Source organism: Mercenaria mercenaria, chromosome 2 (assembly GCF_021730395.1).
Source record: "Mercenaria mercenaria strain notata chromosome 2, MADL_Memer_1, whole genome shotgun sequence".
Classification (NCBI taxonomy): Eukaryota; Metazoa; Mollusca; class Bivalvia; order Venerida; family Veneridae; genus Mercenaria; species Mercenaria mercenaria.
The window spans coordinates 16,216,747-16,288,835 of record NC_069362.1 but is presented as its reverse complement, the minus strand read 5'-3'; the positions used below and the strand labels follow the sequence as shown (position 1 = coordinate 16,288,835).

General features: G+C 33.9%; 1 protein-coding gene and 1 pseudogene across 3 annotated transcripts; both read left to right on the top strand.

The window, feature by feature from the left end:
• Window positions 1-31,452: 31,452 nt before the first annotated feature.
• On the top strand, window positions 31,453-33,235 carry LOC128548391 (uncharacterized; annotated as a pseudogene).
• A 2,061-nt stretch (window positions 33,236-35,296) lies between these two features.
• Window positions 35,297-65,917, top strand: LOC128550893 (calcyphosin-like protein). 3 transcript variants are annotated; one of them, XM_053530900.1, is made up of 2 exons: window positions 35,297-35,910; window positions 61,424-65,917. In XM_053530900.1, exons 1-2 carry the CDS (start codon window positions 35,550-35,552, stop codon window positions 61,657-61,659), a joined length of 597 nt encoding a protein of 198 aa, XP_053386875.1. In that variant the 5' UTR covers window positions 35,297-35,549; the 3' UTR covers window positions 61,660-65,917. The 3 variants fall into 3 exon arrangements, with proteins under 3 accessions (XP_053386875.1, XP_053386873.1, XP_053386870.1); XM_053530898.1 differs by lacking the exon at window positions 35,297-35,910 and adding an exon at window positions 50,136-50,837; XM_053530895.1 differs by lacking the exon at window positions 35,297-35,910 and adding an exon at window positions 57,091-57,900.
• The last annotated feature ends 6,172 nt before the right edge of the window (window positions 65,918-72,089 follow it).

Below are 72,089 nucleotides of genomic sequence, written 5' to 3'. Positions count from 1 at the left end.
TATATAGATTACACATCTTGCATTAAAATGTATTAACAAATACAGTTTTCCGCAATGGCAATTATCCTAATGATCTGTTTAATAGACTGCATGAGGGGACTTTATCGAATATGAACAAGACGTCTTACTCAAATACTGTCTTTTAGAAAAAAAGGATCACCCCTACGGAACCTCTGACAGTTAGGAATATTTACTTAGACAGCATTGCCTGATGCATCACATCATATATATACACATATTTGCGCAAATCGCCAGCCAGCAGACAATATGATATTCCTTCTAAATTCAACAGATCTTCATATAAGACTTTTCAGTAATACTCTAACACGAAGCTCTCCTGACTTTTTATGCACATACCTAGTGTTTTCATTTTTCAATATACTAACATGTCTTTAGTTGCATTTTGAATAAAACGTTGTTCCTGCGTGATATAAGTTATCTTCGTCGCATTATCCAAAACATAGGTAACTAGTGATGGCATGTAATTAACAGGCTTATAATATATGTGTACTGGAATATCATTTTATATTTTGCACTTCTGCAGAAGAAAAAATAATTAGAGTTATTGTGCATTTTTGACTGGATTTTAATTCACCCTCATGAAAATCTAATGTTCGATTGTCATGTTATTAGTGACGTTTAATGGGAAGGGATGGAGAGAGGTGCTGTGACAGTAATTCATATAATTATATACTAGCTGTAGTAAAATCGACAATATAACATCTTAATTAAAACATCTACCTTAATTCTTGAATATAGAATAATATATATCACATAACTGAAGTAGATTTTTTACACTTTATGTTTAGAGTTGTTGTTGGGGGTGGGGGGGTTGTTGCCATTAATGTCAAACCGTGTACCTGGTTAAAAACACGTACCATCTGTAAGCCGGATAGATGAATATCTAAATGAAATAATTCTACACCTCGAGCGAGGTTTCAAACCCATATCGGGAAGGATCAAGTGATCCGAAGTCGGCGACCTATGTCACTCGGCCATGGAGGTCACGTAGCGCGCTGCAATCCATGTAACTATAAAATATTTACGCATTGTCAGTTATGGTGCTAAGTTCAATTAAAATAAAATGTTATCGAATGTTTTGTTTAGTAGATATAATGTAATAAAGTACAATTCATAGAAGAAATGCGATTGAAAGCAAACATAAAAATACTTCGTGAGAATGAAACTACTTTTCATTTCTTTGAGAGACCAGTTGATTATAATATTGTTGGTTGTAATAAGGCTTCAACTCATTTAGATTTGAAGATTGAATACTGCTTAAGCCGGTGCTAGGGGGCGTGGGCAGTGTTGCATTTTCCATTACTGCTCATGAACAGACTCAATCAAACCGAGTCTGCAATTTTCACTGTTTGCATTGTTATCGGTGCTTCAGAGGGATCTACTTTTCAGATTATATTCAAGTTAATTAATGCTCATGTAAGAAATATATTTATTACTCATGCTATATTTCATGTCTTATATGTACAGTTAAGCAAGCCTCTATTGATTTTGTATTGTTTATCTGAATCATCTGGCTATCTTCTTTCAAGCAACAGATGCAATATTCTTTCAGACACGTATTGTAAAAATGTCAGCAATGTGCAATATACACATGCAAAGGTTTGGCCATGTGGTTAGTAAGGCGTTTTATTAGCTTTTTCTTCTAAATAGACGGCAAAATTCGAAACAGTCGTAGCAGCGCCAATTCAGCAAGACTGTAAGAATGTTACATGACCGCTTGTGTAAGACAGGGTTTTCTGAAACCCGAGGGACAGTGTTAAATGTGAAACAAAATGACTAGCGAGTGTTTTTTATACACGCTGTCGTGAGTTTTGGGAAAACATCTGCCATACTAGACAGGTTTTTTTGCCTACCAGTAACATTATTTCCATATTTTCAAAGACATTGCAAATTAAAAATCGCTCATACACTGTGATGCCATAATATCGCGTCAGATTATTATGTCAATATGCACACCTGTAGCTGATCTTTTTCCTAGGGAAAATATAAGATAATCTTTTACGCGGATAATCTAGTTTTTCCCTGCTAGATAAGCTTCTCTTTATTGGCCTAAAACGTCATAGACAGCGAGCCAGATAACAAGCATTGCACATTTGAAGAATACAGATTCATTAAAGGACAGATGTTGAAATAAACTGGAAATACAAACAGATGTGAAAAAGCTGCAATTTAAATCGACTTATTGATTTTCACGTGTCAGACATACATATTGATGTAACGTAAATCATTTTATATTACCAGTTTCCTTCAAGTTCATATTGCATAAAAACTTTATTTTCTTTACAAAGTAACGCAGAGATATAACTTCTGTTTAAAATCATGTTATAGCCTTCCATCCATTGAAGTTTTCTTCTATAAAAATAACTCACAAATTGCTTCCAACACTATTATTATTTTGTTTCAATCGATAAGCTACTGCTGCGGAAGCATATAATTACCGAGAGGAAAGTCCCATAAATCACTTCTTACAAAGAGATTTGTAGGTCTTGCAGCGTACAGCACAAGCAGATAGCATTTATTAAGAACTTTCTGGGCTGGTTTTCACATGAAAATCTTCTCTTGAAACAGTACTTCTAATAAAAAAAAGTTTCAGGAATAGTGCATAAAAAATAAATAAAGAGAAAGTCACTTTCTTCAGGCATATTCTGTCTGATGTCATGGCGTATTGATTTTGACGTTTTGTGAATTAAATAACTAAACCATGAAAAGGACATGCAAAATAAAGGTATTCTGTTTGTTTTACATGAAAATTCCATAACTCGTTTGCTCGTGAACACTTTAGATTTTATATGACATGCCTGTCTCCAGCTGAAACAACAAATATTTAATTGAAATTGTCCAAGATGAGATATGCTTTCATCAGTAGAACTTGCAGTGATATAATTCAATTACTATTGGAAGATCGCGGTATTATAATTAAAGCCTAGAGCGCATGACTTGACCTGCCAAAGATTTAAGAGAATGAAACGTGACAAGGTCTTGATACAGTGTTAAAATATTTCAACTCGTGGCGTAACAATCGATTTCATTCAATTTCTATTTGATATCACGTTAAATAATATGATGTCCATGTAAACAGGATGAATCGTGACCGTTACTGTTGTAAGGACCAGCATACAATATCACTTGAAAGATGAAACTGTATTTTCTTTTAGAAGATAGAAATTATTAAACTTCTGTACAACATAAAACAGTAAGAGTTCATGCATGTTCACATGGCAAATACAAAGTAAACGTATCTAACATTATTCCGTACATTCGTCCATGAAAAGGTTCACAGAATCTACCGAAGTCGAAGCTTTCCGAAAAAGCATCAATCGATCATTTCATTGTCTTACAAGAAACCGAAATCGTCACAATATATTATAAAGGCTAATTTGCAAATACTGGCATACATATTATAAACACCGACCAATAGTACATGTTACTTGGGGTATTCATACGGCAATAAGACAATATTCATGTAAATGAACATTTATACACATAAAAAATATGTTTCCCGACATATTTCTATTTTCGCATGAAATTATCATAATTTTTAAAAACGTATCAGAATTGTGGTACTAAACATTGATTACGGTCTATTTATGAATCGATGATTTTTTTACCTATTTTCTGTTCTTGATTGTCCGAACATTTTGATCTAGGAGACCTCACTGCAAATATCTGATTGAATATCTGAATAAACGCCCATGTATGTGTTGGCCGTGTGCCTTAGTTCAGTTAAATATCCGAAGCTGTAGTTTGAAGGCTGAAGTGAACTGACTATAATTGAATCTGAAATCCTGGTCCGAAATGCGTTGACTTAAGTTGAGATGAAATATTTCTGGTATGTGGAATTTTCAGGTTTTATGATTATACAACTATATTTCAAACTTATTGCATCATATGTGTTGAGCTTGAAACATTGTTTTAAGCAATAAACAGAGTCTAAAATCATATTAACAGAACGATGACAAATGTGTAGCTGATTAACTAACAAAATACATGTAGTTTACGGTAATGTCACTAACAGATTAGATTTTTACGGAAAAATGTAAACCTAGTATAAATGCTCATGCAACTATCTCTCATTGATCTGTCCTCACGTAAAATAGTGTACAATTACACACACGAGAGTCGGGAAAAAAACAGTAAACACTAATGAGTCAGAAACTGACTCAAAACTGATGATAGAATAGAAGAACAATTCATGATTAATTGAATGTATTTATTACCATTACTCGTATTACAAAATATTCCTTTAGATATACTGCAGTATAGATTAGTATTGTGCGGTATTTAGACCGTTTCCGAAAGAGTGAAATATTTCTTGTTGACACTAAAGAGCACTGTTTATCTGCATTTTAAACGAACTTACTCCGAATTAAGTTCAGAAAATGGTCTTGAAAATGTAAGAATTCGTTAAAAGTTTTGTTATACGAATGTGTTTAAATGATATGGATATATGGATTGGCTAAGAACGTTAAATGTACATCAGCATTCTACTGAACAGACATTCAGAATATTGTATAACTTATACATGTTTTTTGCAAATTAGAATTATATCCATGTAAAGGTTGTCTTTGGATCACATAAATTTTCTTTTATCAGCAACGTCAGTTTTTGCAGTTGTTTCTATGAAAATAAAAAGAGTCATTTTAGATAGTATTGTTTTTATCATTCATAATGTGCACTTAGTCGTACGTCAGTGCTCAACTACTAGACATGGAACAATCTGTATGTACCTAAACTAACTATTCATTTGATCATATGGGATCTAAAATCAAATCAATCAAAAGATTCAGTTTAAAGTGTCCATTTTGTAGAGTTTGGGAAAAAAGTGTTCTTACCTCCTTTGCTGAAATTGTGTACATGTTGTTAGTTTCATAACTAATTTCATAACAATATAACACGTATGACTGTGTCTGAATCCACGTGGCTTCTTATTGCAAACCAAGGATGAATCTGTGTATCATGTAATATTATAACTCTTTAAGGGTTATATATATTAAGTGGATATGTAGTTAGACATATAACGTTATGTTGTTTATATCATTTCGGTTTTGTTTTTTATTTATGCCGGTTAATAAAAAGATGTCCAATAGTTAAAAAGACAATATATATTGTTTCAATGGCTTTGGATCACAATGTACAGCCTTAACCTTTGATTGAAATAAAGAATAGTTTCGTTCCATTCTGTTCATTGTATTACTATTACCAAAATCATTTCTATCAAAGTATTTGAAAAACATTCAGTAATGGAGAAGCAAAGAAAAAGAGCGGGTTAAGGGACAAACGAATAGATTTCTATTGAATTAAACTGTAAGTTTACAATTAAAAGCATCGACAGAAATCTGCGAATTAGTAACGAAAAACAGAAAAACGAGTATTAATTATCTTACAATCACCTCTACGGATTTTGCGTAATTACGTATACACACGGGAGACGGGTAAAAACAGTCAAGACTAATTAAACTGAAATCTGATCCGATAAACTTTTTCAAATTCCTCTGAGGATTTAAAGAAAGAACTATATAACATTTGTAATCAAATTATATCTATTATTTTCCACTTTATAACACGTGTACCCTTACTAGGCAATAAACGATATAGATACTTTGAAGCAGCTAGATTATGTTGGTACAGTCGCCGAGAATGTAATAAAATGTCTACCATGATCTATTTATTATGAAAATAATAACATCGTTAACCAGTTATAAAATACAAAAAAAAATGAAATATTGTATATTGGAACATCAGAGCACTTTAGATTAATATACGTAATGTGCAATTAGCAAAGTCCTTGGGGTCTAACATCGTTTTCTTCAGTTCAGGAAGAACACTTAAGAACACTTAAAATTCAGTTATATTAGAACATCTGTGGCTTTATTATAATGATTTTTTGTCATTACAACTATTCTTTTTCAATTCAGTTAGACAATTCAAGAAGTTTCTATAAGAAAGTATCGAACAAAGGCAGGGACCATTTTTGTTTTGCAGAATGTGTATTATGCATGGGATTTTACAGTATGAAAATGCCAAACTTGATATTTCCCTATTTGGAAATGCTAATCAACTGAAGAAAAGCATGTGATAAAACTCATTTACACAGCATTTACGTAAAGCCCCTGGTTGACTTATGTAAAGCCCCTGGTTGACAAAAGTTGGTAACAAATATTTCATCTGGTGTGAATGATTCGCTCACTGACATCTACAAACTGTAGGAAGTCATCAACATTTACCAATCCAATCAAAGATACTGTGAAAATTCTAAAATAAGTTCAACTTTGCTCTTTACAGGTCTTGTGGTTTCAGACAAGAAGATTTTTAAAGTTTTTTCCTATATAAGTCTATGTAAAATTTGGGACCCCCGGGGCAGGGCCTCTTTTCACCCCAGGCGCATAATTTGAACAATCTTCATAGAGGATTACTTCATGTCGATTACAGTTCATGAATATTTATAAAAAGGGTTACTCTCAGATTGATTCTATTCAATATCAGGTTAAATACTATAGATTAAAAGCTTCTTCCCTTATTTATCTCTCTATATTAGTTTGAAACTATGCTTTTATATTTATTTGCCGTAGAACTATTTTGTTTTGTTATCGTTTTTGGAACAATTTAACCCCCCCCCCCCCCACCACCACACACACACACACACCTTTAAGGTAGAAAAAATTAATATGGCCCAGGTAGTTGTAACCAGTCAACACTACCTAGTTCCTAGGAAGGGCCTCCGTGGCCGAGTGGTTACGGTCGCTGACTTGAAATCACTTCCCCCTCACCGATGTGGGTTCGAGCCTCACTCGGGGCGTTGAATTCTTCATGTGAGGAAGTCATCCAGCTGACTTACGGAAGGTCGGTGCCCGCTCATGATGAAATAACGCACGGAGGGGTACCTTGGATCTTCCTCCACCATAAAAGCTGGAAAGTCGCCATATGACCTATAAATGTGTCGGTTCGAAGTGAAACCAAACAAATACAAAAGCAAAAACAAACATGCCAAATAGGTCACGAAAGCAGTCACTTTAATTTTACAATGAATGACCACCAGAAGACGTGAATGTGAGGAAGCCATCTCGCTGACTTACGGAAGGTCGGTGGTTCTACCCAGGTGCCCGCTCGTGATGAAATAATACACGAAGGGGCACCTGGGGGTCTTCCTCCACCATCAAAGCTGGAAAGTCGCCATATGATCTATAATCGTGTCGGTGCAACGTTAAAGCCAAAAAAAATAAAAGCAGACATGAAGTTCTAATGACGTCCTCAGTATCGTTTTGTCGAAATTAAGTTCCCTTGATTAAATCATGTTTGATACCTTCCTTGTATCTGTGCTGTTTCGAAGGAAGGAAACTGATCTCGAAAAGCGTTTATTTTATCATGAACTTACAGAAGTGTTGTTTGACTCATTTGGCAAAGATAAAGACAAATAATTGAATTAATGGAGTTTTATAGATCTATCATCTATCACAACAGCAATGTGGCGGCCGTAAAAAGTATCATCGTACTTCGATTCAGTGTTGTTATATTTTCTGGTTCTGAGGAATCATGGAGTCCATTCAATATCTATGTAATAGAATCACGCTTAATCCGGTGTTATTGGGCATGGGATGTTTTGTATACCATTATTTCTTATGACTTATGAACAAACTGAATCAAACTAAGTCTGCTATTGTTTTGATTGGTTGCATTATGTGCTTCCAAAGAATTTTCTTATAGATTTTATTTACTATCAAAACAAAAGTCTTTAAGTGCCTTTTTGCGGCCGTTAAAAGTCTCCCCGTACTCGGAAAATCTGCTATCATTTTGCTTGTTTGCAATGATCATTTTATTGATTTTATTTCCAATGATAATACGAAGATAAAGTTTTCAACTCCCATGATGCATACAAAAATCAATATTAAAAATAGATAATTTGAAAAGTAAATAAGCAAGAATTTTGTTGTTCTAAATTATTTATTATGGTGGCTTACAGTAAAAATGCTTATAAATATAAAACGTTACATTCGGTGCAAGATAAAATACCCACTGCATATTTACGCGCTAATCTTAAGATATACAAAGGTCAACAGAGTACCTTATTATGTATTGGTTTCTTCTACCTTTATATTAAATAGATAACCTCTAAAGTATGCAATGTGTGTGGGTTTGAAAATTGTACATTTATGGTTTAGTCGATACCAGCTGTTCTTCAATGTAACCTTTTAGATTTGAAGATTAAAACACACCTTCTATAACGAAAAGCACTAAAGCTAAATTGTTGTTATTTTCTGGTCTTTTGCGATCATGGAGTTCGTTCAATGTCTCTGTCATAGAAATCCAGTTTAGTCGGTGCTAGAGGCCGTAAAGTGACTTTGGACGTGCAGCCTCACGAGAAATGCCTAAGGTGTTGAACAGCATTTCAATAAAAGCGGTTTCATTAAATTGCAGGACCATCCATGTCGGTTTTATTTTCAAGAAATTTCTTATCTTCTTTTTTTTGCAAAGAAGATCGTTTGGATGCACAGAATGCAATGCAACCAAGCCTCTATTTATTTTCTTCTCACAGGCAACAAATGTAATAATCTTTCGGACACGTGTGAATGTAAGTAAAACAAATTTATACAATGTAAAAAAAAATAAATAAAAATGCAAAGGATGGGCCATTCGGTTTGTTAAACGTTTTATTAGCTTTTTTTCTAAAAACCGGCGGTAAAATGTGAAACATTCGTAACAGCACAAGTCATTAGCAGGACTATAATAATAATTTTATATGACTGTCTGTGTAAGAGAGGTGTTTCCGAAACCTGAGGGATAGTGTGGAATGGGAAACAAAATTGCTTGGAAAGTCTTTTTATACACGCTGTCAACAGTTTTTGGAAGTACAAACCTTACTCAGGCAGATAATGTTTCTACATTATTTTAAAGACATTGCAAATTAAAAATCGCTCATACACTTTTATGCCATAATATCATGTCAAATTATGACGTCCTGTGACGTTATGCGCCCTGTAGCTTATTTTTCACTAGGGAAAAGATAATGTGATCTCCTACTCGGGTAATCTTGTCTTTCCCCGTTAGGTAGACAAGACAGATGCTTTTCTACGTTTTAAAATTGCTTATTTGCAGAATATAGATTCACCAAAGGACATAGTTGAAATAAACTGGAAATAAAAACAAATCTGAAAAAGCTGCACTTTAAATCGACTTATTGAAGTAAAGGGTCATATAAATATTCTTTTATTGATGATCTATGATCGTTCCCAGATCCCAACAAAAGGAAGTTCACAGATACCAAATAGAATTAGGTTCCTAAATACAAGGTATAGTAATACTATATTATATTAATGTTACGTGAATCACATTTCATTATCAGCCCGCCCGCTTAGCTCAGTAGGTAAGAGCGTTGGTCTACGGATCTCGGGGTCGCGAGTTCGATCCTCGGGCGGGGCGTATGTTCTCCGTGACTATTTGATAAACGACATTGTGTCTGAAATCATTAGTCCTCCACCTCTGATTAATCATGTGTGGAAGTTGGCAGTTACTTGCGGAGAACAGGTTTGTACTGGTTCAGAATCCAGGAATACTGGTTAGGTTAACTGCCCGCCGTTACATGACTGAAATACTGTTGAAAAACGGCGTTAAACCCAAAACAAACAAACAACAAACATTTCATTATCGGTTTTTGGCCGAGATCATATCACATTCGTTTGACCAGTTTCACAATAAATTATAAAATAATGCAAAGATACAGAATTATTCCAATTCCAACATCAAACTTTACTTCTATTTCAAAACTTGTTACATCCTTCCAGCCATGGAAAGTTTCTTCCGTAAAGATAACCCCATGACATTTACTCACAGACTGCTTCCAACGCTATTATTATTTAGTTTCAGTCCATAAGCTACTGGAGCAGAAGCATATAATTACTGAGAAGAAAGTACCAAAATCATTTATAACAAAGCGATTTACAGGACTTGCACGAAGAAACTATTTATTAAGAGTTTTTGGGCTGATTTCAGAATAAAGTCTTCTCTAGAAACAGAACTTCCAATAAAGAAGTTTCAGGTATTGTGCGTACTATTTATTGATCTTCTTTCATGCATAATCATTATGAAGTCATGACGTATTGATTTTGACGTTTTATGAAGGAAGCAGTTTTGTTAAAACCATGTAAAGGTTCAAGAAGAAAATTCTTTTACTCGTGAACACTTTAAATTTTATATTTATAAATTTTGCTCTGATGTTCACGTGATGAACATGCCAGTCTAAAACTGAAACATACATTTATTATTAATATCCATTTGAATTTGTCAAGGATGAGCACCTTGACGTGCATATGTCTGATACAATTCAATTGACTATTGTTAGAGTTGCATCAAAGCTGTGTTAAAATATCTCAGTTTGTTATTATCCTGCAAATATTTCATCAAACAAGAGGCTCTTGGGCTAGGTTTAGATCACTTTAATATAATTAAAGCCTACCTACATTGACAGAATTGAACTAGAAACGATTTAAGAGAATAATGCGTGACTAGGCTTGTTACACAGTTTTAAAATATTCCAGTTCTTGGTTCTAATAGTTAGTTAAATTATATGATGTCCATGTGCGTAAAAATTTTAAATATTTTTTTTTCAGACATAACCATTTTTTAAATCATATCACTTGCAAGAAGAATATGTATTTTCTTTTAGATCTGTTAATTAGTTTAACACGTGTGTAACAGAAAAAGAATAAGAGTTAATACATGCGCATACTGTAAATACAAAGTAAATGTTTTCTGATGTGTATGACTAATATAAGCATGACTCGACCGATGTCGGTGCACTCCAAAACAAATATTACTTGATCAATTTATTATTTTACATGAAACCAAAATCGTTAACAATGTATTATTCAGGCTAAGATGTCAATATTGGCATCATAATTGTATATCACTTGGAGTATTCATACGACGATACGACAATATTTATGTAAATAAAAACTAATACACGGGAAAATTATGTTACTCCTCATATTTCTATCTAATCTATCTATTGCATGAAATAATTGTATTCTTTTAGAAACGTATCAGAGTTACGGAAGTAAACATCGATTACTGCCTATTTACAACTCCGAGAAATGTTCGTATCTCTTTTCTTTTCTTGAATGCCTCAGTACAAATACCAAGTTGAATATCTGAATAAACTTCCACGTATGCGATGGCTGTTTGACTTAGAAAACTGGCTATTGTTCAGTAAAATAGCTATAGTTTGTAGGCAAAAGTAGTTTATGTTGAATCTGAAATCCTGGCCCTAAATGCGTTGACTAATGTGAAGATAACGACTAAAATTTAGATGAAATATTTTCCTAATGTGGAATTTTCAGGGTTTATAATTATTCAATTAAATTTCAAACTTTTTGCATCATATCTGATGTGCTGATTATACAGCCGGAAATGTTGCTTTTAAGCAATTAACAGAATCTAAAATTATATTAACAGAGCGATTAGAAATTTGTATTATTGATGAAATGCACAACCAACGTTCTAATTAACCAACAAAATAGTTTCCAGCATTTTCACTAACAGATGAGAGCTTTGTGAAAAACGATAAACTTAGTATTAATGCTAAATGCAACCATTTCACATTGATCTGTCTTCACGTAATAGTGTACTATTACACACACCGTAGTCGGTAAAACAGTAAACACTAATGAGTCAGAAAACTGACTCAAAGACAGTAGATTCCACTAAAAATAGAACAATTCATGATTAATTGAATGCATTAACTACGATTTCAGGTATTACATAATATTCTTCGAAATCTATATGCAGATTAGTATACTGAAAGTGTGTGGTATTTAATCTGTTTCCGAAAGAGAGAAATGTTCTTGTCGAGACGTGTACTGTTTAATCACCTGCATTTTAAACGAATTAAGCTAGAAAATGGCCACATAAGTTTTAGAATTCGTAATGTAGTTGTGCTTAAATAACGCGGACATATAAATTACTAAGTAAGTTAAATGCACATCAGCACTCGACTATGGAAGCCCTGGAGGGACAACTGATTTCCGTACTTCCCACTCCTGACTTCTACCTTTTGCCTTCTCACTTCCAACTTCTTGACTTCCTACTTCTTACTTCTAACTTCCGCACTTCTGACTTCTAACTTCCACACTTCTGACTTCCAACTTACTGACTTTCGACTTTTGATTTCCAACTTCCACACTACACTTCTTACGTCCGACTTCTTGACTTCTTATTTCCTTCTTCTAACTTCCGCACTTCTGACCTCTAACTTCCGCACTTCTAACTTCCAACTTCTTGACTTTCGACTTCTGATTTCCAACTTCCAAACTTCCTACTTCCGACTTTTTGACTTCTTACTTCCCTCTTCTAACTTCCGGATTTCTGACTTCTAACTTCCGCACTTCTGATTTCTAACTTCCTTACTTTCGACTTCTGATTTCCAACTTCTACACTTCTTACTTCCCTCTTCTAACTTCCGCACTTCTGACTTCTAACTTCCACACTTCTGACTTCTAACTTCCTGACTTCCGACTTCCAACTTCCGCACTTCTGACTTCCAACTTTCCCTCTTTTTTTGGAAGTCGGAAGTAAGAAGTGTGGAAGTCGGAAGTAAGAAGTCAGGAAGTTGGAAGTCAGAAGTGCAGAAGTTAGAAGTCAGAAGTGTGGAAGTTAGAAGTAGGAAGTAGGAAGTCAAGAAGTTGGAACTGAGAAGTGGGAAGTACGGAAATCAATTGTCCCTCCAGGGCTTCCATACTCGACAGTATGAACATTTTGGGTGATTATATGAGTTAGGCATGCTTTTGCAGACATAAATAATTGTTGTCTTGGTATCCCTGGACCAAATAGAAATATCCTGTTGTCAAAAAAACAGTATTTGCAGTTATTTTAAAGAAAAATAAAAGGAGACATTGTAGTTAGTATCGTTTCTCGTGCTGAATTTTCATAAATATTCATGACATGCAATACTTGTCGTGTAATAGATTATTTGCCTCTGGCATGCACGTACTTTAGATAAGATGTCTTGAACGGAACAAGTTCATTTAAACATCTCTAACCTCTAGCCGTATGCCGGTGTGAATCTACTAGACCTGGAACAATCTGTGTGTACCTTAACAAACTGTTCATTCGGGCGTTTGTATCTGGAATCAAATAAATCCAGTTATTCCGTTTAAAGTAGCTATAGTTGTAAGGTTATGGGAAAAGTGAAATTACTTCCTTTACTGCAAAATTGTAAACGTTATTCATTTCATAATAATATATAAAAAGTATGACATTGACCTAAAACATTTTGGCTTATTGTTGCACACCGAGTTTCATTTCTTTGTAATAGATTTATATGTAATATAATACAACTTTCCAACGGTTACATATACTGAATGAACATGCAGTTCGACGTTGAACGTTTTCCTATTTATATCATTCGGCTGTCAATTTCTCGGGTAATCAAATGATATTCAGTGGTTCTAAAAGACAGCATACATTGCTAAATTGACCTTTGTTCTCAATGTGAAACCTTGACCTTGGACTGAAATTAATAAAAGTTTCGTTCTGCACATTGTGTTATTATTATAAACAAGAGGACCATGGTGGCCCTATATTGCCTGACTGCGTTTAATTGGTTGCTTGCTTTCTTGGCTGAAGTTTTAAAAAATAAAAAAAAAACTAGGTGGGTGAGTAGGTCATGGTAAAGATTATTCAAAGAATACTATTGAAATATGTTAAAAATATGCAAGTGGTTCAAATATCTTTGCTGTAGCTTCAAAAACAAGAAAGTAGGTCAGTAGGTCAAATCTAAATATCTAAGCTGTTTCTTCAAAAACAAGAAATTATGTCGCTGGTCAAGATTAAGACTGTTCGAGATTATTATTGAAATATGTATCAAAGATATACATTTGGTCCAAATTTCTATGCTGTTACTTCACAAACTATAAAGTAGGTTTATTAAGACTATTCAGAATGAGTATTGAAATCTGTATAAAACATTATACTTGTGGTCCAAATTTCTTTGCCATAGCTTCAAAAACAAATGTATCTATGTAAAACAAGGGACCACCCGGGTGTGTTCTATATCGATCCCAAGGTCATGATTTGAACAATCTTGGTAGAGCACCAGTAGAACATGCGAAATACCAAATTGCTAAGCTCTGGGCCTTATGGTTTCAGAAAAGATTATTTAATATTTCCCTATATAAGCTATATAAGCTAATGTAAACACTGTTGACCCCGGGGTGCAGTCAATTTTGACTCCAGGTTCATGATTTTACCAGATTGATAGTTGACTACTAGACAACACTAAATACCAAATATCTAAGGACGAGGCCTTATGGTTCTTGACAAGAAGATTTTTAAAGATTTTTCCTTTATAAGCCAATGTAAAACAAGGGACCCACTTGTCCTGGCATATATTGACCCCAAGGTCATGATTTAAACAATCTTGGTAGAGACCCGCTAGAGCATACCACATACTTAATATCTAAGCTCTCGTTCTTATGGTTTAAGACAGGTCTTTCCCTATACAAGTCTATTTAAACCATGTGCCTCCCCCAAGATGGGGCCATAATTATTAGACCCAAGGGGGATTATTTGAACAATCTTGGGAGAGAACCACTAGATGATGCTACTACAAAATATCAAAGCCTTAGACCCTGTGGTTTTAGACAGGAATATAACAAGTTTTTGTTTTGATTTGACCTAGTGACCTAGTTCTTGACCCCACATGACCCAGTTTCGAACTTGTCTTAGAGATCACCAAGATAAACATTCTGTGCAAGTTTGTTTCAAATCAAAGCATAAATGAAACCTTTACATGGCTGAAAGAGCCAAAATAGAAACTCTATAACCCATGATGAACTCTAGCTGGTTTTCGGAAGGAACCGAGATCTTATTGTGACTTAAGTTGTGTGAATCGAATGTAAAATATCACTTCTTTCGTGTCCACAAGGTAAACAAGAGCTCGTCGAACACGAAATGCACCCCCTTGATGCAATCAGTAATTGCACAAGGAACAGAAATTATTTGCTCACTGTATACAAAAGTTCTACTGTTCTGGTTCAATGTGACATTGACCTTTGACCTATTGACCTATTGACCTCATAATCAACAGGGGTCATCTGCTGGTCATGATCAACCTCCCTATTAAGTTTAGCGATCCTAGGCCCAAGCGTTCTCAAGGTATTGTCCGGAAAGAGTTTAACTGTTCCGGGTCAGTGTGACCTTGACCTTTAGCCTACACACCTCAAAATTTATAGGAGTCATCTACAGGTCATGAACAATCTCCCTATCAAGTTTCATGATCCTAGGCCCAAGCGTTCTCAAGTTATTGTCTTGAAACGGTTTAAATGTTCCGGGACACTGTAACCTTGACCTTTGACCTACTGACCTTGAAATCAATAGGGGTCATCTGCTGGTCAAGATGAACCTCTCTATCATCTTTCATGACCCATGGCCCAAGCGTTCTCAAGTTATCGTCCAGAAACCGTTTAACTGTTCCTGGCCAATCTGACCTTGAACTTTGACCAAATTTTCTCAAAATCAATAGGGGTCATCTGCTGGTCATGATCAATCTTTTTATCAGTTTTTCTGATCCTAGGCCCAAACGTTCTTGAGTTATCGCCCGGAAACCATTTTACTGTTCCTGGTCACTGTGACCTTGACCTTTGACTTACTGACCTCAAAATCAATAGAGATCATCTGCTGGTTTTGACCAACTTCTCTATCAATTTTCACGATCCTAGGCCCAAGGAATCTTGAGTTACTATCCGGAAACTGTTTAACTGTTCAGGGTCACTGTGACCTTGACCTTTGACATACAGATCTCAAAATCAATAGGGGTCATCTGCAGGTGATGACCAACCTTCCTATCAACTTTCATGATCCTAGGCCCAAGCGTTCTTGAGTTATCATCCGGAAACGGATTGGTCTACATACAGACCGACCGACCGACCGACCAACCGACAAACAGACCGACCGACATCTGCAAAACAATATATCCCTCCTTCTTCGAAGGGGGGTGGGGCATAAAAATAACACGTTTTTGGATCTTTTAGTGGTCATTCAGGGGCCGTAACTCCGGAACCTATCATTGGATCTGACGGATTCATCATGGAATCCAAGATCAATTGTTGTAACAGATATTTTGCAAGTTTGTTTCAAATCAAACAATAAATGAATTCTCTAGATGTCTGCAAAAGCCGAAATAGCAAATTTTGGCCATTTACGGGTCCATAATTCTGAAACCCCTGATTGGATCTAGCCAGTTTTTGAAAAAAGGCGAGATATAATACCAATACAAGTTGTGTGCAAGTTTTATTAAAATCGATTCCAAAATGTGGTAGCTGTCGTGTTCACAAGAAATTGACGACTGACGAAGGGCGATCACAAAAGCTCACCACAGGTGAGCTAAAACATTTGTATCACGTTATTTGTAAATTAGTCAGGGGTCCATATACAAAGATAAAGAACGGTCGATGGTTGGGCAAACGAACGGATTTCTGTTAGGTTAAACAGTATTGTTTCATACAAAGGCGTCGATACAACTCTGTTTAAGTAGTGAAGAAAAAGAACGAGTACTTATTATCTTGCAATGACCTGTATCTATCCGTCATCACGTAATTACGTATACATGCGGGAGCCGCCGGTTAAACAGTTCAGATAATCTTACATGATAAACTATTAAAGATACCTCTGAGGATTTAATCAATGAAAGAACTATATAAGATTCGTGCATATTATATACCATTATATAATACAACTCCATAGAGTACTTGTACCGATACTGAAAAGGGAACAAAAGTACAGAATTATTTCAACATCATTAAAGTAAGTTACAGAAGGTTACACATAATTTAAATAGATCAGAACATCAGTTATGTTATTTCTATGAGAAATGTCTGTTTTATTTTCTTTCTGTTTTCAATTAAGTTAGGAAATTCAAGATGGCTTTATTCCAATAAATCAAACAGAGGCAGGAAATGTAATCTTATGCAGCTACCCTGTCATTGTTTATAGTATGCAATTGAATGATAGATTTGCTTAGACTGTCACATAAAACGTATTTGCATCTTGTTCAGGATTACGTTAGATTACATCTCATGAATATTTATTAAAACGTTGACTCTCAGATCTAATCTTTCAAATGTCGGTTTATATAAGAGATAAAACAACTTCTTTCCTTATTGATCGGTCAATGATTCTTTTGAAACTATGTCTTTATGTTTATCTACAGTAGAACATTTGTTTTTGTAGCCATATTGGGACCAATTTTTCTCTTTACGTTCAAGACTTAAGGTTCCATGTGCACCGCCGTACGAAAATATCTGTAGATGTTTCTAAATTGATTTTTGTACTTGTAGCATGTGTAAATGTTGAGTTCTGCTCAACCCGGGGCTAGAGGGCGCGGACGGTAGCATGCATTTCCACTACCGTCCATGAACAGGCTCAATCAAACCGAGCCTGCAACATTTTCGTTTTTGTCATGTTGAGCGACCCGCTTTTTCTATTTTAATGTGGTTCAAATACTAGTAAAAGACCGACACTATTTTGTTCTTACCTGACACATAGTTTGTATATAGAACTAGTTGCACGTTACTACTAAGAGAACACGTCAAACAAGAAAAAGGAAGACACGTACATTACAATAAACAAAAACGAACTGTAACTACAATGTCCTAGTAAATAAAAAAGATAGAAAATCCATCTCTGTCTGACGAACCTTTTTGTCTCTAACTTATACCATAATCACGATATTTTTTAGTGGAATTCGACCGTAGTCTAACAAACAAAAGATGATCTGTTTGTTAAGATAACATTATTCTGTTATTTTCCGAAGCTCTCTAAGTACAGGTTTGGACGGCAGAGGGCGTTGGTGGTAGCGTACAGTTCAACAACCACCAATGAAGAGGTTCTATCAAACCGAGTATGTAACATTCTCATTTTTTGTGTGTTCGGCGATCTGTAGAGTTTGCACTTTTTACTATGAACTAGACGGGTGATTGAAGCGTAATGATTCTACGCACATGTTAGCGTATCAACATTTATAAGTCTGTTGCACTTTTTTGTTCCTCCGTTTGACAGGTTTTTTAAATTCTTGTATTTACAAAATGTTTTGGGGAGTTCTGTACCTCTAACATTCGTACTCTTATTTACATTTTTATTGCAACAACATGTCTACCGCAAGACCATATATTGATTTTTAAATTCATCGAACTAAAATCTGAACGGTAGATGTAATAGAAATAGAAGCGTATGAAAGAATTGTTTTTGAAGTTATTTGTTTTATCTAAACGGTATTGAATAAATGATTTATTTAATAGGTTTAGTCTATCGCACAATGTATATGGCACGTTTTGCACCAGATAATTCAGGATGTGATTCTAGCTATTCTAAAACGGGAGATGACAATGACTTGAAAGGAAACTAGATATGCACTTATTGCGGTCCAAATGTGCTAACTATCAAGTACACACAATAAGAACATTATTTTCCTTAAACATCGAAGATGGGTGGTGCTACAAACAAAGAATTCGACTCCAATAAGAATAAACCGCTTAATGCATGCTTGCAGGAAGAAATTGGAATATAAATGAAGATGAACGAAATCTAAAATTAACCGAAGAAAAGGTAAACTTAGAAATATTTAACATACTAAACGATGCATATGTATTGGGATATGAAACGAATATTTCAAGTTCACCAGTAGGTAACGAAAACACTATGCTGTCATGAAAGACTTACGCGATTGTATCTTTAGCAACATTTAGATACAAACAATAACAGTGTGTAAGTGAACTGTTTTTAAAACTATAAACAGTGCTCAATGTTTCGTAGAAAAATTCGAGACCATGTTTCTTTTTATTATTGATCTAATATGACGCTCTAAGTATTCTAATCAACTGTATTCTCACTGGGACACAACACAAATTGCATTTGAGCCGCACCATGGGAAAACCGATATGGTGCGATTATGACCAGCATGGAGCCAGACCATCCGCGCAGTCTGGTCAGGACATGCTGGTTGCTTTCAAAACCTATAGCAATTAGAGCAACCGTTAGCGAACAGCACGGATCCTGACCAGACTGCGCGGATCCTGACCAGGCAGGTCTGGATCCATGCTGTCGCAAATGCACTATGTTAGTTTTCTCATGGTGCGGCTCATTTATACTTTTAACAATCATGATACTCCTGGTAAATTAATTATTTCTTACAATATAGACCTTTAACTCATTGTGAAAACAAGAACTCCGTATGTTTCTCAAAAGGCTGCTGTTTTCATATTTGTGTATATAGTTGCAGTATTCTTTAACGGATGATTTGATTATTGATTATAGATTGAAGTGATTTTCGAATGCATTTTCAGTTCTCATAGGAGTGCACTTGTTTGACGCATCAGGATGCGCATGTACTTGATCAACACCGATTGCATTTCGACTGCTTAGAAATATAAGGTTGTTACTCAATAGAAGTTATACAGCACTAACGACCTTATTCTTCTTAAGAACAGATTTACATTTTAGGCAATTCAGATACTCTAGCGAAAATAAAATGTAATTACATAAGTATCGTCATGGTTAGTCTTATATAATATTGTTCAGAGTTTTGACTCAGTGTTTCATTAACCTTCGTACGCTTTCTGTGATATGAAGAATCAATAGGTTTCAATCTCGTTACTTTTAATGACGTTTGAATCTCTTAAAGAGAATTCCTATAGTTTTTTTCCTTTCATAGAATTTTTTCAAACTGACATATATGATAGGAAAATTTGTGCTGAAAACAATGAAGAAATAAAAACAATGGGTCACCAGGCTTGCTTTTGTGAAAAATTGTTTTGAACACACCCCCTGTTGCTGAAACTGTCGGCGATTTTTCAACATTTTCATAATTTTCTGCTGTTGTAAAAATACCAACCAAATATACATCAAGACAGCACAATAAGGTTGATTCTTTTTACAGATTTTATTATATACTTATTAGATATCGAAGTCATATTTGTAATACTATATCCTTACAATAATGGGTGCGATTAAAAAAAATAAATCTTGTTCCCTATTCACTTTTGTGAACCTTTTTCAATGAAAAATACCCATAGTGAATTTTTTTTTTTAATTTTGAAATTTTTTCCTGTTTTTCTCGCGTATGAATAATTCTATTGTGAGCATGAAAATGTGTAAGATTGTATGAGTCACCAGGCTAAATTTTATGTTAAGACCGATTGAATACAACACCTGTTCGGACGAAAAATGGCGCGATCCTGACCAAACTGATTACATGTATATTTGCTAGAATTTATTTTTTTTTTAATTCTTTCTATAATTGACTAAATAATCTGGAAGGTGATATTGTCTTATCAGTACTAAGTCAATAGTCTTACATTATATGGACAACACTGTCTTTGTACTAAAATGAGATGTGAAAACACAACCACAAAAATGGCAAGATACCTGGCAGGACGATACTTGTCAATACAACATAACCAGTATAAGCATTTGATTACTGATAAAACTTATCAAAAGTGTTATTTCATTCAAGATTCGTCATATTTAAGGTTGTCTGTCACATGTTTCAACAAATGTTGACTTCATTTCAGTTTTCCGTAGAAAGTGTCGGTTGCGCAGAAAGATGCGCATAAAAAACTATAGGAATTCCCTTTAAATACAGACTTTAGCCACTTATAATACCGTACAAAATGTAGTTACATTACCCCAAGTGACAGTATGATAAACGGCTGGATGACTGTATCGTGTATTCAGATAACATTATTGATAATCAAATTGACGGCAACACCATTGTTAAAAATGCAACCTTGCATGAATGAGGATATATTTGTTCATGAATTAAAATCCTTAAAAAAACTTTACCTTTGTAATTATACATTATATTTTTTTGCAAATACGTCTGCAAAATCAAAATTCACTGCTTCAGAGGTATTGCCTAAAACAAAACCGAATGAAACTTTAAGCTGACATTTTAGTATCCACTTAAACTTTAAAGGTTGTTTTTGTAATATATTATGAAATAAATGAAATTTAAAAACAATTATTTATATTTCATTTATATTTTATTTTTTTTATTCTCTGTTTTTTAGCTTGATGTTTTAAACGAAGTTTATGTAGCTCCTTTGGAACTTTTATCTCTCAGACTCTTTGTTCGTAGTTATATTTCGACATTTTAGAAAAACTCAGAAAACAAATGTATGAGTTAAAGATTATGAATACTCAAACATCTATACAATAACACTAAATTATCGTACTAATGTTTCCCACCAAGACTAGTATTTTGAAGTTCTGATGACGTCTTAAGCATCGTCTTCCATTGATTAAATCACCTAAATACCGTTTACAGCGAAAGACAGAATTAAAGAAATGGTGACTAAATATTTAGAATTTGAATATTTTCATGCAATTCAAAAATTGCAGCTGAATGCAAATCATCTACGCAATGCTATTTACGTAAATCTATTATATATAGTCTGACGGCAAACATAACAATTCCGCAATATTTTCAAATCAATGCAATGGAATGTGTTGTTATTTTGCACGTGAAACTATACCATGAATGCCCATCAGCAGTCTGTATATTGATGTATATTAGTAAATGTTTCCATTTTTGGTATTTGTAACATGTGTAAATGTTGAGTTTGCTCAACCCAAGGCTAGAAGGTGTGGATGGACTGTCCACGAACAGGCTCAATCAAACCAAGCCTGCAAAATTTTCATTTTTGTAGTGTTGAGCGACCTGTGCTGTTTCCACATTTTTTATGTTTCTGGTCTTTAGCAATTATGCAGTTCATTTAATGTCTCTGTACTAGAATTCCGGTGCTTGGGGGCGTTAAAAATTCTTTGAACGTGCAGACACACGAGTAATGCGTAAGTTAGTCAACGGCAATTCAATGAAAACGGCTTCATTGAATTGCAGAACCATCCTTTTCGGGGTTCTTTTTTTTTTTTTTTTGAGAAATTCCTAATTTTCTTGAAAGTAAAAATTTGCTTTAATTTCCTAGTATTGTATTTTGAATATTTGTAGTAAGATAAATTCAAACAAAATTCTTTTTCAAATATCCTAAATGTTTTTGCATTACGAAACACGCATAACGATCAAATATTCTTTCTGGTGAAAATAAATATTTACATTTTGATTTGAGAAAATAACCAGCAGGTTTTACTCCGCGTACTTGTTTGCAGTTATCGGTAGTCCGATTTCAATTAGTTTATCTGTATGCTTTCAGACTTGCAAATTCAATCAGCATTTTAACAAACTGAATTCTTCATCGTATGATTATTTTCAAGACCTAATTTTCAACAAACATTATTTTTATGCATAAAAGTGTTATTTGACGTCGATATTAAGTGTTAATTGATAGGAAAGTAAGACGTGTTTCTCTGGATAACTGGTTCATTGTAATATTGCCTTGTTTCATTTAGACTATAAGATACACTATCCTAGTAACAGTAAATGTGCAACCTCTATATTTGCAAAGTAGTTAAAGAAATATTGATACATGTACATTTGCTTTTAAAAGCCGTCAAGAGCAAAACCAGTAAGTTACACTTGAAATAAGAAACATTGTTGGTTTGTTTGTTTGTTTTGGGTTTAACGCCGTTTTTCAACAGTATTTCAGTCATGTAACGGCGGGCAGTTAACCTAACCAGTGTTCCTGGATTCTGTACCAGTACAAACCTGTTCTCCGCAAGTAACTGCCAACTTCCCCACATGAATTATCAGAGGTAGAGGACGAATGATTTCAGTCACAATGTCATTGATCAAATCGTCACGGAGAACATACGCCCCGCCCGGGGATCGAACTCGCGGCCCCGCGATGCGTAGACCAACGCTCTCCCTACTGAGCTAAGCGGGCGGGCTTGAAATACCGGTATTGTTGGATGATAGGTAAAACATTAGTTTCTAGAGGTAACATGTCATGAAATAGTTATAACTAAATTTTAATAATAACTGCTTGAAAACATTACCTTTTCATTTAATTGAGAAAAGTTATGTTAATTTATAGAATATGTAGCATATACACTCAATACAATCTGTACGGGGAACCTTTGGATTCAGTTTCATGAGAACTATTTTTATGTGCAACATCTGCCCCAAACCTGCCCACCTCTCTCCCGAAATTTCCAGGTACACTGAATGGATTTCAGAGGAACAGAGAATACAACATCACTGAGACCTATTACGCAAAGACACCTTGCTTCCGAAACAGGACGCGTTGTGATAGTTAATACAATCTGTTAGACGATCTTTTGGATCCAGAGAACGCAACCAAGCGAAATAACGACAGACCTGGTCGGATGGTGACAGTTCATGAGAGGAAATGCAATGTACAGCACCTCTCACACTCCCTAACATAAGTTTAAGCGGGGTGCAGTTATGCTGCAGATTGGAATGCAATTCATGGTCTTAAGGGACGGGAAGTAACAACAACACTGAGTCCAAGAGTGGGATGATTAATTCAAAGGACATTTTGTACTATGATTGAAGTGAGGCTGGTACTATTGTTTACCTGAATTGTCCCTTCGTGCCCATTTGCATTTGTTCAATTATCTCATGATAACCAGCTTCCTTTTCGAAAGAAAACAGGAAAAAAAAATTATTAACATAGCATTGTGGAAGCTGATTGATTTAGGTGCGTTATCTGTAATTTTGAATATAAACAACTCTTTGAGTCCATCGAAGTACATCTGAATAAATTATAATTTCAGGGTATTGAACAAATGTTATAACTATGCAATCAAAAGATATAAACAGATCTTACGTACCGGCATTTTCACTTCAAATGATGTTAATACAAAACTTTATGAAAGACAATTAGACAAAATATTCTTGACGAGGGCCTGGCTCAAGATAATGGAACACTTTTCTATGAGCATATACGGGAATTGAGCTAAATTGCAGCTTTAATATTACACGTAGCATAACATTGAATCCTGTAAAATACAGATATACCTTAATAGTGGAGAATTTTGCTGGCCAAAAATACACATTAATTTCCTTATAGGCGCATATTTTATGTTTACTGAAGAATATACGAGTATCTGTCGAAATCAATAGTTATGCTGCCAACTGTTGATGCCTAAATAAAATTAAATGATGTGAGACTTTAACTGGTTCTGAAAACACTGAGATGTACTCATTAAAACACTGTCATAGAACATACTAATTGAATATGATTCGAAGAACAATATTTGTGCCTGATTTATATCATTTGCAATATATCAAAATCATATTCAAAAAAGGCACCGAAGACAGCTGCTAACAAACCAATGAAAGCAGCTAATCAAGTAAATAAACAACAAGTTTTTCTCTTTTGTTATCTGCCATTAACGAATGTTGTATTTGAAGATGCGCTAATCTGCTTTGGAGCTGCAGAATCAATAATTAAATAAACCGATTGTTCCATTTCTAGCATCTCAGTTCGTCTCAATGAGGAAAAGAAGTGTGAGTTTAAATCACAACACACTTTCCATCAAAGTACGGATGACTTTGAAAACCGAAGAAGACTATAAGTCTGCCATCCGTCCATCTATCAGTCAGTCTGTCCGTCTGCAACATTTGGATCCTGCAAAAACTTGAAAGCGTATTTCGATAGCAGTAATAATACTAATTGCTTATTGTTTCAAAAAGGTGACGTACTAAGTATACTTCTAAGAGTATCATAAACACAAACAAGTTATGTCCAATATAATCATTTAATCATGGCCTATGTAAATTTCCATGCATCTATAATAACAAAAACATGATATAGATTAAACATTTTTATATCTTAAGTTTACAGTATCAACTATTATGCTGTAATACCACATTATTGGTACGTCATATGATCTTGCTAATAACTTATTAACATAGAATAGTATCTTACGGATGATACTAAATCCTTACGCTTTTTCGGATTTTTCTTTTCCTTCTAGTCGTTTTCAAAAAAAAACATGTTTTGTAGCCTTATCTGTTTTGTATGTTCGCCGTCCCTCTGTCATTTTTGCACACCCTCTCGAGCGATTTTTCTGTATTTGATTACATTCCTTTTGTAACCGATGTTCGCTCATTTTCCACACTTTTGCGACACTATATCCTAATGAGTGACGAATTAAGTTTATGGAGAGCGGCAATCTGTAGGCGAAAATATTCTATTATTTCTGCAATCACGCAATATTATGGATAATTTTTCATACAATTGTAATATTTTTTTCGAATTTACGCTTTGCTTGTGCTGCGTACCTTCGCGTTCATTACTCTACCTTTACGTCTTACTATGCACGTAATATGTCATGTAATAGCAAAAGCAAATATAATCAAACTGACCTTTCTTACTCAGTTTGTCAGAATAAAACATTACCTGTGTTAGCTGGCGACGTAGGACATAATCCTGGGCCTGATAATAAAGCAGACAATTGCTTATAACATATTCAGAGTATAAGAAACAAATTGGAATATATCAAAAATATTTTTTTAGATTTCGACATCATTACTTTTACCGAAACACATCTTCCTCAGAGATGTCTTGTGAAAGCATACCGCTTGAAGGATTAGATAATTATATTCCAAAAGGATGTTTCGCCACTGTAACTCGCATCTTAAACCAAAACGAATATTTGTACTTGAAAATATACTACCAGAATCTCTGAGCATCCAAGTTCACGATGAAATGAAGTATTTCCTTTTCTGTACAACATATCGAGCACCGAATCTTAAGGCTGAAATTTGGGACAGATTAGACATATTTATTGAGCAGGCGTCTGAAATTACTAGTAATATCATCCTCCTTGTTGATATCAATGAAGACCAGCTGAACAGATCAAGACATCCTTGCTTTAAACAATGATCAATTTAATAAAAGAGCCAACCCTAGTAACAAATAATTCAAGCACATTATTAGATCCGATAGCTTTTTCTAGCAATTATATCTCATTTCACTCTCATGATACTCTGGAAATTTGTATACGCCCCGTGAAATAAGTGATTATTACGGAACATTTGCATACGTCAAAAGTGATTTTATATCACCGACGTGTTACAAACGAAAAGTGCGGAACTACATTCACAGCTATTATTAGGCTTTAAATAATTTGATACTATCGACAAACTGATCATTTTTATATACTGGATCGGTTGATTATGCAGCTAAACTTTTCCACGAAAAATATATTCAACTCATTGATTCATGTGTTCCTTCAACTGTTGTTACTATGCGCCTGAATGATAACCCGTGGTACAATTCCGAAATTCGTAGAATCTTGAGACAACGCAACCGCCTAAAACGCAAACTTTCGGAATGGACAAATTACAAGAAGTTAGAAATAAAAAAAAATATAAAAAAAAACATGAAAAAAACGTTCAAAGGAACAATTTTAACACCTAAGAATGTTCTATGATTGAAGTTAGCTCATGCTGGTAAAATAAAAGCGAATGTTTAAATGATTATTTTGTTTCTATCTTGACACTTGATGATTCGCAGACTGGTATTCCAGATTTTAACTTAAAATTAGAAACATTTTTGAACAAAGTAATTATTACAGAACAAGAAGTAACAGACGTTTTATCTAATCTGTTTATAAATAAAGCGATAGACGAGATGAAATAAGTCATTAAATGCTTAGAGAAACATCTGAAACTGTCTCCTCTTACGATTAAAAATCTTATTAAATCGCTCTCTATGAGAAGAAAAGGTATCCTTGTTTAGGAAAATAGCAAATGCCATGCCAAAATGAAAAATCATTGCGATCTAATTATAGATCCATATCCTTAATCAGCTATGTTAGCAAAGTTAGAGAAAGAATTTTATTCAAGAATATTTAATATAATCATTCCTACTCTAACAATATAATATATAAACATCAAACATCTGTCAGGTTTTCTTCCTGGTCATTCAATTATATCTATAAATTCATATTCATAACCAAATATGTGAATCATTTGATGGTAATCAACCTGCAAGCTTGCATGTGATATCTCTAAAGCATTTGACAGGGTTTGGCATAAGGGTTTATCATTCATACTTTGAATATAATTATGGTATTTTTGGGTAATATTCTAGATTGGATGAACAACTACTTAAAAGTCCGTTCGCAAAGAGTTTTCGTCGGACAATAACACTCAACATAAAAAGTGTAAATGCCGGTGTTCCTCAAGGGTCAGTGCTCGGTCCTTATTATTTTTATTTACGTGAATGATGCCGAGTCCGTAATAAGTACAACTCGATTATTTGCGGATGAAAGTCCTCTTGCAGTATCTAGAAAAAATCTTCATTGTCCAAACAATGGCTTGTTAAGTTAAGTTAATTTTAAGTCACACAAAACGAAGTGATGTTTTTTTTATTGCTTTTTTGTTGTTGTTTTTTTTTTCATTATCTAATACAAGATAACCCTCTCTTACCTTTGAAAATACTCCCTTCATTTCGTTGTTTAGCATAAACATCTACGAATAACTCTCAATCAAGCTGGTAAATGGCATGTACATCTGCGTCTAAAGTCCTTGAATCAATGTGTCAATTAAAATACAAACTTAAACGTAATACATTTGTCAGATTCATTTATCTTATTTAAAACCCCTATTAATAGAATATGCGTCTTTTGTTTGGGACACAATACGTAAAAGATTCGCCGGGTAAAATTCAATATGAAGCAGCTAGACTAGTTACAGGTCTCATGCCTTCCGTATCAACTGAAAGGTTATTAAAAGAAATCGTCTCGGTGTCACTTTCTAATCGCAAAAAATACAAAAAAATGACATTAATTTACAATTAAACACGGTTAATTGCCTGAAATGTTATATGATCTATTCTCCAGTTCAGTTGGAAGAGACTACCCCGTATAATTTAAGAAACGATACAAATTTCGTCACTCTGTCTAGATGCACAGAAATATACTCCAGATCTATTATTCCATCATCTATTGCGCTATGGAACGAACTTGAGAATAATATTCACGAACTCTGTCGTCATTTAAATAGAATCTAATAAAAAAAGTGTTTAAACTACATGAAGTACCAAATTTATTCTTACACGGCAATAGAGGTTTAACAATTCATGATGCCAAAATTAGAAATATGTGTAGCAATTTAAATAATGACCTTTTCCCATTCAATTAAGAGAAGATCCCAACTGCCAGTACGGCAACAGAATAGAAGATGCAGAGCACTTCTTTTTCAAATGCAACAGATTCAATGATGAAATGCTTCAGCTGTTTCGTAACTCTCGCAATTTCCGTCCACTAATTCTGAAAACTTGTGACTTCTTTGTGGTGAAGCTAACTTAACTGACACAGAAAATCAAACCATATCTAATGAAGAACAAACATACATATAGAAAACAGGTCGACTTAAAACCACGTAATATTCACTTGTTTCCTATGTCCCCTGTTAGTCCTCCTACTCAAGAGAAAACGCATTTGAAGTCGAGTGGTTGAGGTCGGACAGTCGTACTATGGTTTAGAACAGAGCAGTACAGAACAATATTTTCTCCCTTTCATCCATCGCTCTTAACAACTGTTGCTTTTTTAGGTTTTTGTTGTGTTTTTTTCTCTCCTTTTTGTTCTTTGATCTATCTTCTTTCTCTTGAATGTAGATTCCTTCATCGGTTTAATCTACATGATATTGACGAAGTTGGGAGGACTGCTTATAATGTTGGCATAACTTAAAGTCCAACCCATTTGCTGTTTTTCGTGTCAATATATGATTTATTATTTTGAATGTTATGTATAATTGTTGAAATGAGAATATGCATTTAAATATGATTAAACTAAATTAACATAAACATGATGAACAGAAATGTGTCACGCCGGGCAAACGTAAAATATAGTTTAAAATAGTAAAGGTTTTTATTTTTAATTATTTTAAAAAGAAAACAAATTATATTGATGTCATGAAAAGTCCTTGTTGTTAGTATATCAAATGCATATTACTTCGTCCACGTGATATAATTTCTTCGCCCCTGAACTCCAAAAAAAAAAAAGATTTTATTCAACAAGGAATCACTGTTCGTGATATATTAGTTCATAATTAATCAATGAAATAAGCTAGATTTCGAAATACATGTACACTCCCCTATTTTTACCATTTCTGAAACACAATGTCATATACAACATCCATCAATATATGTTTAATGAAACCTTACATTATATAAAAGGGCTTGACCTGTTGAAGCACAATATGTAAAAGTATTAGTAGAATGAAATGTGAAATCTCATTAATGATTTCTTGTAATAAATAGCCATGAATAATGTAGTATACGATTTTCCTGACATTTGTCAGAAAGTACGAAATCTTGTACTATTGAATTAAGTTTTTTCCTTCCATTGCAAGCAAAATACGATAATAAGTTACCATTACGAGATTATGTATACCTCTTCTACTTTTTACTAAGTCAAAACTCTGATTTGCTTAATAACTAACTACCACAAGTATTTACACGAAACTTGCAAGGGAGAACTGGATAAGCGACGGAACGCACGAAAATAACTCTGTCGTGTCATGACAAATATGACTTTAATTTGATTAATAATATAAGAATACTCAAAACTTTCTTTACCCAAAATAATATTTAGTTGTTAACCCATATTGTTACGTTGTTGTCTGTTGTAATTGAATAAAACATGTTATCCATAACTCTTTGCTAAGAAATATTAGCATAAGTACGTACTATTTATTTTCTTGAAAATTGAGACCGACGCGAAATATCAAGAATCAGTCTAACGAATTTATATTTGTTAGAATGTACTTGCAAAATCTAAAGATGACATTGTTTTTCAAGAATTCCGAATAGATGTTATTATTCCCAAATGTTATTTATTATACTGAAAAGAAGACTACATAACGAAACCAGTATTCAGGATATTACACATATTACTTTGCTGAAAAGAAGCAAAACCATTTAACCTATTTTATAACCGATTTCAAACATTACGGCTATTTTAGAGTTGTATCAACATGATGTAATACTTTGACCGCTGCGATGCGTAAATTTTATATATAGGGAAATGTATACGTGAAACATGAAAATGCTTGAACATCGCATTTAGAATATGTTATAACAATGTGTCAGACTATGCAGAAATATATTTGTCGGACACTGTTTACAATCAACTTTCAACCGAGTATAAGAAGTACACATTTAATCAAATATGAATCATTATATGCTTTTTAGGACAACTTCAAAGAACTGACAACTGATATGTTTAAACATTCCATTCGGTTTTTATATATTCATATGTTAAAACATCTACATTTTTCGTATCGTGTTTCATTATTCTCAGTAACAGTTTAACAGATTTCCGACCTCGTTCTACAAAGTATTTACTTTAACACGGCCACTAAGATAGCATGAACACAATCAAATATCCGCAACAAAATACAAAATAACAATAAAGAAACCAAAAAAAATACCATGTAGCACATTTATTAATGCATAATTAACAGAAGTTATCATACTAACAAGCATTGTTCCATCATAGTTGGTTGAACATGCAACTCCCGTGAGATTTTCAAAGTGACATTATTGTCCTGTATGCTCTCATACACTGTGTTATGTATGGAATATTGGGATAGTTTGGATAGCTAGAAATTCAGGTAGTATTCTTTTTTGTCATTTGTTTTTAATTTATTCCATCAAAACCATATTGGCAATAATATTCTAGTGATTTATGTGATAAATGTGGTGAGCATAACATAAAACGCCACAAGGGACCGCGTCACTTACGGTTTTATGCATTTTAAATGTTCTCATAATATAATTTAAAATGTAAAATACCAATCTATATCATGCAAACTATAAATAAATAAAACTCTTTTTCGCCTGGAAATGAAATGGAAAGACAGATGTGCAAATTGATTATTCAGTATATTTGCGGAGCAATGCACTTATTAAAATTGCAGATGTTTACTTTTTGTCATCAGCTAATTTCATTAAATGCCGAAGTATCCCATCATGCTGACAATGTCTCATTCACACATAATTCCGCATTTTCAATCGTTACATTTTTATACAAACGTATTTATCTAGATTTGTTGAAATGTTACTTTTTCATTTTAAAAAATTCCCAAAAAGAACGATTTACCGAAATTCCTAACGATTTAATGTAATTGAAAATCTCTGAGCCCGTTTCAATATTTTATAGCAGATAAAACTGCGTTTTAATTTATACTTAAATTGTCCAATACAGTTTTGTTCAAATAGTTTTGACTGCTTCAACATTATGTTTTATTATACCTCATATAATTGTCCAGTGCAAATTTCCCATTGGTATAACTTTGAAAATATTTCATATTTACCAGTAATTTCATATCTCATGCGCAGAAAACTATTTTAATTTTCTGCGCATGTGATTTTTTTTTTCATATCATCCGTTGGTTGATATGATATTGTCGGTATTTCTTTCACATTGAGTTACATACTTTGATGATCAATGTTGACTAGACGCTTATTGATATTAGCTGTAAAGCGTTTGTCTAACAACAGACGAGATTAATGTGTCAAAATAGAGAAACTTTGACAGAAAGAAAAGAAAGACATGTCTTGTAGCAAATCTGCCGCAATAAATGAAGAAGACCTGCAGTCTTTACTTGACCAAAAGGACTCAAATAATACAAAGCGCCTCGTGAAGCGTAGTGTTGCTTTATTCCGTGAATATTTGGGAGAGAGAAGCAATTTCGAGGACTTTTCAAAAGAGGAATTAAACACGGAACTCCGGAATTTTGTTTGCTTCAGTTCGAAATCGATCAGGGGAAAATGTGAAAACTTCGACTCTGAACTCATACAAATACGGAATATCTAAACACCTGAAGGAAAAGTGTTCAATTGATATAAGTAAAGACAAAGAATTCAGCAGTTGCCAGCAAATATTTAAAGCTAAAGCGAATAACTTAAAAAAGTGTGGACTTGGATCTGTGGAACACAAACCCCCTATATCTAGTGAGGACTTGAAACTCTTGTACGACAAACATTCTGTTGTGTTCAATGTGGACACACCATGTGGACTGCAATACAAAGTTTGGTTTGATCTCATGTATTTCCTTTGCCAACGAGGTAGGGAAAACCTTCGATCCATGACAAAATCAACATTTGCTGTTGCATCCGATGCTACTGGCCTTGAATACGTATACCAAAATATAGACGAGGCAGATAAAAATCATGGGTAAGTTTCAATTAATATTTAGAGCAATGTGTTTTTTTTTTTTTTTTTTTTTTTTGTTTTTTTTTATTAATTAAATTTTTAAAATTAAATTTTTAAAATTAAATTTCTTTGATATCATGACAGGCCGATCATGACGACTTTTGTTGTTGTGTTTTTTTTTCCGTATTTACCGGAGAATACTGAAATGCCCGATGATGCACGATTGGATTTTATTTTCAAAAAAGCATTTTAATAGGCACGGATTTGTGAAAATAAATCACTTTTACTATTTAATATTTATTTGTAGATCAAAAGCTACACCGGATGACACAATTGGAGAGGGTAGAATGTATGCACGGCCGGACGATCTAATGTGTCCAGTGGCCTCGTTTAAGAAATATATCAAAAAACTTCATCCTGCTCTTGATGCTCTGTGGCAAAGGCCATCTGAATCTTTTGAAACTTCCTCAATAATTTGGTACTGTAAAGCACCAGTTGGAAAAAACCATTTGTCTAACTACATGGTCCAAATATCCAAACTAGGAAATTTGTCAAAAATATACACTAACCATAGTATTAGAGCTACATCTATCACTGCTATGGATGCTGCTGGAATTGAGGCAAGGCATATAATGAGAACATCTGGACATAAATCGGAATCATCAATTCGCAGTTACTCCAACCGACTCACTGAGGGGAAAAAGTGTGAAATTTCATCCACTTTAAGTGCAGCTCTGTCATCAAACTCCTCGGAAAAGCCAAATCAATTCCCAGAAATATAAGAAGAAGAACTTCTTGAAGTGTTTAGGGATGATAATGTATTTGTGAAAGTAACAAGTGAAAATAAGGAAAATAATTTTAAAGAACAAAATAAAGTCAGTTATTCAGGTAGTCGTAGTCAGGACACAAGCAGAATGTCAGTACCAGTTGGTGTTCTCAACCAAACAGTGTCTGCAAATACAAACTATTTTGCTGCAGAAGGTGTAGATCAATTATTGAGAAACGTTCAGTATTCAATAAATCCAACAATGAACAATTCAAATGTACATTTCCATTTTTATGGAAATACAAATCAGTGACTGGTACATGTGACTTAAGACTGTGATTATTTCAGAACTAAATGTACTGTACAAACTACATTGAGATACACTGATAGACTGATTTTCTATTGTCTTTAATGTTCATTTTTTTATTGATTATTTCAATAAATCATAGAACACGTTAAATATTTTTTTCAATGATTGTTCAGACCCACTGTGAATTCGGTATAATAAAATAAATATTGCATTCCTTAGAGGGTGATATGAAAAATATTCACCCCTCGAAATATGTATATCAACCTCGGCTAACGCCTCGGTTGATATTCATATTCCTCGCGGTGAATATTTTTCATATCACCCTCTAAGGAATGCAATATTTATATAATATTGCATAGCGATATAATGTATTTTCCAGTGCAACAAAAATATCAAAACTGCTTTTAACTATTTGATGAGAGAATATATACTGAACAGAAACTCTTCTGCATTCTTTAAATTAACTATAGTCAGATTTTAGTGAGTTTATCTGTAACTGCAAAATCGATGAAATTCGATAATTACTTCTTTTGTGGGTACTGATTTTGATCAGCAAAGTATTTCAAAATATTTCAGCGACAATTGTAAGTGCAGAGGAGAAAAATGCAAATGGTGTAAAAAGGACAGTTGACTGCTTTATACTTTTAAACGGTCTGTTTGCAAGAATGCTTAGGTTATTATGGTGTTGAATCATCTTTTCCGTACTAAAGTTTTCCCTTGAAATGTTTTGTTTTACTTTTTTCTTCTGAATGGGTCGTTTTTAAACCACTAGTTTATCTTGGAAAACGTAAAATAAACAACACCTTAATATGTAATGTATTAATTGAAAAGTTCAAAGAAAATGTTATTAGCAAGATTTTTACACAGAAAACACTTTTTGTGCCATAAATTGACATTATTAAGTTTATATTAAACAGTCAAAAAGAATACACTACCATCACTTGGAGATCTTTTGAATGATATCAAATCTGGAAATTGCAAAATTAATGCGTCATTCCAGATGCATTGCGGTGTCCTTATAATTGGCGAGGGGAAAGCAGTGTGTGTTCCCTTAAAATGCTGAAAAGGGGTTGAAAGAAGTGATAAAAATGGGTCTATTTTCAGACCTTTGCATTCTTTGTAGGTTACAGTGTATTACATGTTGTGCCTAACATGTTGTCGCTAGCAAACAAGGATCTTTATTAAATCAGCTTTGAAAACAGAAATTATTTAATGAACAACAGAATAAGATCGACAAATCTTTTAGCGATTCATTGGTTGTTTGCCTATCATTTCACTTGAACATTTGACATTATATTTCCTTTCCATTTGTTAACATTTTGTTTTTTAAATAAGTTGAATTATTATGTTGTATTTAACAAAAGAATCTGCTTCTCGGCCATTCTAATCACCAGACCACAATTGCGTTAACATCTAACTACACTACGGGCTTTGTCAAAAAAGCGGCACAGTATCAATGGCTCATTGTTGTTGTTGGATTTAACGTCGCACCGACACATGATAGGACATATGGTGACTTTCCAGCTTTAATGGTGGAGGAAGACCCCAGGTAACCCTCCTTACATTTTTTCATCACGAGCGTGCACCCGTGTAGAACCACCGTCCTTCCGTAAGCCAGTTGGATGGCTTTCTCTCATGAAGAATTCAACGCCCCGAGTGGGGCTAGAAACCACATCGATGAGGGGCAAGTGATTTGAAGTCAACGACCTTAACCACTCGGCCACGGAGGCCCCTCAAAGAAGAAATAGGTGTGTATAAAAATACATATTAATAACTTTCTAAACAAATGTTAACAATGGGCGGTGGTGATTTATAAAACCTTTAATAATCTCTTTAAGTAAACTTGACCCTAAACGTACATACATACCTTTGACTAAAAGATTTACAGACAGCTATTCAGATTGTATGACACTGGAAACGAAAGGAATGTGCACATTACACCCTTGACGGATATAGATTTATAACATGGATATATATTTATGTATTGAAACCAAATAAAATTTCCAATAGTTGTAAACAAGCCCTTTCAGTTGATTAGCTGATTTCCCTATACTGACGATATACTAGTGTAACGTGACTACTTTTACTTGGTTTAAATTGCATTCTCCTCCATAGTCGGAGAATGCACGTGAGACGTATCGTCTGGAAATGCTCCGTCTGTTTGATAAAGTGCAAATACAATACTATTCGTCTAAACTTTTCTTGCGGAATAAATAATACATTCTGCGTTATGCATATATGTGACGCAAAATGAAAGAACTACCAAATATAATTTTACATTTATAGACTTGTTACTTTGTTGTAATATGGAACTACTTTGTATATTGTACCTCCAATTAAAACAGTGATTATTTTTGTATTCAAAGTTTTGAGAAAATGGATGAAACGGCTGACAGTCTTATAGAAGTCTTACGAGAACAGTGTCTTCTGATAGGCTGCAATGGAATTAAAGGACTGAGTGTGATTTTCAGGGCAATGGACATTGACTACTCCAAAAGAATTGTATTTGAAGAACTAAAAATAGCACTTCAGAGACTAGGGGTATTGATATCTGAAAATTATCTTCACACCCTCTTTAATGCTTTAGATTTGAATAAGAGTGGCGGGATAGACTTTTGTGAGTTTATGCATAAACTCCGCCCACCGATGAAACAGTGCAGAATTGACGTAATAGATCAAGCTTTCGAAAAGCTTGACGCTAATAAAGACGAGGCTATAATGTTGGATGACCTTCAAGGTAAGATTGCCATTGGTAAAAATAAATTATTTTCTTTTCAGCTGATCCCTTAGCTAGTTTGATTAGTACCCATGAAATGATTTTCTTAAATATTCTGTAAGACATAGAACGACATCGTGCATAAATATTCTGAGTTATTCAAGAGCAAAAATTATAAAGTGATAGAGCAAGAACAGTTGGTATAACTTAAAAGAGTTTTTACCATAAACTTGTGTATGTATCATATATAAATCATTATACTGGACAGCAGTATCACTGAAATTATACTGTATTGGCATTGCTCATTCTTTTGTACAAGCTTGAATCGCTTACTTTCAACAGTTTCTTGGTGGTGTACTGTACTTATTGTTTCGGTTTAGAGTGAAAAAAACGACACAATTTAGGCCACATGGCGATTTTTCAAGCTTTCGGAACTGGAGGACTTCAATGCATTGTCTCAGGCATGGGTTATCAAGCTTCATTGGTGACGGACAAGTGATTCGAAGTCAGCGCTCTTAACCTCTTAGCCACGGAGGTCCCCATTGGTGCACAGTAAAGCTCTTAAGAATTGTACATAGATACTATTAGAGAGGTCGACGAAAATATTAAAGACTGCAGCCGATACTTTTATTAACTAATAAATTTAAATTGGTGAAGACATTAACCGAATGTTCTATTAATCCCACCTTCTGATTGGCGGTTTCACATTCGTGATACGAAACAGGTATATAAAACGGTACGTAAATATGTTTTTGTAATTGTTATACAAAACTTAGAGGGCGTTGTTTTGGTGAACGATATGTTATTCTATTTCGTGGCCGACCAAGTAAAGTAAAATTTATAATACCCCGTGATGGTGCCCTAAATTTCGCATAAAATGTTGGATAGAAAATTTTATTTAACTCATGATGATGAAAAGCATGGGTGTTTTTAATTTGTTCTTCTTAATATCTTCAGTCACAGAATGTACTTTAACAATAACAGTATTTGTTACTTTTAATATAATGTCCGAGGTGGTCAACCAGTTGCTTGCAAGGATATATTTAACTACGGGAAAAAGTCTCATGAATTACTTATTATAAAGAGGTTTTCAGGACCTGCATGTGGAACGTTTCAAGTAAAAAGTATTCAGCAAGATATTTTCGGGGTTTTCACATAATTGTGTTTTCTTAAAACAGTAAATTTGTCGAAAATGAATTGCTTAACATGCACACAAGTTAACCTCGAAATCATAAAATTCCATTTACTATAACTGATATAGTAGCTACAAAACAGCCTCTATTGTTATTCTGCATATATTTCATATAAGACTACAGAACCGATTTAGATCGCATACATATAATTAAGGGCTAAAGTTAGATTTACAGAATGATACACATTGATCTGTTAGGGAAAATATTAGAATGATGAGAATGTTCGGACACAAATTTACTACAGTCCAACACGTAGCGTACGTTTGATACAATGCCAAATTTAGGAATTCCCATCAAGTCAGCTTAGTTGTTATTACTACTCCTTCGACCATACCGGTACTGATGATAAACCCGGACAGATGATAAAGTCGACCACCTTGGAAAAAATTCGATTGCAATCGCTTATTTATAAAATTGAACACACCATCTAATAGTTTCCACTTACAACACCAACTGATGTAAACAAAAACAAAATTGGTAAATATTCTGTATAAATACATGACTTACATTTATTTGTATAAAAAATATTTATTCAATATTACTGGGGAAGAGGGTGTTTTTTGCGCATGCTCACTGTCGAAACATGAAGGCCTGATATTGGGTCACTTTTCATTACTTGATCGGGAATGAATGTTGCAGCTTTTTGGGGAAAGTTTCAATATAATAATACGAAGAAAATTTTGTAAATGACAAAGTGGTCGAATTTATCATCAGCCAACGTTCATACAGTCCCCATTTTACAAACCCCTTTCAGGGCCTCATTTCGTGTAGGTTTGCTTACTAAATATAAATTAATAATTATGTAAAGTTTTAAGCAAATGTTATGCTTTATTTTGATACCGACCATTAATTACAATTTGCAGAAATAAAAAAGTTACAGTTAAAAAACTTCATTTTCTGTTCGGGTTTATCATCAGTATCAGTATATAAACTTCATATATAAGTTCCAAAAAAAAAGAAATCAAAAACGTATCCTTTCCAAAGCAGGACATGTATTTATTTTTAACCATTCAGTTAGGTATATTTGGTATACAAAATTAGTCAGAATATTACTGCTAAATACATGTATGTACACAAGGCAAATTCTGTGTTTAAATGTTTCCGATTTGTACATGTAATGTTATTACGTACCTTCGGGTGAAATCGACAAAGAAGAATATCTCCGAAAACATTACTTCGAAATGCAATTGTCTTACCTTGAAGTGGATTAATATATAAGGAAGATCCGTTGGACGCATGAGATGCAACCTGCAAATCAAAATGGCAGATTCGATTTGAATTAGTCTGTGATATATGCAACACCCTCTGGTCCCTTGACACCAGCTTAAGCTTAAGGGCAATTTTATCATACGGATACAACTAAATGGACTTTAACGTGCAACGCTGAGTCCACATACTGGTATATAATGCGGCTGCTATACGGCACATAACGGCGCCACAATTTTACACAGTGGTCGATTTTCATATATCTGCCAGTGACTGTCCTTGTGTACGGTGATAAGGTACCACGTACTCTGATACAATGTTTACGCAGTAAAGCTAATGCAACTATTTTTCTAAATTGAATTACATTGTATTTATTTTAACGCAAGGACTATTAACTGCATGTTTGTGACTATGATCTGAAGTAAACTCACTAATTGTCAGCTGCATGTGCTATTCTGGATTCAAGTACATTGCGCGTAAGTAATGAATAAAGGTGAGATCGCATATTTCTCAAAGTTATATTTTCAGATATAGCTGTGATGTTATAAAATAAAGTTTAGCCATGTTCTACAAATTGCCTTTAGAGAATAAACTCGGGGAAATATATTTACAAAATGTCGAAAAAACGTTGTAGACGTAGATATATGCAAACTTAACTTAATTAAGTGATCACAGATAAGAGAAAATGAGAAACAAATTCAAAGTTAAAATCACCTAAGGCAACAATATTTGTATTGATCCGTCCTCACGTAATGATGCACAACCATACACGCGGGAGATGACAAAAAGTTAACACTAATCAGTCAGAAACATTGATAAATTAATTGATTGATGTCAATGATTTTAATATCTTTTCGAATCATGCACCGATCTCGTTCTCTCTGTGTATTAATACTGATTTGCCATATACATCTTCCGAAAAGCACATATTCTATAAGTGGAATAGTGAATATAAAAATGCTTTTATAGATGATGTCAAAGACGGTATAAGTGACTTAGAAAACAGCTTGCTGGATGATATTTCTCAGGCAGAAATACCCGATGTACTAGTAAATAAATTTACAGAGTTTTTACATAGTAAAGGAAAGAAGTATTTTGAGAAATGCTCGAAAGGAAAGGATGTGTATTTTGCCTATACAGATAAAAATAGGCAAAAATGGTATAACGAAGTATGCAAAGTGAAGCATGAATTGTATAAAAAAGCAGTGTATGAATATAATATTACGCCAAATGATGAAACAAGAATGAACGTGTATATGAAGAAAAAAGACTATAAATATTACTGCCGTCAATGTAAAAACAATTTTAATAAATCATTTGCCCAATCCCTAAATACAATGAAACATAAATCGCCGCGTGAATTCTGGAAGACATTTAAACAGAAATCTTTTGCAAACCGAGGCGAGCAAATAACAGTTGACTCTTTTTACGAGCATTTTAAAGGTCTCTCCTCCGACCACGACCAACGTGAAACAAATGTTGAGTGTGATGACTTTGTTAAAACATTTTTAGCTTCGGAAAGCAACAGTGCATCATTTGAAGAACTTGATAGGCCTATATCTATTGAAGAGATTGTGCGGGCATCTAAATGTCTGGGTAGTAATAAAGCTTGTTCGGCTGATAATATTTTATATGAATATTTTAAAGCAAATATAAATGATATTGTAAATCCTTTGCAACTGCTATTTAATTACATTCTTGATAGTAGAACCTTTCCGAGATGTTGGTCGTCGGGGTTCATTATTCCATTACATAAAAAGGGTGATTCCTCAGATCCAAATAACTATAGGGGCATTACAATAACAAGTTGTTTTGCGAAGTTTTTCACTGTAATTATAAATGAAAGACTTAAGAAATGGTCTATGGAAAATGATAAGATTACGGATGCCCAGTTTGGGTTTAAAACAGATTATAGTACTGTAGATGCTATTTTTATATTAAATTCTTTGATTGAAAAATTTATAAACGATAAGAAGAAACTTTTTTGCTGTTTAATCGACTTTAAAAAGGCATACGACCTAATTGACAGAAGCTGTCTGTGGTATAAATTAATAAAGTGTGGAATTGATGGTAAATTGTTTTCAGTGATTTATTCAATGTATGAAGAGGTTAAATTGTTTGTGAAACATGTAAATACGTTGTCAGAATTTTTCAGTAGTGAAATTGGTCTGTTTCAAGGAGATTACTTCTCCACTTATGTTCAGTCTGTGTTTTGAATGATTTAGAAAATGCATTGCAAGAAAATTTATATGATGGTATAACATTAGATCAAATTTCGATTTACTTATTATTGTTTGCAGATGACGCAGTTATTTGTTCCGATTCTGCGCAAGGTTTACAAAAACTCCTTAGATAGCTTAGAAACATATTGTACAAAATGGAACCTAACTGTAAATGTAGACAAGACTAAAATTGTTGTATTTAGAAAAGGTGGAGTTTTGAATAAAAGTTATAATTGGACCTATGCGGGATCTGATATAGAGGTTGTCAAAACTTTCAACTATTTAGGTATTGTTATGTCTAGTGGTGGATCATTCATGCCTGCGACAAACACATTGAAAGGTAAAGCACTGCGGGCAATGAGCTCATTGTTAAATGTAACCAAAGGGAAGCAAGTCCCAATTGATATCATGTTCAATTTATTGATGCATATGTTCTATCAATTCTTAATTATGGTTGTGAGATATGGGGTAGTATACAGGCGGACAATTTAGAAATCGTACAAAGAAAGTATTGTAAATGGTTACTTAATGTGAAAATGTCGACAAATACCTTATCATTGTACTCTGAAGTGGGCAGATTTCCACTATATATTTCAAGACAAGTAAGAATTATTAAATATTTCATAAAGTTATACCAAAATAAAAGCAGTAATTGTATACTAGATTACATTGTTAAAAGCCAGAGATTGGAGATAGATTCTAAACCAAATGCTGTAAATTGGTTGTCCAAAGTAAAATCACTTTTGCAAAGTGCGGGATTTAACGAGGTATGGATGTATCCAGAATCTATAAACTTAAATGTATTTATACCAGTGCTACATAATCGTTTAAGAGATATATATATCACACACTGGAACTCCAGTGTAAGTCTTTGCTCTTCGTTACATTTGTATAAACATATTAAGACAGAATTTAGCAGGTCTGGATACCTAAAAATTGTAGATAGTATGAAATTAAGAAACACATTGGCTAAACTCAGATTATCGTCACATAATTTATCTATAGAAACAGGAAGACACAATAATATTGATAGAAGTGAACGAAAATGTTGTATCTGTAACAAAAATGACATCGAAGATGAATACCACTTTATATTGATTTGCTCTTTGTATGATACAATAAGAAAACAGTATATATCTAATTATTTTGTAAGACACCCTAGCGTGTATAAATTCATAGAATTGCTTAATTCAGAAAGGAAGTCAGTGTTAATCAAATTAGCTGTGTATTGTAATAAAGCCTTCAAAATGAGATCGAATGCATTGAATGCCGGGTAATATTTCTTACCATCCTAGTTTTCATGTATTAGCTATCATGTATATAGTTATATAGATTTTGTTACATGTGATGTATTGCACTCTCACAAATTTACTAGTATATGTTTATTATACTAGGTATTACCATTTTTTCGTATTCATGCATGTATATATTGTTGTATATGAAGATGAGCTGTATATGCTTAATTCAAATAAAATGTATGTTCTGTTCTGTTCTGTTCTGATAAACGCATGTTTATTCCACTGAGGACCTAATAAAAGACCAATTTATGATTAATGCTAAAAGAAATATTTCCATATTAAGTATGACATCATAATCCTTTAGGTCTGGGTGTAAGTATATGAAATGTGCGGATATATGTCTCTATTTAGCAAAGCTCAATCAATTTATCACATTCTTGTCTTTCAAATTCGGTCTAGACTTGGATTTAAAACATTTAGAATTCTGTTGTAATTTCTTTAGTGAAGAAGTGTCTAGGAGAAATTTTGAGAAAGTATTTAGATTAAATGCAGATCAGCACAAATCAGTATGGACCTTTAAAATATAACATACGAGTTTCTTGCAAAATAAGACATAAATTCATGAAAAGGTGGATTTAGATAGTAATTTCCTTTCATCGGAAAAAGTTTCATTTGTTGTACCGGGAGTTCAGTGCAAGGAGACAGTTTTGCTAGAACGGTTTTTTGAATAGTGACTTTGCATTCATTATATACTTTTGTTTTCACCAAATTGGTGAAAAAGATTGATCTTCAGTCACATCAGATTACTTGTAAATACATTTTCAATATAATGTTTGAGTACTCTTGTTGAAGTATTGTTCTTAAAAATCAGAATTTATTCTATCTTTTGGCCTTTACAACCATAAGCGGGTTTATGAAAGCACTACACAAGTGCCAATCACTGAGAAGTCACATTAGATTATCAAATAGTTATAAAATATAAGAATCATCCAGTTTTCTAATATATCATTCAGACGATGAATCCAACGAAAAGGACAAAAATGTTAGTTTGTATGACAATTATTGTCGTATTGTGTGCCTCCAGTATAAGACAAGGAACATTCTGTATGTAATTACAGAAACTCTTCCTTTGACCTTGCCATATAAGCAATATTTGACTTTGAGCTGGCATGACTAATGTTTCATGATAAACATGCCATATATATTAAATATTTGTAATAAGATAATTATGTCTAATAATTTACAAATATCAATGTGTTGAATCGGCATGAAATATAACAAATGCAGTCTATATGTCCTTTAATGTCACTGAACAGCTTTGAACTTAAATAGAAATAGCTCAAACTTTTGCTGTGAATATAGTTTGATTGTCATTGAAATAAATTTAAGGGTTGAAAAGCCAAAACATACTTTATCTTTAAACTTGAACTGCCGTGACAGAATTTTAACATACATTAACAAGTCTTCTTCCTTGGGGTAAAAAAATTTAGAGCTTTTTTCAAGACAAATGGATGAACAAATGGACAAAGGACTTAGAGATAGACCCTAAATTTTCAAAAATAGAAATACATTAAATAAAGTCTACAAATTGATTTCTTAGTCCTTGAAATAGTCAAAATTGCTTTTACAAATTTGAAATTTATGATAGTTTTGTTACTATCAATAACAGAAGTTTTAATATTTAATTTAAAGTTGTGATCCGCAAAGAAGAATAACTCTTGCCAATAGCCAGTACTTATAAGCAGAAATATCTATTTGTTTACTTCCCTTGCACTTACACAATCGAGTAGAAAATGAAAAGGCCTTTTAAGACACAATATCATAACTTTTTGCACTACAAAAGCTGTTAGGATTTATTCATATATGTTTGATTTGCCCTTTAAAACCTGCTTTATATGATTTTATTAGCTATTTATGGTAAAAAAAATAACTTTTAACAAGCTGATAATAAAATGAAATACCAGTAAGTATGTTATAGTGCGGAGAATACAGTTTTGTTTGTATCAAAATGTCACAACAGAAGCACTTTTATAATGTAGAACAGGTAGGATTAGTAAATGTGTAATTCTATTGATCTTTATTTCTATACCTACTGAAAGGTAAGTGAACAACCAGAACATGACAAAAACAAAATGTCATACCAGAATAAGGCAGTGTTTGGTTCTTCTATGTAATATGCAGGTCATATCCATTTTGTCAAGTAAATATGTTCCTTCGCATTTGTTTATTTTATTGTTGGAAACCTTTCTATTTAGATGTATTGCTCTGTATTCACTTTACTGAATAAAATAATTTGTTACGTTAAAAAAGTCATTCCTAGTCAAGGCAAACAATGCTTGATTACCTGAAAAGAATAACTTTGCAAATCAGAATGAAACAAAGCAATTGTGTCAAATAGTTTAATTATCTGAAAGGCAAGTGAATCAATTATACAATAAATTGAAATCTTTGTAAAAGTAACACTTTTCCCATGGTAGAACAGAAAATTAATTATTTTACAATCACCTTCTGCGTAATTATGTATACACGTGAGGGACAATAAAACACCTAAGACTAATGAAATCTTAGCAGTTTATGAGAAATCTTGATTCCTTAAGGGTTTAAAAGGAACAGTGTTAGGTAAATGCATAAAACATTTTGTAGATATTTACCTGCAATATTCTATATGTTTATATTTTTGGCGTTAAAGTGCGTTTGTGTTTTAGAAGTCTTAAACATCTGGAGAGGCGCTACATTTTAACACGTGTCCCTTGAGCAACTTGTGTCTGTCCCAAGGACACAAAAAATTATTCAATATGGTGTGTTCGAAAAGTAATGCATCTAAGTTCGCACTTTGCAAGCTATGTTCATTTTGTTAAAAAATCCTGTTTGTTTTTTTGCTAAATGATTTCTCGTCTCCTCGTTGCAACTATGCAATACTTCAGTCGAAAAGTGGCATGTTGATCCCTTTTGTGGGTATATTAAACGGAAATCATCCATTCGTAAAAGGACAAAAATGCCTTATTAAAAAGTTTGGTTTGCATGGAGTTTGCAATATCTAATCTCAATTCTCAAGTACATCTTTCTTCTTTTGAAATTGTTGATTTGTGTGATGTTTAGACAATTTTTCCTTCATTTTTATGGCTGCTTCCCATCCAATGTTTTTCATAAGGGAGTCATATCTTTATCTGCCTACCTATATTTCGAGGTGCCTATGTGTAAATTCAATGTCGCAAACTTTGAGTGGACTATTTCTTCACGAATATAAGACAAACTTGATAGCATTTACAGAGACACAGATACATAATTCCAATTTGAATTGTTAGATTATGTACCTTAACTGCATTTTCATAGCCATTCAAACAAACTGCCTGCTGCACCAAATCAGCCGGCAAATCTAACTGCCAGCGGACATGTCATTACCATCAAAGTTATGTAGCAACGTTTTTTTTTTTTTTTTTTTTTTTTTTTTTATATTTTTGGTTTTTTTTTTTTTATTTTTTTTTTCTTGATTTCGATGCGACTTATATTATATAAAACGTCAATCTGTACCATTCTATTCCAAACTATCAAACTTAAAATGTTAACAATTGCGAATATTGATTGTATTTATTTTCGAATATGCCTTGATTGGTGCCGTCGCTGAGAATTGAATTAGACTTCTACCGTGAGAAATGGATAACTTCCATTCGTTTACATACACAAAAAGTAAACTTATTAACCAGGTACAAACTACAGTAATTAAATATCATAGTAGAACATTTTTTTGTTTCATTATGTACTTTATGTACTGGTTAACAAGTTTTTTGTGTAAACGAATGGAAGTTATCCATTTCTCACGGTAGAAGTCTGAGGCAAGAAGATCAGTGTTACCGTTTTATAAAAAAGATCATATTTCTAAAATGTATCTAATATTAAGTAATTGCAGATGTATTTATATTTAATTTAGTAATACATACATGTATCTCTATATAATTATTCTGAGATACTGTAGAGATTAAATGAAATATGCAAACCGTATGAAATAGATGAAACGGATTAACAAAAGGAATGATATCTATCTTAAACAGGCAGTTTGATAGCTTCGATTGTTTGTGCAATTATTACAGCTGGGGAAAATGATGAATAGCTGAAATCAAAAACGAACTCCAGGTGTTATTGGAAAACGATTTCGGAAAAGAATAAAACGAGTCATGGGGGTGTATAATACGTGCTTGGTCGATTCTTTTTATTTTTATTACAAACATATGTGTATAGTTTTGGGTGTCGCTGTGTACAGAATTTTTTCTCGCAAAATGCAACCTACAAAAAAATATTATTTAAAGCAGCTTCTACTACAGCAACTCAAATGGCTGACAAAGTTCTTATTCGAGAAAATAAATACGGCAAGTCCCCATGATTGCTGTTTATAACAAGGCATCAGACTATATATCAGAATTCATCATACGTACCTGCACATTAATTTATCCAATAAAATCAATAATTGATTAATAATGCTAAAATGATTTGATCTGGGCGTATAAATTTCCCGTAAGGTTCCTCAAAGAGCTTTCATGTTGTTCTAGACAATACTCGAACGCTTAATGATAAAATTGTCATTAATCAATTGATTTTATATCGTCCTAATTATTTGGACAGCCGTACTGATTTTTGGCCCTCTGCCTTAGGCCCATACGACATCATGTAAAGCTACAATCACACATAAGGATATGTCTGTGCGTTGAGGTACGGTGAGGATGAGATTGGTCTTTGGGTGTTGGGGGGGGGGGGGGGGCGGACACGGATAAGTACGGAGCAGTATGTCTTAGTATGGGAAAAATGGTGAGAAACGGGGAACAAAAGAATACAGGACGCGAATAAGTACGGATAGGTACGGCGTACTACATTGAACTACGTTTTACTGCGCCTGGCATCTTGCTTAGCGCGTGAACGGGTCTGCGGTGAACTACGTTGAATTACGCTTAAGTACGGGCAGCCTCGGATAACTACGTTCATCTACGGATCAATACGCATGACCACGTTCGCATTAAGGTTTAGTCACGGGTCGGTACGTTTCATATAAATAGGCCACGTGTAGCCAGCGTTTATATTGCAAGTTTTAAAACCATCATGTCAAACTACGGTAAGGTACGTTTCAGTACGGATAATTATGTTTTAGTACGTACGTTTAACTACGGATGAATAAGTTTCAGCCAAGTTGGACTAAACTTTAAAGTCACGCTCAAATGGCTACGGATCGCTCAAATTTTTTGTGCATGTTCAAAAGTTTGAGAAACTTGCAAGTTTGGGATAAGTCTTGAATACGTGTTGACCAAGTGTTGGTACGGATTGATACGGATTACTACTTTGAGGTACGGCTCATGTACGGATCGATACGGATTACTACGTTTCTATCCGTGGCCAGACGTAGTTATCTGCGCCGTATGTGAGAATGAGGTATTAGAGAATGTGCAACACTCACGCCCAATGCATCAACTGTAACAGAAATTTACTGTAAAGATAATTGGATGAGCTCCATAACCTCATAGGGCCAAACACTATTTCAACACTGAGTCCTAGTAAAATGTAGAGGAATTGTCACAAAAAAAAAAGAATTGAAACTTATCAGAACATGTAGTGTGTTACTTCAATTATCAAAAGTTTCTTTTACATATCAAGTAAGAAACAAGATTGAAGGATCAGACAGTATTAAACAGGAATTGTTTTCGTGTAGAGTTTTTGTAATTATTCATAACATGCAATTGCGTGACAGAAAGCTCTGTTTCTGTCATTTCATATGCATTAAATGTCTTATATCTTTCATACCACATCACATTTCGGTTTATAGATATTGATGCCACTGTTTCTTGTATAAGTCAAAGACTGAATATTTCGTTTATAAAATAGAAAACTTATTGTATTACTTATAGCTACTAGCTAGCTCTGTTATTCTAACAATATCTTTGTATTATAAGCATTGAAAATCTTAAAATATTCATGGCCTTACTAATTCAATTTATCAAAGCATTTCTGGGGAAAATCAGCCGTTCCTCAACTACATGAAAATCAATAAATTACAAATCGTCCAATGCATATTCCTGGAACCGTATCTTTCATAATTGTAAATTTATAAATAAAGCGCGCTTATCAAATTAGAAAAAAAAGTTATAAATATTTTTGTAATAATAACAGGTCTAAAGTAATTCACTGAATACTCATATTAGTCAAAATATAAAGTACAAATAAATTACAAATTTTATGTAACTTGAAATAAGTTGCAAACTGTGGGATTCAAGACAAGATTCCAACAATCGTTTTCTTGCAATATCACGTGGTATCTATTAGTTATAGCTTCAATCCATATGACCAAATGTATCAGTTACACAGTCAGGTTTCGTCTTTCGTAAACATAAACTGCTTTAGAGTCATCTTAGGCATATATTGACTTGCTTACAGAACAGCAAAGGTACATAAAAATTAACTAAATCTAAAAGTATCTCAATAAGATGTAAATATTTTGAACTCTAGACTTACCTCTTGTGAACAGACTCAAATCAGTCAGAGTCTCCTATTGTTTCACGTTGTTACATTCTCTGCTTAGCCCGCCCGCTTAGCTCAGTAGGTAGAGGATTGGTCTACGGATCGCGGGACCGTGAACTCGATCCTCGGGCGGGGCTGTGTTCTCCGTGACTATTTGATAAACGACACTGTGTCTGAAATCATTAGTCCTCCACCATTGATTCATGTGGGGAAGTTAGCAGTTACTTGCGGAGAACAGGTTTGTACTGGTACAGAATCCAGGAACACAAGTTAGGTTAACTGCCCGCCGTTACATGACTGAAATACTGTTGAAAAACGGCGTTAACCCCAAAACAAACAAGCAAACATTCTCTGCTTCCAAAAATAGATGTTACACGTTCTGGTCTTTTGGAATAGTGAACTACATTTAATGTTTCTATGGCTTTAGCCGGTGCTTGGGGACGTGTACGGCGTTACACATTAAATCACCACTCATAAGTAAACTCAACATATCGAGTCTGCTATTACTTTCTTTTACTTCGTTAATAGAAAGAATACAAAAATACGACGACCTCCCAGATAACAGCACATACGACATATTCGATCTTCGTTAGCAGACCAGTAAACTATTACCAGAACAGACATGGAACATAAACATAGCCACATTAATACTACCAGATAAATACAGAATACACAACCCATAAAAAGCGATTCAAAATGTTCGAGGCTATAGCTTCTAAACGGTTCGAAGACAAAGGCTACAGGCCGTTCAATTGATTTAACGCTTGCCAAACTCATTCTTGTTTATACATAATTTATTTTAGGCCGATTGTGAAGGGAGTTCTACTACGTATATTATTCACTCCTGATGGAATCCATCGCCACTTGGGTATGAGACAAGAGGCCAGTTTCCCTTTTAATGCTGAGTGCCAAACAAGGGAGCTACCGGAACCATTTTCACGTCTTTGGTATGACGCGGTCGGGGATCGAACCAACGACCTCTCGCACTCAAAGCGGACGCTCTACCACTAGGCTGTCGAACTCATCCATGCATACGGGAATTCCATGTTTTAAAGAATCTTCTCACAGATAATATTAACTATCACAACAACAATCTTAACGTGTCATGTGGTAACTAAAACGTCTCTCAGTACTTAGACTCAGTGCTGCTATATTGTCTTGTAGTCTGGGATCATGGAATTTGCCCAAACAATTAATAGAAATAAAAGAATTCCGCTTAACCCGTGCTACGAGGTGCAAGGGATGATGCACATTTTTATCCCTCATTAACAAAACCTTCCTCTTGTTGCGCCCCGTTCTTTAAATGTATCTTCAAATTGATTGTATAATCATTTAATATGTGTATTTATATATCTCTATGGTATGCGAATTGCTTTGATGCCAGTTAAACTTTCTGTATCATATAATGATATATTCAAAGGGAGATAACTCTTACTTACACTTAATCTGAGTAGCACGCCAAATCCATTTACGAAAAATGTTTCAGACGTCGAAACAACAAACGTCGTATCAATTGTGTCAGCTTCAAACAAAGAAAAGTTCTCAAACTTAAATCAGATTTTTGCGTCAGAATTTCATCCGTTAAATGAAGTGTGGTGTTTTGCAAAACATGCGGATTTTTGACACTATTTAACGATTTCGTTACTTTTCCATATTGTCGCCGTTTCTTTACATACAATGTACTTACAAGGTCTGTCACGAATAGTTGGTAAAGTTATCGTGACGTCTTGGGTATCGAATATTTGTTCTCTTTGAAAGTGTTCTTTAAACACAAACGTATCATCCAGCAGAAAGTGTTGAAACATGAAAGATAAAAAAAAGAGAAATAAATAGCTAGCGCTGGATTTCTTTAATGCTCAACATAAGTGTTATCTAATTGAAAACAGCAGCCTCATGCATTACTAGTACAAAAACCATCGGTTAGTTTTAAAACTTGTAAAGTTAGGAATTTATTTGATAGATATAACAACTAAGTAAAATTTATTATTTGATTTTAAAGAAAATGTTGAGCAAGTGGAAACATATGCGCAGCGGCTATTTATCATGATCCGATTAGATGGAAAAAGCTTGTTATACATGTAAGTAGTTATAGCACGAATGGGCCGAGATGTATGTTTGAACAGTGATATGGAGTAAAACACCCGACTTTTATTGTGTAGTGTCGTTAAATGGCTTACTTCACAGCGTTTCGATCTATACATTGAAAATAAACCGCATAGTATCTATAATGGATCATACAAAAGTTGACAATTTAATAGAACAGATAAGAAACAGTTGCCTGATAAAGAATGTAAGCGGGATAAAATATCTTTCGGTGATTTTTCGACGAATGGACACTGATTTCGACAAGCGTTTATCTTATCAAGAACTTGATGAGGGTCTGAAAACATTTGGGCTAGAGATAGTCAAAGATGATCTTATGATGTTATTTGACGCGTTTGATAAAAATAAAGATAATCAAATTGATTTTCTGGAACTAGTTGCAAAACTACGTCCTCCAATGACAAAAAGGAGAGTAGAATTGATCAATCAAGCATTCGACTGCCTCGATGCAAACAAAGATGGAATATTAAATATCGATGACTTAAAAAGTAAGTATAACAACATACTTGCATTTAAATTCAAATATGTTAGGATTTTACCAAATTGTAAGGTAACGTAACGTCTTTTTTACAGCATAAATTAGCTACAATCACAAGAACCCTTTGGTGTGCAAAACGTGTTACGTGTTACAGTTTGTTTTGTTGCATGGTGTGTCTATTTCTTCTGAATGAATTAAATTTATACAAATGTTTCTTTTCAAATATTTCTTTATAACCTACACTTTTTACTTCACGGCTTTAGTAAAATATAATAAAATGACTCAGAAAGCAATCTTTTCGGAACATGCAAATAATTATATTGTCTAGCGACAGCTTGGCGAAATATCAAAAAAAAATTACAGACTGTCAAGCAGAACCCGTTTTTCGTAAAAGAGATAAACTGAAGCCGTATTAAGTGTCCAACTCACATTAACTTTTTACATCAGCTAAATTTATACCCATCATCTCGCATTATTTCTAACACAGTTATGTCAAATCGAAAGACTTACGCCGAGCTCTGGAATACGCCAGGCACTGTTTTCACTACTCTTCATCATTACTGAGCAACCCTGCAAAGTATGGAAATTCAGGAAAATCCCTGACAGAGAAAAGAAATCATCAACGCTTAGAATTTCTTTTTCTAAAAGATAGAGCCGTCGCTAAGGGTGTGGTGCCTTTAGTAATTGTAAATGTTTATGGTAGGCTGATCCAACGAAAAAAAAACTGAAGGGTTCATAAGTGTGTTCTTAAAGCAAATTGTCTTTTTATAAGAAGGAAGCAATTCTCTTAAAATGAATATGAATGATATGTAAGTCTTTGCGATTTTCTTTCAACTGCGTCAAATATAAACTCTTTTAAACAAATACCGTTTCGCTATTTAGCGACAGAGCTGTATTTAGCAAATTGAAAATGTTTGCAGATATTGAAACGTACTTTATTGAAATTTCAGTTATACTAGAATCATATTATAAATGTTGTCGGCATTGTTGCTTCCTAATTCAAGTTATTTCAACAACATAAATCAATTTTCTTCATGCATTTGTGGGCCGGTGGTCTATTGGTAACACGCTTGACTGTAAATCCAGAGGTCCAGGGTTCGAATCCCGGTCCAGGCACTGGAAATTTCTGAGATGCTCTTGAATGTCTCCCACCCAACTAGAGGCCTGTACTGGTTCTTCCCAGGAAAAACGGCTTCGCGTGAATCGGCGCTATACACCGGACACGTTAAAGAACCAGACTGTCTATTCGAAAAGAGCTAGGCTAAGTTAGCCGGACACGTCTGTATCCCAAAAGTTCTCTCTGTCTGTTCTGGGTTTTTTTTTATCTCACTCTGTCCCTCTGGTCAGATCGCTCTGTGTCTGTAATAGTAGAGGATGATTTCGCGTCCTGTGTGGCTGCAGTATATGTATAGCGCCTTTGAACGTGTTTATCATGAAAAGGGCGCTATATAAATCTGGTATAATAATAATAATAATAATCATTTGTTTTATTGTAAATATTCAGGGTTACAAAATCAATTAGGTAGTGACCAGTAGTCGTGAATTAGTGAAAGATCTGATAACCTTTAAAAGTTTTATATATCTTGACTTCAATTTAATTCATGATACGCGAATCAATCGGGTAGCCTCACGCATGTGACCTACAGAAATGCCGTCCATTTGAAATGCAATTTCATTTGCAATCAAAGATGTAAGCTGCCGTCAATTCGAAATGTAATTTGAATTGCAATCAAAGGAAGATGTAACCTACCGTCAATTCAAAATGTAATTTGAATTACAGTTAAAGGTGTAACCTATCGTCTATTCGAAATGTAATTTGAATCAATTTACAGCTAGTGTTTTTATATATATATATAGATTCGATTCAGGTATAGTATCTGACGTTTGATAGATGTGAGATTTACATTGGTGATACAAATGATATATAATAATTAAAACGCTACAGCTGCTTCATCCCACATGGATAAAATAATATCAACATGTTATGTTTTATAAGCAATTTACGACTGTTTACAAATATATTTTCTTTATTTGAAAATAATAGAAACAAGCTTATATCATTTTCTTTCAAAATGTCTATACATAGTTTTACATAATATGCCATGAAATACTCGATTGATCAGTACCTGTCAATTGCAGTAACGTCAGATATCTTGTAGACAACGCGCCTTGGTAAAAAGCCGAAAACAGCATCCCAGATCGTACTACTATTATAATGACCCTATTAGACCGCATATCAAACGAGAATTTCATGTTCACGTGTAAAGAAACTATTGTTGTTGCACGAATATAAACTAGTCAACTGTCTAGATAAGTTTATGTTTGACATTACTTTCCTTCCTTCAGATATAAACAACCTTACAGTTTTAATTCGAGAAGAATACTGCATGGTATTTATCTTTCTCTGTAAGATAGATTGTGTCATCTTTATATAGATTCTTTTTGTCACTGGCACGCACGAACTGTATCTACTATGAAATAATATTTTTACTGGAGGAATATTTTTGAAAAATTGTGGATTCGTGCTTGCGTCAATCCACGAAAATAGATCCCAACAAAAATATATAATTACTGTTCCTTCTGGTCCTTAAATTGTGGTATCCACGAATTTGTACCTCCATGATATTGCTTTTTTTATGCCGAAACCCCATGAAATTATATTATTTCCTAATACGTAATTTTAGCAATTACAATACTCTAGGGAAAGTTAAATACAACTACATGATGTCGTCATAGTTATACTTATTTCTTGTTTACTTGAATATCATCACCTCTGAAGAAGTATAACAATATCACAGTATAGTTTAATAAAAGAAAGTTACAATATATATGATAAAGAGCGTGATGGGAGGGATTACTTTATCGATTCCAGTACTCTCTAAAATTAACAAAACGGCGAATGTTTTACTTGAGATTTCAACATTGTATGAGTAACTGCAAGTTACTGTCTTGAATAAAACAATTTAAAGGCACTGACCTCCAGATTTGGCTAAAAATTAATCTTTTTTTCAAATAGAAGTTTGGTCATATCATGAACATTGGAAGATGAGTTTTTGTTTCTTAAATATTTCAAAAACTCCAAATCAAGAAAATAAGATGACCGCGTCGGGAATCGAACTCCGGTCCGACATTTTCCCGTCGTCGTAACCATTGTAATATCAGTCAACAGTTTTCTTAATTTATAACTTTTCGGTCTCTTCTGACATCCGATTGCCTTCAGAATAATGAAAGTTCATTATTGAGAAGGGACCTCCGTAACCGAGCGGTTAAGGTCGCTGAGTTTGGATCACTTGCCCCTCGCCGATATTGGTTCAAGCCTCACTCGGGACTTTGATTTTTTCATATGAGAAAGCCATCCAGCTGGCTTACGGAAGGTCGGTGGTTCTACCCAGATGCCCGCCCGAACTGAAATAATGCACGGTGGAACACCTGGGGTCTTCCACCACCATTAAAGCTGGAAAGTCGCCATATGACATATAATTATTGAGAAGTCTGAAGAATTTGCTTGGCAGTGGCTAGATTTGACCACGTTAAGTTTATCTTGTATTGATATGTATTGCAGCATTTATAATTATAAACCACTTGAAGGATTTTCCATGCAGGCTCAAGGTATAGGTCACAACTTTAAGTCGTCATACATGAACCATAAAATATACTTAACAACGTCAATGCTTCCATTCGATACCATCAACCCTTTCACTATCCATAACAGTGGCAGGGGATATAGCTGTCTTTCCGACTGCCTTGTCTGTTAGACATTTCCCTCCGTTTGTACACAGTTCTTATTCAAGTTGAATGCAATATTATGCTGAATCAAATATATTTTAGCATTAATTTTTTGTGCACATAAAATTAATTTTGCGGTATTTTAATCTGAAATGCCATGCACTCATCTACTTTAGGTTGTTCTGTATGTTCAGATCGCCCTTTTCGTTTTCTTCATTGACTTAACAATTTGGGCTTCCGATAGAGCGTGTAAGTGAAAATTATAATCTTTATGGCATTTCGGAGTACAAAATATCTACAATCATGAACATTTATTGGTAATTACATATTTTTATCATACATTCTAGTAATATATATATATGTATTTACCATGCGCATATGTGAATATATTTGCATACGATTAAACAGACGCCAAATTACCAGTTGATTTCATAGTTCATAACTATCGTTTTTTAACATTTTTTTAAAAGTTTTAACATTTTAATATCTTACTAAATCATTAGAAATGCTAATGCTACCCTTTTATCACTATATAAATTAGTGACATGTTTTACTCTGCAAAATGTTACATGCAGGTCATATTTTAGGTTATCCAGAAATATAACGTGAGGCATTCATTTCCGGTTAACCAAACAGACACATCAGCATTAAAAGTCATTAAATTATGATGGCTTATTTCTGCCATTTCGTGCGATCGTGTCGGCGAATTGAAATGTCGAAGTAAGAAAAACAAGAAATAATGCTTATTTGTCGTGTGTTCGCCTTTCGACTTCCGAGGCGAATACACGAGAAACATTGAAGGCGAAATAACGAAATTTCAGAGGCGAACACACGAACTTTTGTATTAATCACTTTTCGTATCGGCAGGTATTAAAACTTCGTTATTTCGCTTCAATCTTTCGTTTCTTCGTGTATTCGCCTCGGAAGACGAAAGGCGAACACACGAAAATTTAGTTAATTTCGACCTTTGGTTACTTCAACCCGCCGACACGAACACACGACAAATGTTTCGTGTAGGTTCTGCCTTAATACACCATAATAATGGCGCAAAATGGGGCGTAACGTATATATGAATTTAATACCAGAACTGAAATACTTGAAGAGTGACATGTTTTATTGCATATGAAACATTTTCTATCATAAATTGAGGAAACTTTTTGTATATAAATGGTAAAACACATTATCTAGATAGCATTCAACGTTCAGGTCGGCGTAATGATATGCCCCGTAAGACTGACAGATTATTTAGATAGCATATTCATTTCAGCAGCATATGTGTAATTGTTATGCGCATGCCTACCGGAAGGTGAATACACGAAAGGACGAAATTGCACATGTTTGTCGTGTGTTCGTGTTGGCGGGTCGAAGTAACGAAAGGTCAAAAACTACTTATTTCTCGTGTGTTCGCCATTCGACTTGCGAGGCGAACACACGAAGACACGACAAAAGAAGGGCGACAACACGAAGGGTGATTAATACAAAAGTTCGTGTGTTCACCTCTGAAATTTCGTTATTTCGCCTTCAATGTTTCGTTACTTCGTGTATTCGCCTCAAATGTGGAAAGTCAAACACACGACAAATAAGCAGTTTTCGACCTTTCATGTTTTCGTGTCTAGGACATTTCGACCCGCCGACACGAACAAATATGCATTATTTCGACCTTTCGTGTTTTCGTTACTTCGACATTTCGCCTCGCCGACACAAACACACGAAATGGCAGAAATCAGCCACCATATTAAACTAATGCACTAGAATATCAATAATTCGAAAGCACTTTCAAGCATTTCCAGAACGTTAATTTGTTATATACAAGAAAGAAAAGAATAGAAAATCTCGTTCATTGAAGAGCTAATTTCCTGTAATTCAAACTATTTCCCAACAGACAAGGAATTTAAATCATAAATATAAAAGAATATGTGTTCGTTTCTCTGTCTGATAGAACTATCTTTCACAGAAACACCAGACAGAGTAACATATTCTTGTCATATTTTCACGAGTGGCAGACCCAGGAGTGAAAATTTACAATCTGGTGTTCACGAGTGAAAAACTTTTCAATCGTATGCCTAAAACGAAATAATTTGCTTTTTTATTTCATGTGAAAATTTTAAAATGAGAATCGCACTGTTTAAAACAGGGAAAGTTATAAAATATAATCTACCGTGATATTTCTGTAAGATTTAATTAAACTTGAAAACAAAATTGAAAGAAAGATAAATATTTATTCATACAGGACTTAGTGGACACAAAGAAAGCATTACCTACAATATTGATAATGTTTAAATGAATTAATGTTTGAAACTTATTCTTTTCATATTTCTGATTAATATGTACTGTAGTTGTAGTTTATTTGCATTAAGTATTAAATGAACTAGATCGTGGATGCGCTTCAGTTTTATCACTATCCGAACCTTGGAGTCCGCAATTACTTTACAAAACTTTTTTTGTAACACCCACTCATATGCGGCTGATATTTATTGTATTTTTCCCCGATAAATATTAGAGGGTGATTCATTTGCTCACATAGCAACAACCTAAACTTGAAGTATTGGTTTCTGTGAAAATTACTTAGAACGCTGCTTTATCAACTCACGATTTCTGTGATTTAATTAATTCAAAACCGTTAATATAGTAAAAGGTGTTTTTGATGATTAACATTGAAATGGACTAAGTTCTATTTTATATTGATATATAATCGGTTTATTTGAATTGCATGCCACTTTCTAACTCTGATCGCTAGAAACATGTGGAAATAACATTAAACCTAGAGTATATATACAAATGTTTCTTTCCATGCTTAAGAATACGTTATTAATGCGCTTGACTAGATTAATGAAAACGATGAGATGTATTTCAAGATTGTAACTTTGTGATAAGGATTTGAAAGGATTTAAGAAGATAATTTTGAAAATATCGCAATTGAAGTTTGAATATTCTATTCAAATTGTTGAGTTGTGGGGTAAGAGCAATGTATAAGCAAGCACAGGCGGAAAACAGAAGAGTTTTGGATCTTTTAGAACAATTAAGAAATCAGTGTTTACTGAAAGGTGTAGGAGGTCTGAAATCTCTTGCTGTGTTTTTTCGGAGAATGGATACAGACTTTTCTAAGCGTCTGTGTTACCAGGAGCTTGATGAAGGGATGAAAGCATACGGTCTTGAAGTAGAACAAAATGACGTAAAAATGTTGTTTGAAGCTTTTGATAGGGACAAAAACAAACAAATTGATTTTCTTGAGCTGATTGCCAAACTCAGACCACCGATGACAAAGCTAAGAATTGAAGTTATTAATCAAGCATTTGACGTGCTAGATGCAAACAAAGACGGCGTTTTAAAATTGGAGGATTTAAAAAGTAAGTTATTTTAAAGGTTCATAAAAATACCAGTGTTGAACGGTATTAAGATGTTATTATAAAGACCGTGTATACTTTTAGGTCATGTTCTCATGCATGAAAGGGCTTAAGCCCGGGGAAGAGTATTGGCCTATCATGCCGATGTCAATTTAAGCCATATCAACACTTTTTTATGATCCATTGTTTTATTGCTCTATGTTATCAGAAAAATTAAAACAACATCCAAGTAGGCAATAGAAAAAAAGCGCGGGAAAATATTCGCTCGTAAATAGAAATGATGCAATGAGATTCATTAAGTCCCCACGCCTTTGAGCTGTTCTTGTAATTTAGGTCCTTTCGGATCATGGAGTCTATTAACTTGTACTATTATAGATTTTTGTTTAGGGTGGTGGTAAATCGTAAGAGGTATTGCACATTTTTCAAACTCTTCCGTAAAACCCATTTAGAACGAGTCTGCACCTTTTGTTTGGTCGCTGAGTTACTTTCTGTGCTTCGAAAGAGCATTTCATTCTATAGACAAGTAAAGAATACCAACGTAAAACAACAAAACGTTGCATCACAGCAATAATGGTTTAGGAAAGCTCATAGATTATAGGTTATTTATGCAGATGGGAGACAGAATACGTTATAGTTTATGTTACAAAGGAGTTCAAAGTGGCTTGGAATCTGACCAAAACAAATTAGTTTGCTTGTACAATTTCTCTGTTGGCTATTAAGTATACAATTTCCATTTATTGTCAATATCCCTACAGGAGGATTTCCAAGTGATGTTAGAAACTGTGTGTTCGTCTTTCCTTGATATAAGATATGACTGCTAATTCATCTTTAATTCATTTTAAAGTAATCAAACCAGTATGGAACAATAACATCGCTTTTTGTTAAAATGAGAAAAGCCCATTTGCCACGCCTTTTGATTATTAGACGCAAGTGAAAATAATTTTGAAAAAAATTGAAGAGATGAAGAAAATTGTATACTTCCTGGATAAACGATTCAGTAATGAACATCGAAGTTTCCTTATAGCTCTATAATGTGGAAAACTCTTGATATTTGCTGTTTGTCTAGAATTAACTTATTGCTCAAATTGGGTTTTTAAAATTATCTATAAAATGAATTTATTTTTCTTTAAGCACCATTTAGTCCATTGTCATTAATATTAAAAGGTATCTCCTATTTCCACTGAATCTTCGATAAAAGCTTTAACTGTTGTTATTTGTTTTGAATACATGTCATTGATGTACGTTTAATGCCACAAACAATCGATCGCTATCAGCAATCAAGTTGCTAGTTTCTATGGTTATACTTGAAAATAGCATTTAACCTTTAGTGATTCTGCCTTTGCGACCAGTGCAGACCAAGATCTGCCTGCACATCCGTGCAGTCTGATCATGGTCTGCACTGTTCGCTATTCAGTCAATAAATTTTTAGTGAACACCCCTTTTATTAATAAATGGTATTGTCCGAATTGAATGATGGACCAGTCCATTTCAGAAATTAAGCAGGCTAAAGGTTAACATTTTGTGTAATTACTATTTACTTAGCCACTGTAATAGAATATTGCAATACTAGGGATATTGATGGTTTCATGTCAAACAAAAATGTTCTTCCCGATTCTTTCCGTTTGCTTTCTCTAAAGCAAACTCTCTTGCACTTGTAAACACTTGAGCCGTGCCATGAGAAAACCAACATAGTGGGTATGCGACCAGCATGGATCCAGACCAGCCTGCGCATCCGCGCAATCTGGTCAGGATCCATGCTGTTCGCTAATAGTTTCTCCAATTCCAATAGGCTTTAAAAGCGAACAGCATGGAGCCTGACCAGACTGCGCGGATGCGCAGGCTGGTCTGGATCCATGCTGGTCGCATACCCACTATGTTTGTTTTCTCATGGCACGGCTCACTTGAAAATATTTAAACAGTTGTATTGCTGCTACTGGCTATTATCCGACACTCTGATATGAAAAATCATGTACATTGTCTTTAAGACACAGTAATTCCGACGGACATCAGGTCAACATATTATCTGATCTACTATTTTATTTGAAAGGATTTTCAAAACTGAAATGATATAACAGAACGGCATTACACATAATTTACACATTGATAATCGATTATTAGGCACGTAAATTGTACAGAATAACTCACTAGACGTCTATGTACTTCTAAATTATTCCTCAGGACGCGTTATCTCACGTGTTTAATATACATACACGGTTACGTTGATGTCACGTCGATCTCTTATAATTGGCACCATACATGCGCCATGAAAAAGTGCTTCCTAATTTCATTTACATGATTAAGAAATAAAAAAGGAAAGCCTTGAATAGCAGAGGAAGTAAGAGTCCAGAGAAGGCACCTGCTTCAGGCTAATTAGTGTCCTATGCTTGAAAATGTAGTATAATTGTTTTCAAGGTATCATAAAAATACAGTTTCTTCTAACCTAAGTACTAAAGCTGTATAAAGATTTTCGCTTTTTAATGAACACTTCCTCTTTACACACTAAATGGATCGGCCACAACATAAGCACAGAAATTTGCGGCAAAATTTCTTTTGCAGATAACACTACTTCATCACCTCAGTCATTATTTTCTTCTTTTGGTGAATATCTCATCTGATTACATACTCGTTTCTATTCCCCGTTAAGTTAAATGGTACCGGAAACGTCAATATTTTGCATACACTGACGCCTGAATTTCATATCGGGTGCGTGACGTCATTTACTGTGTGCTGTTGCATGATTTTTTTTATTTAGTTCAGTATTGTCAATCTTATTCGTACTATTCCATTGAACAAATTCATAATATTTATACTACATTTATACGTGTAGATATTCGTGCATATTTCCCGATACAAAGCTAATAACCTATAATTGTTTTGTTTTTATATCTTAATTCTTTATAATCTAAATGGTTGGAACTAATTTTTGACAAACAAAACACTTTTAATTTTAATTTTTAAACTTAACATAATTAAGATAATGAAAGATTCACATGTAGATACGGTTGCTTTTTCGTATCGGAAGCTTCCATCTAATTTATGTTACTCTTCTCTACCTTTGAAAGAGGGCTAATCTCAATATTTGGTTACTGCTGTCTGTTTTGATATTCATTTTGATAACACAAGTCAGCAAACACTATCAGGAAGCACTGAACTTTATTACAGCGAACATTGAACTTTAACTGGAAATAAGCTGGCGAACAGTGAAATAGCGGATGGTAAACAGGAAGTTGCTGTTTTTCATTTAACTAAAACGACGCAAAATAGCCGGAAACAATATAATGGCTTGGAGCCGTAGTTCCAAGCCAAAAAGACATACTAAAATTGAAAGTGAAATATAATGGAATCATGTATTAAAATATTTTAACACTCCCAAACGGTTATCGACCTTGGGATACACCGTAATGAAATTACTTCATCTCATTACAATTTCTTAATTATTAACCAAATGAAAATCAGTCGACTCCTTTATTCTATTTCATAAAGTGCTGTTGCATCTGTATGAGAAATATATTTTATTATTTTTCAGTTGTCTATTCGACCAACGCAAAGCAACATCCAAAGTTTATTTCCGGTGAGTGGACGGAAGAGCAAGTGCTTCGGAACTTCTTAGACAGTATCGATACACCTGGTAACCCGGATGGAAAGGTGACACGTGAAGAATTCATGAACTACTACGCAGGGGTCAGTTCAACAGTAGATGATGACAGTTATTTTGACCTTATGATGAGGGCATGTTATGGTCTACCAAATAGAGGATCATAGAATTTATTTTTAAAATGTGTGTTGATTTTATACATGAAAAATTATTGTTCCCTTCTAAGAATTTTTGTCTGGAGACCGATATTACACTTCCTGATATATTAAGAAAAGTCGCTACTTAGCTTAGATTATATTAGTAATACAATTTGGTAAAATACAAAGAAAATAACCCGACATTGTGTCCGATAAAGCAAACAAACAAAAAATGTCGCAAACTTTAATAACATTCATCTGAAACATGTCGATACATCACGGCAGTATAATTTTTATGTATAGGTATATAAAACAAACTATGTGTGATTGAGAGTACATGTTGTATTTGCTTTTTCTTACACATTGAGTTATATTTGACAATGATGTGTAAATATTCCTAGCATGCCTAGAGTTTTCAAAATTGTGACTTGCGTAGGCATTTTCTGAAGATGGACGACTACCATGTTAAACGTTATCTTCTAGGTGCTACAAGAACGACTTGCCCGGTAGTCGCCCATGAGAGGCCCTTTATAGCGAAGTAAACAAGGTCAAAGGTCATTCGTGCATATTTTCATGTGTGTCACATAAAATACCTTGTATCTTGGTCATTTATCGGTGTAGAATGCCAACAATGGTACCAAAATGAAGCCAGGACTTTGTCCATTTATTTACAAACACTTAATTAAAATTTTCTCATTACATACTTATGAATATTCATGAAAACTTAAAAAATTGGCAGATAATTCGTTAAAAATGATATTTTCAAATAATACAAAGATCAAATCTTCACTATTTGTGTTTATAAATGGACAAAAAAAGCAATATTATATTTGAAACATTACTTTATACAAATATATATCTGTTTGTAGCATTATTTATTGTTTGCAAGAGTAAATACTGTCAAAAGTGGGGCATTTAAAACATTCATTTAGTACACATATATGTGTTCTTAACCATTGATAAGAATCTTATCAGTTTTATAAATGTCCAAGTAAAGTTTGTAAATATTCCATGCATTAAAAATATAATTAGTATTTAACACATATTCAAATACTGCACAACATAGTTTACACAGTTCAATCTTTCTCATAGTCTTTTCTCTATACACAATACCAGAGGGCATTGTTTTAAAAATGTCACAGCTTTATTGTCCTCGTTGCCATGTACATTTCTACAGTTGGTATATATATAAGGAGAAGAAGAAGAAGAAGAATCTTTATTATGCATTGAATCTTATAAGATCTATGAACATAGCATGATAAATACATGTATCCAGTTTATCTAAAAATCAAAAATCGTGGCAAGATGGCAAGACATTTCCTATTTAATACCCTGTAAATCCAATATATATATATATAGCCAATATATAGTATATATATATATAGCCTCGTATGCAAATTCAAACATGCAAATCTGGTTGGATCGGTAGCATTTGCACATTGAACTGCCACATTTCGTATTGTAATCCGCATTAGTATATGATATGTTACTTTGGGTATTATAGGAATACAGTCATACATGTCACCTGTGGTATGCTTCGTATGCATGCAAACTTAGATCCATTATTTTATGCTATCGATGCAAAGTTGTGAAGCGTAATTAGTATATGTCCAAACTGGTATATATGTATAGCTATGATGGTCTGTCTGTATACACAGGATACACATGTGGTCAGTCTGTATAACCCTGATACCCTAAATGGCCTGCATCTATACCTAAGGTACCGATAGTTGCCTATTTGTATGCCACGGACACTCATAGTGTATCTGTATGTATCGCTAACCTTACCTGTATGTATTTCCGTGATACCCAGAGTGACCTGTATACATTTGATACATTGGTGGTCATTCTGTATACCAAGGATATCCAGCAGACATATATAGCCCTGACAGTAAACCAAGTATACCCAGATAGACCTGCCTCTATACCTGGGGTACACCGGTGGCATGTATTTATACCCAGGATATTCATAGTGGTGACATTAAGTAAACGGTGAGGATGGCTTGTTTGTATACCCAGGATACTCAAGGTGGCCTACCTAGGATGCACTCAGGTGACCTGTCTATATACCAAGCACACTCAACGCATATACTGCCCTAGTGTATAGCAACGATGGTCTGCCTGTATACCCAGGTTTTTGTACCCAGAAAGGCTTATATGTAAAACCGGGATATCCATAATGGCCAGTATATATGGCCACGATGACATGTTTGTATATCCAGGCTACACAGAGTGGCATGGCTCTATGCCTTAGATACGTAGATATACCAATGCCATCCAAAGTGACCTGAAAGTATAGCCATGATGGCATGTCTATATACCAACGATACCCAGAATGGTGTGTATGTAAATCGAAGATACCCGTAGTAGCCTATATATACAACTGTATAGCCAGGAAGACATGCCTGTATACACAAAATATCTAGAGTTGCAAAGAAACTCGGTTGGACCTTCTTTATGTACAGAATACCCAGAATTGCCTGTCTGTGTTTTCAGTATACCAGTAGTTGCCAGTATGTATACATGTGTAGCCAGTATGACCTGTATGTATGCACAGCATACCCAGATAGGCCATTCTGTATACCCATGATACCCATAGTGACCTGTATGTATAGCCAAGGTACCCTTAGTGGATTGTATATATAGCCAGGGTGGCTATACATGTATGCGGTGACAAAACACGCAGAGTGAATGCTTGTATAACTAAGATACACAAAGTGGAATGTACATGTATGTATACCCGGGATAATTTTCCTGTATAACTAGGATATCCATTGTATCTGTCTCTCTATCCAGGCTACCTATTGTTGCCTATATGTATAGCAAGAAGGGCCATATACACAGGATACCCAGAGTGTACCCTCGATACCGATAATGGCATTAATATTTAGCCCGGATGGCGTGTCTGTAAACAAATGATACCAAAAATGGCCTGACTATATATCACTGATACACAGTTTGCCTGTCTGTATGAAAAACCAAGTTTGCCTGCCGATATACCGAAGATATCCATATTTGCCTTCTCTATACCTCTAGATACATTGGGTGCCCAGTAGTTATATCAAGTATACTATTGATACAAATTTAGGCTATCCTGTCTGTAAACCCAATATATGTTTTGAATAGTATATTGTTTAATTATTCGTCAAAATACTGCAAAACCTTACATAAAACCTTTTGTACATTCTCCAGTATAGTAGAAAAACTGAACATACTGACTTCTTGACGGCCATTGTGAAAAGTGGCTGTCTTATTGGTTGTCTGAGATGGTGTCAACCTGATTTAAAATAGTAATGTTTTTTTTTCAATCACAATACTATACTAAACTACATAAAACAACTATGTAAACTCTATAATGTATGCAAAGAAACCTTAACATATTGACTTTTGGCAGCCATTTTGAAAAATGAGCGCCATATTGGTTATATGAGGTTGCCTACATGCCGTATGGTCTTATTATCAATTGTATTTATCAATCTTAATACTGCAATAAATTATATTAAAACCTATGTAAACGCTCATATATATGCATACTTTTGAACATACTTACCTTTGGTCGTCATCTTGGCCGCCATTTTGAAAAATGGCAGCCATATTGGCTGTGTGACATAGGTTCACATTTTGAAATAGCCGGCAGATATGTACCTAATACAAAAGAAATGCCTTGCTTTTGTGAAAACAAATACGACAATTGTGCCAAAGATAACTGTTGGTCAGAAGTCAACTCACCCACCCACTTAAAGCAGTATCTACACATAAAACACATATGAAGGCGATATAAACAGTTGCGTATATCAATGGATAAGTATCCCGCATATCTTTGTTGCCTTTCTCTTTTTTAAATCATGAAAATTATATATAAAACAATAAATATTGTACAGCTGTACATACATGCCAATTTTTATCGTAATTTTGTACGGTTTTGCCGCTTTCATTAATATTAATTGATATGCAAATGAGCTAATTTGCATATAGTGATTTTATTTCATAGTTAAATACATTGGCTTCCATTAAATACCATTTTTGCTCACTTATTTCATCAAATGGCGAAGATATGATGCCATATAAATGAAATTTTTAAAAATGCACTTAATGACGTTTGACCTAATTTCTTGACGTTAATTTGACCTTAGGATTGTGACTACCGGCATCAATGAACTACTTATATCATATACTTCACATATAACACATAAAAGTTGCATCTTCACGAAATGCCTACGTAGGTGTTATCCAGCCACATATATGAAAATAATTGGTAAACTATTCCATACAGGAAAACATGTTTATGTAAATTTGTAATAAAAACATGCTTATGTAAATTTGTAATAAAAACATGCTTATGTAAATTTGTAATAAAAACAATCAAAACATGCTTATGTAAATTTGTAATGAAAACATGTTGATGTAAATTTGTAATACAGAACACTTAGAGAAACTGAAATTTAGTTGATATATGCGAGCCTATGATGTAGACTTTCTGGTTAAGAGCCGAGAGTATGAGAACCGCAATCATGTATATAGTTATCAGGCATACAATATCGTACGACTAAGCTTTACTAGTCGCGTAGCCCAGTAGCAAGGAGTAGCTTTAGTTTTGGTATACTTTTTACGTAGGCGTGAAGGTTAATGTTTTTCCAGTGGCTCACTTATATTTACAGAGAAAAAGTCTGGCAAGAAAAGTCTAACACCAATGAAATAACGCGGTCTAGAAATGTCGAACAATGAAATGAGCCGTTACAAGTCAGCATCTCTGGCAAATCTGTAAGAATGCCACCATCTTGAAAGACATTTCCCAGTTAAAATATCTTTTGTGATAAAATACATAAATATAAATAATTGAAAGTTATCATGAACAGAACAAATAGATGCTATGGACTATAAGGAATTTGTCCATGCAAGTTAAGGTTGGTAGAACTGCTTATTTTATCAGATAGAAGGTAAAAAAGACATATGTCTTTCACGGTCTTTCACGAATGAAGTGAGCGAAAGACATTCAAAATATGGCGCTCACTCATCTTTTGACCAGAATCGATCTGAAAACAGCCTATAGTATACATTACAGTAAAAGTTAAATTGACAAAATGATGGTAAAAAACTTACCTAAAATACCCTTAAAATAATGATTACTTCATATTTACTTTAGAATACTGTAAAAAAAATGCTGGAAATCTCAGCGTAACAGACAACTGGAAGTGAAAGATTCCGCGTTAAATCTCAAAATATTTTTGAGGAAATCTGAAGAAATCATGCATATATCAGTCTAACATCAAACTAAGTGTGACTAAATTGTCATATAATGGTAATGTGACTGTTTGGACTAAACTGTTTTTCCAAGAAGTTTGTCAAAGTCTCAGTTCTATCAAATGTCTATCAAAATGTCTATCAGTTCTATCAACTTCCAACATGTGAAAAAAATCTTTCTTTAGGCCTTATAAGTTTAAAGTAGTATAATTTTAGGTCTTACAGCTAATAAATAAATAACAACTGAATGTTGTTACAATTATACCAGACCAAAGTGTTTAATCTTAGTCAATATAGATTGCAATTATAAATATAATACATTTGGGAAATAAGTTTAATCAATTTGGTAAAATGTAGGTCTTATACGAGTATATTCTCTTATTATTAATACTTTCCCATTGTATGTATTTGTCCAAGTTCCAGAAACTATTGTTGATATTTATGGGTTTTTTTTAGAATAATATAATTTTAACCGAGTGAACCGATTTTGCTATTATAAAAAGCAGCTTCACGAAAATGTAGGTCAAGAAGGATTGGTTGAGGCACTTATATGGAACGCCGTAGCTGTCTTATATGGACATTTTTTCTGTTAATCGTTCGTTTTAAGGATATATTGGTTCATTCGCTCATTATATAAGTTGGAAAATGCAATATATGGAACAGTTTCGTCTTTATATTGAACCAACTTTTCATTATATGATTGCAAAACATTATGATATAGATTCGATTTCCCTTTATCTGCATTCAAAATGTAATATATGGAACTGTTCTGTCACTATATTTTTATATAGATTCGATGACCTTTTTCAATGATTCAATATGTATTATATGAAAGCGATTCCTCCTTTTGGAAACCTTTTTGGAATTGTTTTTATAACGTCTACTATTTACGTCTTGTTTTGGCAGACAGTTACTTTCTCCAGAGCTTCATGGTTCTATACAAGAACTAACTGAGCAAGTAATTTGCAGCTTCCCTCAAAGTTTTACCAATACCGTTCTAACGTTCAGAGAGTATCTTGTGTAGAAATAAAGTGTAAGTTTTGTATATCTTTTACTGTAAAAGCTGAAAAAGTCGTTTTTCCTGGGGGGTTAATAATGATTTCTTTTTTGTTGTTGTTTTCTTCTTCTTTTTTTTTTTTTGGTCATGGCTTACATGTGAATGAGCAACATGCTACGATGAACTTCAGTTATTTAAAAAACAAAAAAAAAACAATCAAGCATACTTTTTTTAAGCAAAATGAGGTGTCCGATATTGCAAATTCTATCGTAATTCGTTACATGTAATCATGTTTGATAGTATTGCCCATAAAATATGCCGCCACTTAAAACAAGGAAAGCTTTTTATGCCAGAAATTAAAATGTTCATAAATACAGAACGTTTGTTTCATCATGACTAATTATGAATTATACAAAGACCTATGTTATCTTTAATGCATCTCGAAACCTGAAGAGGCGCAATGTTAACATGATAAATCTATGTAACCTCGTACCAACAGATGTTTCAAACGTTTTATTCAACTGAGCGCGTAGCACCTAACAAAACCTGAGATATTGACTTTTGTCAGAAATAAGGATGTTATTAATTATAACTGAATGAGTTTTCAGATGAATGTGTATACATACTTAAGTATTACCAATATTTTGATTAACTCACTTGCTTCAAGTACAATGTATATTGCTTCCGTTAAAAAGGACAATAAAATACTCCTTTAAGAACTGTTCACTCCACACTAGCTGGGAAAATGTGGAAATAACATTAACCTCTGCAATATGTTAAATGTACGCTTTCCTTGCTTATCAGTATGAGAGATGTTCCGGCTTATTAGCAACTATAAATATATTCTACTTTGAGAAAAAACATATTGGATGGAATGTGGACCAGATAATACTGCCTAGCTATAATGTCAAACCATTTTCTATTGGATATGTCGTCTCATAAACAGACCTAATCAAACAGAGTCTGCTATTATTTTGCTTGGCTGTTTTCTATGCTTTCAGAGGATCTTTTTATAGACATAGGTATGTAACTATTACAAAGACGGAGAAGTAAAGGAGTTCTAGAACTTATATAATAATACAGAAAACACTGAAGACGAACTAGAATCTTTTGATGCAGTCTGTTTTTCAAGGTGTCTGAGTCACCCGAAGTAACAATTACAAAGACGGGGAAGTAAAGGAGTTCTAGAACTTATATAACAATACAGAAAACACTGAAGACGAACTAGAATCTTTTGATGCGGTCTGTTTTTCAAGGTGTCTGAGTCACCCGAAGTAACAATTACAAAGACGGGGAAGTAAAGGAGTTCTAGAACTTATATAACAATACAGAAAACACTGAAGACGAACTAGAATCTTTTGATGCGATCTGTTTTTCAAGGTGTCTGAGTTTTATGATGATCATGATGATATCAGTATGCTGTTCTACGTTTTGGCAGGAATCGAAACAAACACATATGATAATCGATAAACTAGAGCCTTCAGTGCCGAAACAAAAACGTAAGTAAAACATCAAGAAGTTGACGTTTATACACAACAAAGACGGCATTTTAGAACTGAAAGACGTAAAATCTAATTCATTTTGAATTATATATATACGCATCAAAAATGACTGGCCTCAGAAGTCACACAAACAACTACAAAAGAGATTAAAATTGTTTACCTCATTTGTTGAGTCAATAATCATATTTGTGAAAAGGAAATGATTTCAAACGTCTGTTGATATCAAACACAGATTGTAGTTGCATTATTGTAACTGCATCTTTCGGGTAATGTCTTGATGACACTTTGGTTTATTACTGGAATTCTTCATTACAGTCCAACACAAGCTGAAATTTATATAACTTTTAGATGAACACAACATGAATTAGAAAACACAAAACTATACAAACCATTCATTTAGCTAAATTTATTTGTTTGTTTGATAGGCATTCACATAGGTCAACTCGCAGTTATCGTTTACATATTATTCCTAACCAAGAGAAAGAACACCTGTGGCTGACATTTCACACTTGACTGAGCAGGTAATGGATACAAGGATACTGCACAAGGCATCCGATTAAAGAGTAGGGTTCTGCCACTCATGCATATTCATTACGAATAGCCTCTATGCAAATGTTCATGCTTCTTCAGGTCAATTTATAGTGATACGAGTATGCGAGTTATTAACAACAAGTAACAATGATAATAATGAATAATATGATGACTATGCTTGATCCCGCAAAATAATCATGTTATGAAATAGTTGCCGGTACCGTATTGTTTTAGCTGCAATTTTTGCAAAATCTGAAGTTCATGTAAAGGCTCCTTACCTGTCTATATTTTGTCTTGCGTTTCCTAAATGCATACGAATATTTCTTGCGTATTTATGGAGTGGCTCGGTGTCAATCAGGACATCATGCTAAAACAGATTTTCTTAAAAGATATGCCCTAGAAGGAACCTTTTGCTAAGCTAAATCTTGTCTTTTATAACAGTTTAAAGTCATTTTTAAAAGCAACTGTAACGTACTGGTATATAAACGTTACTTAGGCATCACTTTATAACGTCGATTATATCGCTCGCCTCCGTGTGGTGCAAATTTTAAAGAAGCATAGATTCTAACTAAAGCCGTTGCCAAATTAACCTACGTAACAGAGCGTACACGCTTGTTTTGATTTCAAAACTCTTACAGAAGATGATTCATAATTGATGTATTTATTGCTAATTGTTAGCTTGAAGTGATTAATACACTTATACTCGTCAATGATGCAGTGCAAGTTAAAATATGTTTTTCAAATAATAATATTTAAGCCACTATGTATGCATATTTCTGTAAAATAAGCATGAACAATAACTGCATAACCTAGTAACTCACAGATCATTTCAGTTAATTCACTTTCTAAAACATAAACACGAGTTATGAACTAACTCACTGTTTGTATAGACTGTGCAATATTCAGTGAAAGTTAGTTTGTGGTACACCATGTCTTTATACAGATATATCCCTGTTATAATTTACGCTAAACACCTGCTTGATATAATTTATATTGAGTGTGTTGATTTGCATGATTCATTCTTTGCTGAGCTGGTCGTCACATGGACAATAATATAGGTCAAACGGCGATATAGCAGCTTTTGATCGTAAAGGAACTCTATAGCTTCTCCCCAGGGTATTTATTCATCACGGTTTGGCACCTGGGTAGAACAACCGACATCCCATTCGCCAGATGGATTGCTTCCTCACATGAACGGAATTTGCGTCCCAAGTTAGGGGTAAGTGACCATAACTACTTAGCCACGGAAGTTCCTATTTGAATAGTTGAGATAACATTTAACATGAACATGAACTGTACTCTTTCATTAATCATTTTGTTTCTATTGAAAACTAAATTTAAACCGGATGGAGTAATGCATTAGATTTAAATCTATGCTAACATGTTTCGTTATTTAGTTACTAACCATTTTATACATTCTCCATATCAATATTAATAGCATCTGCTGTGTATACCTTACTAACATCAGATGTGCAATACCCAATAAAACAATGTACTAGTATTTGGAAGCAAATTAGAACGAGGAATTTCTGACATCAGCGTGTTCTATCACGTTTGGTATGACGGATTTAGTTATTTAACGCGTGTTTCTGTATAATCTGTAAGCAAGCACAGTACCCTATAAAATAAATGTATTTAGAAGCAAATTAGAACAAGAAATTTCTGACATCAGCGTGTTCACGTTTGATGGGATGGAATTTGCTATTTAAGGTTACGAAGTAGGCCTTGAGAAACAAAAATCAAACAACACCAAATCATAGAAAGAAAGAGTTGTTTGACATGAACATTGAACAGCATGTAAAACATGTATATTACTTTACAAAACAAGTGTCAGTATACTGATATAAACATTGAATTCCAGAAAATGACTGCCTATAGGGGCCCCACTTCCGGACAGTCAAACGCCTTTAAAAACACCATTTTCTAAGAACTGTTACACATGTTCGTTTTGATGCATTTGCAAAAGCGTGCGAGTGGTGAAATTTCACATAACAAGGTGGAACACAGTTTTCAGCAATTGTTTATCTTTATTTCATTAAAAATGGCATTCATTTTCAAAGGGAGACAACTTTTTTCACGATGATTACTTAAAATAATCGGAAAAAGTTGTCTCCCTTTGAAAATGAATGTCATTTGTACTTAAAATATTCCGAAAAAGTTGTCTCCCTTTGAAAATGAATACCATTTGT

Bases quoted from the DNA above. Each gene is read 5' to 3' on its own strand.
- LOC128550893 (XM_053530895.1), top strand. From the start codon at position 57,519: ATGTATAAGCAAGCACAGGCGGAAAACAGAAGAGTTTTGGATCTTTTA. The intron at 57,901-61,423 runs GTAAGTTATTTT...ATTATTTTTCAG, and splicing joins AAAATTGGAGGATTTAAAAA to TTGTCTATTCGACCAACGCA.